We start from the raw sequence: 72,089 nt of genomic DNA, 5'->3' as shown, positions 1-72,089 counted from the left end.
CTGGGAGTTGTCTGAGCCCCTCACCTGGTGAGCACAGTTCGACGTGGGCAGCCGTTACCTGCAGACGTGGTCTGGATAATAAGAACTGTGAGTAAAGGCCCTGGACTGCATCACTGACTCCGTGACACTACTGCTGCTGCCCTGCACCATCACCCCCATCCTCCGCATACACTGCCCTGAGGCTATACTCCTCCCGTGGGGAGTTATGCTACGCTCTGCTGCATCCACAACACCAGCCTCAGCGGTCTGCCCTGCAGCGGCGGTTCACTCTGACCGCAATCCACGGGTGGCGTAGTCGGACATTTTAACATCAAAACCACATAAATAGTTCCGCCACTGGTTTGACCACCCTGAGCCACGGAACCGGGTCGCAGCCACGAAGACTACAACCACCAGCATCCACCAAAAAGGGTCCGGCTCCGGGTGTCCCAAGGCCCAGGGGGTGCATCAGAACATTTTCATCACCTTTCACAATCACCAATGGGACAAGGCAGGGATGTCCTCTGTCCCCTCTCTTATACATCCTAGTGACGGAGCACCTGCTCTCATCAATTCGCCATAACCCCAATATTAGGTGGATTGAGGTGGGAGGCACTGAGTACAAGTGCTCTCTATTTGCTGATGATGTCCTAGTATATATCACTCAATCACATATATCCATCCATGCTGTTATGGCTGAAATAGATCACTTTGTTACATGGTCAAATTTTAAAATCAATGCAGCGAAGTCTGAGGCCCTCGATGTCTCCCTCCCCAAATCTATATAGGATTCCATCCAGTCCAACTTTCCCTTTGCCTGGCCCTCACAGGGTATCAAATACTTAGGAATTCCTATTCATAGAGACCTCTCCCATCTATGTTATCTTAATTTTGGGCCCTTCATTGAACAACTCCATACAGACCACGGTTGGCAAGTTAGAACTGTAAGATTCACTACGTGAACCACTGGTGTTTTGTGGAAAAGCACATGTACACTGTGTTCCAAATTATTATGCAAAAAGTGTTTAGGAGTGATAAGGGAAGAATTTGTTTGTTTGTCAGTTAAACTCATTGATGGTGATGTGTGTCAGGGCTCTTTATATCACTGTAAGCAATTGCAGACACCTGTGCTAATTAGTTTGGCAGGTGTGTCCAATGAAAGGCAAGACTACTTAAGAAGGCTGTCTCACATTATTAAGCAGCCTACATTTTCTGCCAAAATGGGAAAGAAAAAGGATGTGTCGGCTGCTGAGAAGCAACAAATTGTGGAGTGTTTAGGTCAAGGCATGACTACAATCAACATTGTGAGATTATCAGGATGAAGTGTCTTGGCAATCAAGAAGTATGTAGCTGATTCACAGTACACACGTGTGCGTGCTGATAAGGGCAAATTGAGGACTCTTTCCTACAAGCAATTACGTCAGGTTAAAAGAGCAGCGGCAAAAAAGCCTTGTCATAACAGCATACAAGTTTTTGAAGCTGCTGGTGCCTCCAACGTCCCCCGAACAACAAGATGCAGGGTCCTTCAGAGGTTTGCAGCTGTGCATACGCCATCCTGTCGACCTCCTCTATCCACTTCACACAAGCAGAAACGGCTCCAGTGGGCTAAACATTACATGAAGACTGATTTCAAAACTGTTTTGTTCACGGATGAGTGCCGTGCAGTGCTCGATGGTCCAGATGGATGGAGTGGAGGATGGCTGGTTGATGGACACCCCACGCAAACACGGCTACAGCGCCAACAAGGAGGAGGTGGAGTAATGTTTTGGGCTGGAATCATGGGGAGAGAGATTGTCGGCCCCTTTAGGATCCCTGAAGGCGCTAAAGATGAACTCCATAATGTATGTGGATTTTCTCAAACAGCACTTCCTGCCATGGTTCAAGAAGAAGAACCGTGTATTTCACAGCAAGATCATTTTTTTGCATGATAATGCACCATCTCATGCTGCACATAAAACATCTGCATCTCTGGCTGATATGGGCATAAAAGGGGACAAACTTATGGTGTGACCCTCATGCTCCCCTGACCTCTACCCCTTTCAGAACCTCTGGAGCATCATCAAAAGGAGTGTCTATGATGGCGGGAGGCAGTTCACATCTAAGCAACACCTCTGGGAGGGTATTCTGTCCTCATGCAAAACAATTGAAGCAGAAACCATCCAAAACCTGACAAATTCAATGGACGAGAGAGTTCAGAAGCTCCTTTCGAACAAGGGGTCCTATGTGAAAATGTAACATCACCTAGAATAAAGTTTTGAGTTGAAAACTGTTTGATTTCAGTTTCTAATAACCTGCTAATGCTTATAATTTCAAAAATGACCATTTTTTTGGTCTTTATTAAAATGAAAAGGTTGATCGAAAAGTTTGGGGGATCTAAGAGTGTGGCAACCCAGTAGTCAAGATTACTTCGAATTCTGACAATATGAGGGTCATGTTGCAGGTAGTGCAGCAAGAAGGCACTTATGTGTCTTGCGCATCTCGGAGCCCCAAAATTATTTTCCGGGCTAGATGCAGCTAAAAATTATTATTAATTTTAAATCTGGTGGAGCTTAGTATAGATGGCCTAATAGGATCAGTGCTGCACACTGCTACAAAGCCCAAATTATTTTCCAGCCAAGATACAGATAAACATGATTAGTAATTTTAAATCTGGTGGAGCTTATTATAGATGGCCTAATAGAATCAGTGCTGCACACTGCTACAAAGCCCAAATTATTTTCCAGCCAAGATACAGATAAACATGATTAGTAATTTGAAAGCTTAAAACGGTTGGTAGGGTGATTTTAACCAATCATCAAGCTTTTACTCTCCCCAGGATGACACAGGGGTAGAAAAGTCGTTTCGGATCCATGATTTGTTCATCTTTATGAACGTGAGTCTGTCTACATTATCAGTGGAGAGCCGCGTGCGCTTATCTGTCAGCACACCACCAGCAGCGCTGAACACACGTTCAGACAGAACGCTGGCTGTGGGGCATGACAAGATCTCCAAGGCGTAAGTGGCTAGCTCCGGCCATTTATCCAGATTGGAAGCCCAAAAAGAGCAAGGGTCCAGTGACACAGCCATGGCTTCAATGTTTACTTGGAGATACTCCTGTACCATCGTCTCTAGGCGTTGACTATGTGTCAGACTTCTTGTCTCCTGTGGCCTTGCAAAGGATGGGCTAAAAAAGTGGTGAAATGATTCCGCAAAATTGATGTTACCAGCAGATACTGTGGTTCTGTTACGGTTTGAGTGCTGAACACTTGACGGTCCCACGGTTGGCAAGTTGGAACTGTGAGATTCACTACGTGCACCACTGGTGTTTTGTGGTAAAGCACATGTAAGATTCTGCAACAGTCTCTGCTGATACTCCTGCATGCGTGCATCCCTTTCTATGGCAGGAATAATTTCGGCAAATTTACTTGTACCGGGGATCTAACAGTGTGGCAACCCAGTAGTCAGGATTATTTCTAATTCTCACAATTCGAGGGTCATGTTGCAGGTAGTGCAGCAAGACGGCACTCATGTGTGTTGCGCATCCAGGAGCACTAAGTCCCTGTTGTGTTGGTGGCGAGGTAACAATCATGCTTCCTTCCTCTGTCCTCTCCCCCCAACCTCGCACAACAGAAATGTGATCAAGGTCTCCCTCATCTGATGAGTCTTCCATCAGTTCGTCCTCCACTTCTTCCTGGGCTCCTGCACCTTCCTCACTAGTTTGGCTGCTACCATGCGCCCTGGTAAAACCATCTCCCCCACCCTCACATGCCTGCCGCCTTGGTGCTGCCGACCGTCTGGACCTTGCAGATGTTAGCCCTTCCGCATACAACTCCTCCTCCTCTACTTCCTCCACCTCCTCTTGTGCCACCACCTGACTCCGAATTCTGTTTAACATGTGCTCCAGCATGTAAATCACCGGAATAGTCATGCTGATAATGGCATCGTCAGCACTAAACATCTTCGTCGCCATTTCAAAACTGTGCAGAAGGGTGCATAGGTCCCTGATCTGAGACCACTCCTCCAGCGTGATTTGCCCCACCTCTGGATCTCGTTGGCCCAGGCTATATGTCAGAACGTATTGCACCAGGGCTTGTCGGTGCTGCCACAGTCGCTGCAACATGTGCAGAGTTGAATTCCACCGGGTAGGCACATCGCATTTTAGCCGGTGAAGTGGCAGGCCCAACGACTTCTGTAGAGATGTAAGTCGCTGAGCTGCGGGATGCGAACGGCGGAAGTGAGCACACAGCGACCGTGCCCTCTGCAGAAGGCCATCTAGTCTGGGATAGTGGGCTAAAAATTGCTGGACAACCAGGTTCAACACGTGAGCCATACAAGGCACGTGTGTGACATTGCCCCAGCGAAGGGCCGCACCCAGGTTTGCAGCATTGTCGCACACGGCCTTCCCTGGTTTCAGGTCCAGTGGAGACAACCATTCATGAAATTGGTTCTCCAGAGCTGACCACAACTCCTCAGCTGTGTGACTCACATTTCCCAGACATTTCAAAGTAAAAACCGCCTGATGACGTTGAGCCCTACTGCCAGCATAGTAAGGAGGTGTGCAGGATCCCTTCTGCGCAGTTAGAAAGCTTGTGGCATGACCAGACAGGCTTTGGGTGCAGGTGGAAGACCGAGAGGAGGTTGAGGAGGCAGAAGCAGTGGAGGAACTTTGACATAAAGAGGATTGACGCACAACTCGTGGGGACGGCAAGACTTGGACAGCAGCCCCTTTCCTGCTGTCACCATAGTTACCCAGTGCCCAGTCAGCGACATGTAACGCCCCTGTCCATGCCTACTCGTCCAAGTGTCTGTGGTGAAATGCACCCTGTCACACACAGAGTTTCTCAAAGAAGCGGTGATGTTGTGTGCGACATGCTGGTGGAGCGCAGGCACACCTTTCTTTGAGAAGTAGTGCCGACTGGGCATCTGGTACTGGGGCACTGCGACGGACATAAGGTCTCGAAAATCCTCTGTGTCCACCAGGCGGAAAGGCAGCATTTCTGTAGCCAAGAGCTTGCAGATGGTGAAATTCAACCTCTTAGCTTTCTCATGGCTAGGAGGAAATGGTCTTTTACTTGTCCACATCTGAGGGACCGAGGGCTGGCTATTGTGCTTAGACGGGGTTGATAAGGGTGTCCCCGGCAAACTGCCGGTCTGTGAGGAAGATGCAGGCGGACATGTTAGGTTGCCTTGATTCAAAGGTTATGCTATCGACGTCAGACAGCGCTCAACACCAGCTGGTGTTACCACCTCCAAAGAAAATGATGACCTGCCAATCACGCTGGCTGTTGCGGGTAAAGAGGTGGCAGGTCTGCGCCCCAAAACAGGTGTGACTGCTGTCCCCCCAGTCACAGAGGATGAAGAGGCCGCGGATGCACAAGATATGGCAGACGGTGGTTGGCCCGGCCGGCTAGGCCGCATTGTAGCACACTGAGCTTCCCACTGCAACTTATGCTTCATGTCCATGTGCCGGTTCATGCATGAAGTACTCAAACTATGTATTTTTTGGCCTCTACTTAGCTTTTGCTGACAAATGTTACAGATAACACGAGTTGGGTCATCTTTATCGATCTGAAAAAATGCCCAGGCTATGCAAGGCTTAGCACCCATGCAACCTGAAGAGCCACCACGACTTGTGGTGAGAGGCAGAGTTGTGTTTGAGGATGCAGTTGTTGACGTGCTTCCAGTACTACGTCTCTGTCCAGGAAGGCGCAACCTGACCTCGTCGTCACTAGCATCTTCCTCCACCTCCTCTGCTGACCTCATCTCTTGGCTGACTGTGGGTTGACAGTAAGTGGGATCTCCAACCTCATCATCATCACCCTGTGCGTTATCACACCCGTCGTCCTCAGAGCCAACCTGTTCCTGCCCTGACAAAAAACTAAAGTTGTCGCTCCAATCAGGTATTTGAGTCTTATCATCGTCTTCCTCATTGTCTCCACCAACAGGAGTTACAGTTTGGGAATGAGGGTCTACATTATGGTCAGAACCTTCTGCGTCTGGTCCTGGATCCGACTCATAAAGATTCTGGGCATCAGTGCAGATCATTTCCTCATCTGGATTCACAGAAGCGCTGGAGTCGACCTCTGATTCCCAGGCTATAGTATGAGTAAACAGCTCTGCAGACTCAATCATCTGTTCTACCTCATACTCAGACGGGCAGCTGGAGATTTCGGAGCTGTGAGGAAGCAAGTGCGATTGGGGTGACACCTTTGAGGACTGGAGTATTTGTGATGTTGAAGTTGATGTGGAGGATAGCCCACTTAAAGGAGCACTTGATATCCGTTGAAGCACCTGCTGTTTTTGTGCCTCACCTGGAATTTGTAGCGATTGGCGTGGCCGTAAGAAAGGGATCTTATCACATTGTCCGCTAAAAGAAGTAGACATTTTAGTTTGGCTGCAAGATGGTCTTTCTTCTGCAGATGTTACTGTTGCTTTAACACCTACCCCACGGACACAACCTTTTTTCCCCTTCCCAACACGCCTATTCCCCTTTCCACCAGCAGCAGGCCTTTTTCCACTCATTTTGGTGGTTAACTAATTCACAACTCTGGAGTTGTTTGCACAAAAAAACAATGGATGGGAACCGAGCAGAGCTGAGTGGCCAAACTGTGGTATTAGGCCAAAACTATTGGCTGGGTTAGATGCAGAAAAAAATTATATTCGATTTGCAACCTGATGGATGTCAGTATAGATGGACTAATAGAACAAGTCCCACACACAGCTAGAAGCCCAATATTTTTTCAGAGGTAGATGCAGAAAAAAAATATATTCAGTTTGCAACCTGATGGAGGTCAGTATAGATGGACTAATAGAATGATGCTATGCCCAAAACATTTTACTTCACTAGGTGCAGTAAAAAAATTGGTATTCTATACACAGGTGGTATATCTTGCAACACAGATAGGCTACTCCACTGACTAACACACTCTGCAATAGGCCAAAAAGGATTAGCTTTGCTAGATTCAGCCAAATGCTGTGAAAAAAACTTGCACAGCACTGGCACAGACCTGCCTGGCAAAAACTGATAGGAACTGATGTAACCTAGTCCTGAAAAGGACTGCAATTACAATTAGTCTATACTCCCACAACCTATCTATTTAAGAGCACAGACCTGCCTGATAAAAGTCGTAGGAAATGCTGTAACCTAGTCCTTAAAAGGACTGCAATCATAACTATTCCCTACTCCCAAGCTATCTGTAGATTTGTGCAAAAATTGGCTTGAAATTAACAAGGTATAGCGCACACAGCAACAGCAGTGCCGTCTAACACGCAGCTGCAGCAGTGAGAAAATGGTGGCGACGGGGAAAATGGCTTGGTCTTATAGGGCAAGGACATGTGACATACACTGCCAATGACACATGCCCTTGCTTGTGTGAAAAACAGCAGTTCGCTCCGTGTGTGCGCTGCTGATAGGCTGACAGATTGCACCTCCCCACTGCAAATGCGGGAAAGAAAAAAAAAATGGAGATTTTCATTATTCCTGCAGAGATCCATCCCCTGCCCCTCCCCCCACCCCGCTGTACACTCAAACTGCGTATTAACATTAATTTTCATCATTACTGAGAAAAAATCCAGTTATGATTTTGGTGCACGAACAGTTATCGAACATAACCTCGAACAGCCGAATTTTTCTCAAATCATTCGTGTTCGCCGAACGGCTCGAACACCGCCCAAAACAGCTCGAATTTGAGATTGGTGAACAGTTCGAGTAGAACAACGCTCATCTCTAATCCTAAGGGTTTATTCACATATTTTTTGAACAATGCTTCCCATAAAAAAAATGAGTGAAGCATGTTCTATTTTGATCTTATAGAACCAAATTCGCTCATTTAAGTTATTTGGTGGACAAAAAAAAAAAAACAGGACAGCACACAGATATCATCCATGTTCTATCTGTGTGCTGTCCTGTTTTCATAGACTGCTTGCTAAGAGAAGCTTGGAAACCTCTATCAATTCTGGCATTGACAAAAATTACACATAAATGGTAAAAATGGACATTTAGACAAAATCCGGATGAAAAACTGATCCAGAACCCTAAATGAAAAAAATGGACATTTGTATTAATCTTTACACTGAGTGAGAGAAATAGTGACAGATTACAAATGGAAAGCATATGGCGTATATATTCTGTGTGAGGCGGTGGTGTTCACACCATGCAGTAACTGAGGCAGTGACCCAAGCAAGTCCAACATAAACAGCTTTATTCATCAACTCACGGGTAAACAGAAAAGTCCTCCGGTTCGCAGCCGGGTTAACATGAGTCCATAAACAACGGTTGCCGTGGGCAACGGCCGCGCCGGGCCGCTCAGAGCCTGACGGGTGCAGAGGCTTCCCAGGTGTAGGTTCAGCTACACACAGGCCCCCTTATCCTTAGTGCAGGGTTTTTAAAGGACCTGTGGCAAGAGCCACTGGAAACCCGGGTTGGAGGGAGGTGGCCGCCCCACTGCCTTCCTGTAGCCTCCCCCAAGAAATGAAGGCCCTGCCGGGTTTTACTTAATCTGCTTTAGCCAGATAGCCTGACCAGGTCAATGGTCACCTTCATTCCTGCATTGCAGCCGCAGGTGAGTTTGTGACTGCAATGCACTCCAATGGATTTAATAGGTTTCTGTACATATTCTGGGGGATATATAATGTCCCTCGTATATGATCCCGGTCACTGCCTCACATCTGTTATAGGGCTCTTACCGACGTGTACATCAGACGAGTGCTATCTGTTTTTTGCCACTCACTCATTCAAGTCTATGGGTGCGAGGAAAACATAACAGTGCTCTCAGATGACATCCAAGTGCAGTCTGATTTCCACGGACTCAGAGCGGAGAATATGGACATTTTGTTCTTAATATTCTCCTTACAGTGTGCAATGATTCTCTCATCCGAGAAAATCAGATCACACTAGGCTGACACTTGGATCAAACTTTGAGCAGAATTTGACCAGAGTGTCATTTACACAATCAGCCCAATTCTTTCAAATGAGAGAATCTACGGCTGCTTGAGCATAGCCATATGGTCATTCTTCAACACACAGGCTGTACTTTTAAAATCACTGAAAAGCTGTATTTCATGGTGTACTAAGGATGCTTTCCTCCAATTGAAATGAAAATTAGCGATGAAAATGTAAAAAAAAAATCTATAATAGAGACATGTATGTATTCAGATACTAAAAATGTAAAATGCCTCATATTAATAACATATTTCAATAAAAAACAAGACAAGCAAAACTGTCAGTTCAGGTCAGACTGCAACTTGCATCCTTAAAATGGATGCACAAATACCCTGCAACTTGCCTAATGTATGTAATAAAACTAGTTCTAAAATGTTAGAGATACATAGAGTACATAAAATAGCATCTGTGATACGTTATTCCACGCATGACCTTTTTTATTGATTCCTAGCATCCCTTTAATCACTCTATGCTTCCTGACTGTCACAATTGAAGCTGACAATGTCTGAAAGTAAATAATCTGTCCAGACAGCTTGAAGACAGGGGAGACAATCGGTTGGTAATGAGCTAGGAAACAAGTTAAATGTGGCTCTCTATAGATGAACAGCAACTTTCTATTGCACTGTGGAAACATTACTTTTTTAGGACTTTCAAAGTTGTGTCTTTTTACCTTGAAATCTGTCGTTGCTTCATTTGGCAGTGAACGTGTTAAATCTCCAGCCTTGGCAGCATGGTTGAAGAGCAGGTAATGAGCCATGGAAGAACAGCCATCTGTTGCTGGAGATATTTAGATTTATATTGTGCAGTTGTTTGTGAGAGCAGAAATTCATAAAACAACAGAAAGTGACAGAGAAAAGGACAAGAACATAGAAAAAACTCTGATACAGCTGCAGCCAATGATATTGTAACGAATGATTAAAAAAAATCCGCCATTCAGTTATCTAAGTGCCCTCAAGAGGATAACAAATCAGCTTAACACAAGCTAAATATTTAAGGAATTCTACTGAAGTTGTATTAGGGTAAATCTGATAATTTGTTTCATAGGGAACTTTGTATTGGATATCCGTTGCAAAATATAACAAAATAAAGAGATAAACAGTTCTCAGCAAAATAGATCATGGTAATATTTTTGTGCTTCTGTTTCGACTGCTTAAAAGCAACGCAAAGAAAATATTACATTTTCAAAAAAGAGAAACATTTTATAAATATTGGTTTGCAAGTCCATTATTATTCTCTTTATTTGTTTTTATCTAACTGATACTTATTATAGTGGCAGCTATTATGTTGCCATTGGATGTGTCAACTTGGTTTCATGAAACCTTTGTTTCTATTTCATTTTGCCTTTTTATGCAGTGTGTCATTGTATAACATACAGTATGATCATGTGCCACTTATACACTGTGGAAAGTTGGGTGACAATCTCTTTAGGACAAGTTGTAATAAAAGCATGGTGGCTCAATGATGAGTAAGGTTGACCAATCTGACCAATGACAAGGTCTACCTGGAATTTATGGGGTTGATTCATCAAAGCTTTTATGCCACAAAAGTAGTGTAAAAGCTTTGAAAAGTTGTCATTTTTTTGCGCAACGTGGAGTTGTGCAAAAAATCTGAGACTTTTGCCATTTTCACACCACTTTGGATCAGCTTCACCCAAAAGGGCAGGACTAGGGCAGAACCTATGTGGGGCAGGGCACGATCATGCCTGCAGATATATACAAATAAATAGTGAAAATTCAGCTCACCACTTATGTGTTAGAGATAAGTATCCCAGGAGACTTCCAGGATAAACAGCCTGTGGTCAGGGTGTGGTACACGGAGAATGCACTGGTCTGGCTTAGGGTATGTGCACACGATCCTTTTTATACTGATGCTGCGTCCAAAGCGCTGCACGCAGGTGAATCCGCATGTGTTCATTGAACTCATGCGGATTCAACTGCGTCCACCGCGTCCTATACATTGCGGTGGTAGAATTTCTCTTACGTCTCCGCAAGAGAAATAGACATGCTGTGGTCTGTGAAGAAGCGCCACATGTCCGTCTCCGCGGGTGAGCCTCAGACGCATAGTGGACATGGGATTTGTATAAATCCCATCCACTATGCTGTAACATCTGTCCGCTGCGGATTGCCCGCAGCGCAAGTGTGCTGCGTCCAATCTGCAGCAAACACTGAACGTGTGCACATACCTTTACAGGTCAAATAGCTCTCAATGGTCAAAAAGCCGATGTGCTCCAGCACTACAGGAAAAAAGTTAAAACTTAGCCTTTAATCATATAAGATAAAAAAAAATGGTAGAATGTGCACATATTAAAAAAACCCAAAAAGCTTTAAAGGTTTCTCTACCCATAAAGGGTAAGCTTTATGGGGGTTTTAGTATGTACACATTCTGCCTATTTTTTTTAACCTATACAATCAAATGCTAAATTTTAACTATTTTCCTTTTGTGCTGGAGAAAAACAAAACATGCCCTTTTGGACCATTTAAAGCATGATCACACCAGCCTGTTTGATTTATGAAAAGTGGGGGCATTTATTTACGCCAGAAATTCTAAACTTCTGGTGTGATGCACACAGAGGCACACCACTCAAAAAAGGCACCAAATTCATCAGCTGAGGTGCGCCTCTTCTATTCCAGCAAGACTAGAGTAACGTGAGCCTGCGCTACGCCGGTCTTGATGAATCGGTCCTATAGGTTTCCTCTTAGACTCCAAAAAATAAAGTTTGTTGTCTAGTACTGGAGAAGATCTCTCCCTAATAAAAAGACAGTTATACCATTGGCATGTTAGGTTAAACAGGTAATGATCTCATACAGGTTTTTATAGGGTTAGACTACATTCAGCATTATACAGGGTGCTACTTTACCCAGAAAAAATGTTGTAAGAAGAGACATTCGACCATACTGAAATTTGGACTGCACATACTTTGGTTCATAACAAGTAAGAGTGCAATGACCCTCAGCGACAGCGACGAAAAACATCCTCGTGCCGAGTGGTCTTGCCGACTTGTCACTCTGCCGGTAGTCTCCACTACAAAATAGACTTCCTACATGCCTTTCTGTGCATCGGTAGTTTATGTGTAGTTCTTGCATTTCACTTTTGGCAAATTCAATCTTTATTTTTAGCAATGTAAAGATACAGTTTGGAGGAGCGTGTTTTCATTGTGAAAACTTATTGGAAAATTCAGCCCTTAAAAAGGTACCGAAGTGAGTTTCTAAAGAAGTTTACTCTGTCATTGGTGAATAAGCTGGAACATACAGAACATTACTAAATAGGCATGATGGAATATGTCCAAAAATCTCTGAGTAAACAATTCAAGATGTGAAACAGCAATTTCTGCCATTTCCATGTAAATCGTTGCACAGGAGATCGGCATGTTGTATTCCACATGTCAATGGGCGGTGAAGAAAGGATGTATTCACCAGTACAGAGTCACTGTACTAATTTAACGCCGACAGAATTTTTACTTTTTACTGAAAGGTGGGGTGTATAGTTACAAATCACAAACATTACAGGCACTCCGAACATACAGTGAGAAATTCAGGCTATGGCCCGAGACGTCTTTCAACAATATGGAGGCATGCTTGGATGCGAATGCTGGACATTTTCAACACCTGCTTTAAAATATAAGTTTCTCATGAACCAAAGTATGTACAGACCAAACTTCAGTGCGATAGATTGTCTCTTTTAGAAGTTACAGCAATTTTTCCAGGTAAAATAATGAGTGGATCACCCTGTATGACTGATTTCTTGGGTTCAGCAGAGGAAATGATTCAGAGGATCATGCCCTATAACTTTTACCAGGTTGTTATATTTACACACATATGTGAGTGAGAAATCAAAATGAACCCTAGTGGCAAGTGTTTGGCCTCATAAGTTAACTTCAACTTCTGCCAGACCTTTGGAGTCCTGTTGTAGATGAATTCTATTATTGTATCCAATTGTGGATCCTCTGATAATTTGATGGGCAGCTCATACATCTATATCTTGATCTAGCAAGATGCCATCAATTTCCCTGTAGGGTGAAAATTACACTGTATTGGCCAGTCCTGAAACATCAATGTCTTGATACCATAATTATCAGATAGTTTGCTAAAATCCATAACTACTAAGAATCTTTCCAAAAAACACATTCTCCCATTTTGAGATATAAACATTTTTACTACATGGCATTATAGTTTAAGACCTAGCCAGTCATGCCTGGTCATTTTTTTCATTTGAAAAATTGTATAGTCTGTTACAAAATCTAAACCAATGATGCTACATTTTAATGAGGACTGCTGGATGCTGGAATTATTGTGAGACATGAACAGTCTTGAAAGTTGGTGAATCTCATTTATTTTCTTTATGTTATAGACAAACAATTCTGGTACAACAAATTGCAAGCAAAATTGAAAGCAGAGAGATCTATTTAAGAAGAATGATAGTACTACATATGGCATTTGACAGCTTCAATGGCTTCTACCGCTGAAGGATAAGAATAATATGTCAAGTAGACAGGACATGTCCAGCAGATATTTGAAGAAAAAAACACTTTACATTTTCTGTTAATTAGTTACAGTGACAAACCAGTAAACTCTACAACATTCCCAGTAAACTCCACAATTAAGCAAAGTTCACTTATGTTATTTGGTTTTGCACTTTTAATAGCTATATCTGTTCGACTGAAGTTCATAATCCAAACACTGTTCACACATCAGGCTGTCAAGTTTAGGAAAGCAGATCCACTGACAGTCATCAGAGTCCATGTTCGGATCGTGAAACAAAGATGTGTGAATATGGTATTAAACAGTGTTTGGATTTGAATGTTGCCAAGATTTGCCCCTGAAAACTTATCTTAGGGACCATTGTGGGGTGAAAGTTATAGTGTTTGTTTCAATTTGCATAAACAAGTTAAATTCATTGATCCTCTCATTCTTACAGATCACGCTGTCAAAAATTATTTGTCACTTGGTGCAATGACCAAGATATGATTTTTTTTTTTGTCATGTGCCCCTAACAGCCGCGGGTGGAATCGCGATCCTCTTGCGGCTGTTAACATGTTAAATTCTGCTGTCAATCTCTGATAGCGGCATTTAACATTGCCACGGCGGAAGGACGCCACTAATCCTGCCCATCGGCGCCTGTGTCACATGACCACATGTCGCTGATGGGTTGGCATGATAATCCGGGATCTGCAGGAGACCCCTGCAGTTGTCATTGTTAGGATGCTATGAGCACCACCCAGCGGTCGGTGCTCATAGCAGGTGAGCATTTCTGCTACACACAGGTGATCTGATGAATCATAATGGCAGAGCAGTTTTAGCATTTAGTGAACATGGTACTAAAAAAACAAAAACACCATCTACGCACTTTAACGTCTAATCTCCGTAATGGGGTAACGATGTTACCATTGATCAAGGCCCATGATCCTGCGCTGTCACGCAGTTGACAGTGCGGGAAACCAGGGATGTTCAGGTCCCCCATTCATATCAATGGAGTCCATGTTCTGGTTCAAGTACTTTTCTGGTACCCGAACCTGAACTTTTAATAAACTGTTTGGCATTCAGCTGAACTTGCTTGACTCAAACAGTCAGGTGTTCGCCCATCACTAGTCAGGATAACAGGTGGATTTGCGTTAGTGTAACACTCGCATCAACGCATTTCAGGTGAACACTCACCCTTAAAGAGGTGGTCCACAACATTGTATAATGCCCCTATCAATTTATACCTTTTAACTAAGTATTTTTGTAAATACCTTCTGCTTTCATATGTGCCTGTGAGCGGCGCTATCGCTGCTCGCTCAGTCCGCATCACGTGACCCCGGCTGCAGCTGCCCCTGACATCCGTTGATGTTACGTCAACTTCTAAATTTCCTGGATTCACCCAGGCGTGACTGATTGACTGGGAGGATGCGTAGCATCTGGGTCAGTAGCATCAGATCAGAAGTAACCATTTTGTGCTCTGATTTTATTCTTATATATTTAAATCCATTATGCAGTTCCAGTCTTTTTATCTAATGCTAATTGCATAGTCTTTACCAAGGGGTCAATTGATCACATGGTGAAAAAACAGAACAGCAAGACACATCTCCAGAAAATGCCCTTAACACCAAATAAACATGTCCATATCTCTGGAACCATATGGCGGATTTCCTCAAGAGGCTCAATGGTATACTGAGAATTAGGCCTCATCAGACTTCCGATTTTTCTCGTACTAGTGCTGTCCATGGTTTTTACAGACAGCACTCGTACCTGTGATAGTCTATGAGGCCATTAACATGTCCGCGATTTTTCGTGGACTGAGCAGCCCATGGAAAATCACATAGACATGTCCGATTTTGATCCAAGTGTCGGATCAAATGTGGCAATGCAAGTCTATGGGTCCATGAAAAAAAAGTGGACTGCAGTCGGATAACATCCAAGTTGTGTCCGATTTTTATTGATTATTACATATGAAAAAGTGGAGAATTTTTTTTTTTTTTTTTAACAAATACGAGAAAAACTGATGATACTCAAACCGCACTATGATCAAAGTCTGAAGAAAATAATCTGTCCGTTATTCTCATATCTGAGAAATTCGGACATCTGAATGAGACCTTAATTTGTATTATTTATTATTTTTGGACATAATATATTAAATTGTATTCTAATTTCTAAAAAGATAGCATGGGCCTCAATATATAAGTTTTATTACCAATGCTCATAGGGTCTGTATGGTGCTATCTGTGCACAATGCCCTCTAAGCTTTTTTAGTTGACTGCTAATCCCACTGCGCAATTGCATCCAGACTGTACAGTGGATTAGGCTAAGCGTGATGCAATCTTTCTTAGAGCTGCTTCCAGCCATAACAATAGTGAGAATTCAGAAGACGAAGTAAGTGACCTTATATTTTATTTCCAATACCGTCATGGATTGATGCTTTACTTTATATCAGAAATGATATAATGTTGAATGTTCTAGGCTTGATCACACTCCTCTTCTGTGTTTACACTTCTGCATGTTGCTGGTTATAAAAAATGATGCAGAACAGGCCTGAGCAACGCTAAATGCCCACCGAGATTTTCTTCCTTAATCCTGATTTAGAAGGAGGCATGCTGCCATCTCTGGGATACTTGTGCAGATGCAGGTTATCTTACAAGCCTGCAACATGTTAAATCTCTGGTCTCAAAAATAATAATAATAATAATAATCATGATGGTAATAATAATCATCATCCTCATCATCATGATTAGTGCTGTACACAACGGAAGAAACAAATAAATACTACCGCTACTAATATTCATGAGTAATGCTAAGGGCAGACTATGTCTAAAGTAAATATCGCAGACATGTATGTTTTACTCTAAAAAGCTACAACATTTAATTTAAAAGCTGATCATGGGGCTGGGTCCCCTCTGGCTCCTTCCCCCACCTACTCAGATTGACTAGTCTCTATACACAGATAGACGAAGCCCTGTCCATCATGCAGTGACATGAGAGTAGGGGTTGTTTAGACGAGCGTCGTACACATACGTGTGCTGTATGTGTTAACCTTTTCATGACCTAGCTGTTTTCCAATTTTTTCATTTTCGTTTTTTCCCTCCCACTTCTTCCAAGCGCCATGACTTTTTTTATTTTTCCCTACACATAGCTATAGGAGGGCTTGTTTATTGCAGGCCAAGTTGTACTTTTCATTGAATAACATCGTTCAAACCCAACATATGACATAATTATACGTCATATATCGGGAAGGGTTTAAAATCAGATATCCAGCGGATAGCACACTGACCAGTATAATTTAACACATGACCGTTTTTTTCAGACAGATTGAGTATCCATGTGAAAAAGAAAAATACTCGCCTGTTCAAGTCTGTGAGTGCGCAAAAAACCAATATATATACAGTGCCTACAAGTAGTATTCAAGCCCCTGCAGATTTAGCTGGTTGACACATGCGGAATTAACTTGGCATTGTGACATTTGTACTGTAGATCAGCCTGGAAGTGGGAAATGCACTGCAGCAAATTTTGTTTTTGTTTTTTTTTTAAAACGTTAAAAGTTAATTCAGAGTGTCATTTATTATTCAACCCCTCAAACCTCAAGAATTCTGTTTGGTCCCCCTAAAGTATTAAGAAGTAGTTCAGGCACCAAGAATAATGAGCTTCACATGTGTGGATTAAAGATCTCTTTTGCCAGCCTTTTCTGACTATTTAAGACCCTCCCCAAACTTGTGAACAGCACTCAGACATGGTCAACATGGGAAAGACAAAGGAGCATTCCAAGGCCATCAGAGACAAGATCGTGGAGGGTCACAAGGCTGGCAAGGGGTACAAAACCCTTTCCAAGGAGTTGGGCCTACCTGTCTCCACTGTTGGGAGCATCATCCGTAAGTGGAAGGCTTATGGAACTACTGTTAGCCTTCCACGGCCAGGACAGCCTTTGAAAGTGTCCTCCCGTGCCGAGGCCAGGCTTGTCCGAAGAGTCAAGGCTAACCCAAGGACAACAAGGAAGCAGCTCCGGGAAGATCTCATGGCAGTGGGGACATTGGTTTCAGTCAATACCATAAGTAGCGTACTCCACCGCAATGGACTCCGTTCCAGACGAGCCCGTAAGGTACCTTTACTTTCAAAGCGTCATGTCAAGGCTCGTCTACAGTTTGCTCATGATCACTTGGAGGACTCTGAGACAGACTGGTTCAAGGTTCTATGGTCTGATGAGACCAAGATCGAGATCTTTGGTGCCAACCACACACGTGACGTTTGGAGACTGGATGGCACTGCATACGACCCCAAGAATACCATCCCTACAGTCAAGCATGGTGGTGGCAGCATCATGCTGTGGGGCTGTTTCTCTGCCAAGGGGCCTGGCCATCTGGTCCGCATCCATGGGAAGATGGATAGCACGGCCTACCTGGAGATTTTGGCCAAGAACCTCCGCTCCTCCATCAAGGATCTTAAGATGGGTCGTAATTTCATCTTCCAACAAGACAACGACCCAAAGCACACAGCCAAGAAAACCAAGGCCTGGTTCAAGAGGGAAAAAGTCAAGGTGTTGGAGTGGCCTAGTCAGTCTCCTGACCTTAACCCAATTGAAAACTTGTGGAAGGAGCTCAAGAATAAAGTCCACATGAGACACCCAAAGAACCTAGATAACTTGGAGAAGATCTGCATGGAGGAGTGGGCCAAGATAACTCCACAGACCTTTGCCGGCCTGATCAGGTCTTATAAAAGACGATTATTAGCTGTAATTGCAAACAAGTGTTATTCCACAAAATATTAAACATAGGGGTTGAATAATAATTGACCCACACTTTTATGTTTAAAATTTAATAAAATTCAACTGAGCAACATAACTTTTTGGTTTGTAAGATTTATGCTTCTGTTCATAAAACCTACTCTTGTTTGCAGTTTGAAGGCTCTAACTTATTTGCATCTTATCAAACCAGCTAAATCTGCAGGGGGTTGAATACTACTTTTAGGCACTGTATATATATATCAGATTCCATTTGGATCATTCATATTGCATCTGATTTTTAGGGCTACATTGCGATTCTTAACCCCTTACCACCAGAGTCTTTTTTCACCTTTCCTTTTGGAGCCCCATTTTTCAAGTCTGACATGTGTCAGGTTATAAGGCAATAACTTTGGAATATTTTTCCAATCCCAGCTGTTTTGTGACACAATATACTTCATGATATTGGTGAATTTAAAGTAGATAAAATATACTTTTTATGCTTTTAAAACAAATAGTCATTCCAAAAAATATATTTAAAAAATAACATTTCCTATATGCCTATTTTACATCAGCATAATTTTTGAAACACCCTTTTATTTAGTTAGTATGCTAGAATGGTTAATTGTTTAGCAGCAATTTTCTTATTTTTTCAACAAAATTTACAAAATCTATTTACATATCTATTAAGTGACTTTGAGGGGCCTTTCTATTATAAAACCCCCAAGAGTGATGCTATTTTAAAAACTGTACACCTCAAAGCATCCAAAACCACATTTGGGAAGTTTAACTCTTCACGTCCTTCACAGGAAACATTTCTTCAACTAAAATATTGCTTTAGCGTTAAATTTTTAATTTTCAATTTTCACAACCTGTAATGAGAAAGAGTACCCCAAAAGTGCATTAATAATTTTTGTATGCACTATTACACCATGTGTCAACGGAATCTACTGTTTGAACACACAGTATGGCACAGAAAGGAAAGAGCGCTATTTGACTTAAGGAATGCAATTTTGGCTGCAATTGATTCTGGACGCCTTGTCACATTTGCAAAGCCCCCAAGATGCTAAAACTTTAGTGAGAGGTGTAGTGCCCTCTTAAGACCTACATGTGCTTCTCAAAAGTTTAAAAAATTGAAGCGCAGATTTGTCTGGGATAGTTTGCGGGTGCCACTTGCAGAGACCTTAATGTGCCAGAACAACAGAAAACCCACAAAGTGACCCCATTTTAGAAAATACACTCCTCAAGAAATTCATTTAGGGGTGTGCTAAGCATTTTGAACCCACAACTGTGTCACAGAATTGTATTATGTTGGGTTATGCAAACAAAAAGGTACATTTTTCCAATAAAGTGATGTGTTAACCAAAATTCTTTCATTTACACAAGTAATAATCTAAGGAAATGGACCCCAAAATTTATAAACCAATTTCTCCCAAATGTGGCAATGCTCAAAATGTATTCTGAAACTACTGTTTGTGCACACTTTGGGGCTCGAAAGGGAAAAATCGCTTTTTCCTTTAGGGGTATAAAAGTGATGCCACTTAAGAGCCCCCAAAGTGCCAGAACAGTCGAAAAATCCCAAAGGTAACATAATTTAGGAAACAACACCATTTAAGGAATTCGCCTAGTTTGCTAATTAGCATTTCCATCCCATAGCTGTTTCACCATTGGGCTGTGTGATAATTCAAAATTACATTTGTTACAATAATAAGTAGATTTAGATCAAAAAGTTTCATCTTTACCATGGCTATACATATAACATACTATGTAAATTATTGCGCTATTTCTACCAATTACAGCAATACATCATGCGGTCATAGACTTCTGCTTGGATACACGACAGAGTTCAGGAGAGGAAGAGTGTTTTTTTGCTTTATTTTGCACAGAGTTTCCTGGAGTAATATCTGGGTGCATTTGCAAAGCCCATAAGCTGTCAAGACAGCAGAAATTCCTCAAAAGTGGCTCCATTTTGTAAATTTCAATCAGGGAAATTACAGTTGAAATCAGAAGTTTACATACACTATATAAAAAGACACATACGCATGTTTTTTCCCATTATCTGACATGAAATCAGAATAAACCTTTCCCATTTTAGGTCAATTAGGATTACCATAATTTTTAATATATGCTAAATGCCAGAATAATGAGAGAGAGAGAATGCTTTAAGGCATTTTTTATCACTTACAGCAATGTCAAAAGTTTACATACATTTCATTAGTATTCAGTAGCCTTGCCCTTAAACTGAATTACTTAGGTCAAACGTTTTGTGATATCCTTCCACAAGCTTCTAACAATAGTTGGTCGGAATATGAGCCCATTCCTCCTGACAAAACTGGTGTAACTGATCCAGATTTGTAGGTCGCTTTGCTCACACCTGCCTTTTCAGCTTTGCCCATAAATTTTCAATAGGATTGAGATCAGGGCTTTGTGATGGCCACTCCAAAACATTGACTTTTTTATCCTTAAGCCACTTTGTTACCATTTTGGCAGTATGCTTCAGGTCATTGTCGATTTGGAAGACCCATTTCGGCCCAAGCTTTAAATTCCTGGCTGATGTCTTGATATGTTGCTTCAGTATTGGCACATAATCTTCTTTTCTCATGATACCATCTATGTTGAGAAGTGCATTTGTCCCTCCTGCAGCAGAAAAAAACACAAAACATGATGCTGCCACCCCTGTTTTTCACAGTTGGGATGGTGTTCTTAGGCTTCCAAGTGTTAGGCGTCGGGTGGTTGCTGGCCCTAAAATTGGGTCAGAGTCATCTGTGGTCTCCCATTATGGTCCAGCCAGGGCAGATGCTGCTTAGCATTGCCATTGGTCCCACCACCTAGCCAGTGCACGAGAAGTACAGGCTGTCTCTTGGGTCCTGGTTCCTAGTAGTGTTAAGCATAGGTTGCGGAGGAGAACAAGGGCTGCTACAGCCCAAGTCCAGGATGCACTGCACTGAGCATGCCCCTGACATGGCTGACCATGATTGGTGCTTTGGTGTTAGCTGATCCGGTGACCTGGCACCACCTGATTGGCTGTGGGTGACGTCATCAGTAGTGCGACCAATAATGCGACAGTGGGCAGGGCTTAGTCTTTAAATAGGCCACCCACAAGCATGGCAGTGTGCTCTGATCATTGAGCTAAGGTTGTTTTCATGTGTGGATGCTTGTCTGTTTGAGCTCTACATGCTCTCTTGCTGCTCTAGCTTCGGACAGGCAGGTTTAGCTGGGGATAGGCAGTCTTAGCTGGAGGGAGGCAGGTAGTTCCATTTGACAGTCTGGCGCCGCCAAGGGGGTCGCTATACACCCCGAGAAGACTGCGGATTCCGTATTCCTGGCACCTCCTGTTAGCCACGAGGAGAGTTACTCCGCAGTCCGGTCGCACACCGGCTGGGAGCACGTATACGCCGGCATGAGTCACACACACTTCCTAGCGCCTGCTGCGTAGCCTCTGTGCAGTTAACAGGGCTATGGCTACGTTATTTGTCGCACATCTCTCGTGCAGTTAACGGAGATAGTGTGAATCCCTTTTCCTGTCCCGGTGTGCAGTAACACTGGAGGGTTTTATATATTAGTTGGTTGTTTTACCTTCTTACCCAGAAGGTGTTCAGCTGCAGTCTTCCAGGCTGCTTCGCCGACCCCGGGTTCGGTTGCTTTCCATTATTAATAAAGTTGTTTGCAACCGTCCCCTTAACAGTATCAGAGCACCAGGGTCTTGCCGAACATGGCTGACAACCAGCAACTGCAGCGCTATATACAGCAACTTGAGGCCAGACTTAGGACTCTGGAACAAGCTGCCCCGGTGGCTGATATCACTGCAGTATCTACCCAGACCAGCTTCTCAGGCGGCCAATCTGGTCAACACAGCTGCGGCGAATGCTGCGGCAGCTTCAATTGCCCCATTACCCCGTTTTGCTCTCCCGGAAAAATTTTCTGGTGACAGCAAATCCTGCAGAGGTTTTATTAATCTGTGCTCCATTCAGTTAGAGATGATGGAAGCCTGGTTCCCCTCCGAAAGGGCCAAAGTGGGTTTTGTAATCTCGTTACTTTCTCACAGGGCCTTGGAATGGGCTACACCTCTGTGGGAGCGGAGTGACCCGGTAGTGGCTAATGCTGGTCTCTTTCTTAGAGCTCTAAAAGGTGTTTTCCTAGGTCCTCAGGTCACGCATGATATGGCTCTTAAGCTTCTTGTGTTGGTCCAGGGTTTGGCCACCGCCAGCCACTATGCCATCCAGTTCAGAACTTTAGCGGCTGAATTGGATTGGTCTGAGCGGTCGTTAATCCCGGTGTTCTGGAAGGGTCTGGCTGGGCATATTAAAAATGCTCTATCTACCAGAGAGATTCCAACCTCTCTGGAAGAGTTAATCTCTCTTGCTAACCGAATAGATTTGCGTCATGCAGAACACAAGTTAGAGCTAGAGGTCTCCAGACCTCAGTTTCGGTTGGCACCTTCATTCTCTAGACCCATTTCCAAATCTGCGACTTCCGACCCGGAGCCTGAGGCTATGGATATATCCCGGACTGAGTCTAGCCCCTCTTGTTCCCGACCTGCACATCTCTTGGAGTACCCCATTAATAAGGGTTCCAAGCAGTCGGGAAAATGAGTGTATCTAACCGCCGTTGGAGGACGTGTGTTAGATTCCGGGGCTTCTTCCTCAAATTATTGTATAAGGTGACGCTGCTCTTCAGAACAACCACGGTTACTGCCAAGGCGTGGGTGGATTCTGGCACGGATGGCAATTTTTTGTCATCTACGTTTGCCCAGAAGCATGCCATTCCTATGGAGCTACTGCCAAAACCAATGAACATTAGGGTAGTCAACAGTTCACAGCTGGACACGCAAATCACTCACCAGTCGATTCCCCTCACCATGTCGTTCCCTCAGGGTCACCGGGAGGTTGTCTCATTTCTTATTATTCCCAGTGGATTGGATGAGGTGATATTGGGTCTTCCATGGTTACGTTGTCACACTCCACACATTGACTGGAATACGTGGAGAATTTCTTCCTGGGGTGAGAATTGTGTGTCTCAGTGTATGGTTACAGCCGCCCGGAGGGTAGTCTCTGAGCCTTCTACTGACTTAGCCGCTCTCCCTGTGCAATATCAGAGTTTTGCGGATGTCTTTTCCAAAAAGGCTGCAGAGACTTTACCTCCCGGCCGACCGTATGACTGTCCTATTGATTTGGTACCCCACACGGATCCTCTGTCTGTCCCTGAGACCCAGGTCTTGTCAGATTATATATGGCTGAGGACGATGATGAGCCCAGGCTTACCATTCCTTCGGGGAGTATGCTGATGGTGGCTCCAGTGTTCCTAAACCAGGTTCCTTCTGGGAAGATGTTCGTTCCTCCTAATCTACAAAATAAGGTGCTCTCCTGGGCACATGCCTCTAAGATCGGAGGTCATTTTGGGGTCAAACGTACCACAAAGTTTCTCCAACGGTCGTATTGGTGGCCCCGCTTGCGCCAGGACGTTAAGGAAAATGTTCTAGCGTGTGTCTCCTGTGCGAGAGATAAATCATCCCGTCAAAGTCCGGCTGGTCTTCTCCATCCATTACCTATGGCGGATTACACAGATCAGACTCCGCTTCTTCTGAATAATGGCAAACATCCACACGTTCCGGTTCCTATGTCAGTTACCTCTGTGGAACCTGGAGTCAGAGATTGGGCTCTGGAGGCGCGGGAGGTTTGGGACCATACTCAGGATGCTATATTGGCCTTCAAGAATCGGATGAGAGAGTCGGCTGACACTCTTCGTCGTCCAGCCCCCGTATTCTATCCGAGCGACAGAGTGTGGCTCGCGACTCGCAATATCAGAGTACGCAGGGAATCTGCTAAGTTTGCCCACCGCTTTATTGGTCCTTTCAAAATTTTGGCCCAAGTAAACCCCGTAGTGTACCATTTACAGTTACCACGACACCTGAGAAGTCACGACACTTTTCATGTGTCGCTCCTTAAGCCCGTTCACCTGACAAAATTCGCTGAACCCCAACCTGCTACAGACACCAGGGGTGATGATCTCGAGGTACAGGCGATCGTGGGGTCTAAGATGGTTCGTGGGAAAAAATATTACCTAGTACACTGAAGGGGTCATGGATCTAAGGATTGGTCCTGGGAACCGGTGGACCACATTCATGCCCCCCTGCTCATTGAGGAATATGAGCATCAAGTGGAGGGAGATGTAAGAAGGGGGGATAATGTTAGGTGTCAGGCAGTTGCTGGACCTGAAATTGGGTCAGAATTATCTGTGGTCTCCCATTCTGGTCTAGCCAGGGCAGATGCTGCTTAGCATCATCGTTGGGCCCAACACCTAGCCAGTGCACAAGAAGTACAGGCTGTTTCTTGGGTCCTTGTTCCTAGTAGTGTTAAGCATAGGTTGCGAGGGGAACAAGGGCTGCTACAGCCTAAGTCCAGGATGCACTGCACTGAGCATGCCCGTGACATGGCGGACCGTGATTGGTGCTTTGGTGTCAGCTGATCCGGTGACCTGGCACAGTCTGATTGGCCGCAGGTGACATCATCAGTAGTGCGACCAATAATGCAGCAGTGGGCAGGGCTTAGTCTTTAAATAGGCCACCCACAAGCATGGCGGCGCGCTCTGATCATTAAGCTAAGGCTGTGTTCATGTGTGGATGCTTGTCTGGTTGGGCTCCACGTGCTCTCTTGCTGCTCTAGCTTCGGACAGGCAGGTTTAGCTGGGGATAGACAGTCTTAGCTGGAGGGAGGCAGGTAGGTCCGTTTGACAGTCTGGCTCCAACAAGGGGGTTTCTATACACCCCGAGCAGACTGCGGACTCCATATTCCTGGCACCGCCTGTTAGCCACGTGGAGAGTTACTCCGCAGTCCGGTCGCACACAGGCTGGGAGCACGTATACGCCAGCGTGAGTCACACACACTTCCTAGCGCCTGCTGCATAGCCTCTGTGCATTTAACAGGGCTACGGCTATGTTATTTGTCGCACATCTCTCGTGCAGTTAATAGAGATAGTGCAAATCCCTTTTCCCGTCCCGGTGTGCAGTAACACTGGAGGGTTTTATATATTAGTTGGTTGTTTTACCTTCTTAACCGGAAGGTGTTCGGCCGCAGTCTTCCAGGCTGCATCGCGGACCCCGGATTCACTTGCTTTCCATTATTAATAAAGTTGTTTGCAACCGTCCCCTTAACACCAAGCTTCTCCCTTTTTTCTCCAAACTTAACGATGATCATAATGCCCAAAAAGTTCAATTTTAGTTTAAACAGATCACAGGACATGCCTCCAAAAGAAACACAAAAAAGCCAGATTAATGTTTTCAAATGCACACAGGAATAAAGACCTTAATTTTTGGAGGCATCTCCTGTGGTCTGATATAACTAAAATTTGATCTTTTTGGCCATAATGACCATCAAGCTTATCCTGATTTCATGTCAGATATTGAGAAACACATTCATATGTGTCGTTTTATATAGTGTATGTAAACTTCTGCTTTCAACTGTATATAGGGTGTACAAGCTGCAAATTAAAAAAGTGAATTGCGGAACATATTTACATACAGTATATTATACACATATATTTATAGTGGTTTTTCTATTCTAAAAGGTTTTTCTGGGAATGTAAAAAAATTGCATACTAGTAGTAAATGTGATTGCTTAAAAAAATGTACAATTATCCCCTTGTTTGTTTATGTCGGTCTTTGTATGCTTGTCTTGTGGTGATGACATCACACATTATGACTGTTGCTGTCAATCTCTGCTGTCATTAGCTTTGAGCCATACATGCTGCAGTATCACCACTAAAGCCAGTGATTAGCTTCACTAGTCAAGTGGATATACAGTTAGGTCCATATATATTTGGACAGAGACAGCATTTTTCGAATATTGGTTCTAGACATTACCACAATGAATTTTAAACAAAGCAATTCAGATGCAGTTGAAGTTCAGACTTTCAGCTTTCATTTGAGGGTATCCACATTAAAATTGGATGAAGGGTTTAGGCGTTTCAGCTCCTTAACATTTGCCACCCTGTTTTTAGAGGGACCAAAAGTAATTGGACAGTTGACGCCAAGGCTATTTCATGGACAGGTGTGGGCAATCCTTTCATTATGTCATTCTCAATTAAGCAGATAAAAGGCCTGGAGTTGATTTGAGGTGTGGTGCTTGCATTTGGAAGGTTTTGCTGTGAAGTAAACATGCGGTCAAAGGAGCTCTCCATGCAGGTGAAACAAGCATTCCTTAAGCTGCAAAAACAGAAAAAACCCATCCGAGAAATTGCTACAATATTAGGAGTGGCAAAATCTACAGTTTGGTACATCCTGTGAAAAAAAGAAAGCACTGGTGAACTCATCAATGCAAAAAGACCTGGGCGCCCACGGAAGACAACAGTGGTGGATGATCGCAGAATATTCTCCATGGTGAAGAGAAACCCCCTCACAACAGCCAACCTAGTGAACAACACTCTCCAGGAGGTAGGCGGATCAATATCCAAATCTATCATAAAGAGAAGACTGCATGAAAGTAAATACAGTGGGTTCACTGCATGGTGCAAGCCACTCATAAACATCAAAAATAAAAAGGCTAGACTGGACTTTTCTAAAAAACATCTAAAAAAGCCAGCACAGTTCTGGAACAACATTTTTTGGATAGATGAAACCAAGATCAACCTCTACCAGAATGATGGAAAGAAAAAAGTATGGCGAAGGCGTGGTACAGCTCATGATCCAAAGCATACCACATCATCTGTAAAACATGGCGGAGGCAGTGTGATGGCTTGGGCATGCATGGCTGCCAGTGGCACTGGGTCACTAGTGTTTATTGATGATGTGACACAGGCCAGAAGCAGTCAAATGAATTATGATGTATTCAGAGCCATACTGTGTGCTCAGATCCAGCCAAATGCAGCCAATCTGATTGGTCGTCATTTCATACTACAGATGGACAATGACCCAAAACATAAAGCCAAAGCAACCCATGAGTTTATTAAAGCAAAGAAGTGAAATATTCTTGAATGGCCAAGTCAGTCACCTGATCTCAACCCAATTGAGCATGCATTTCACTTGTTAAAGACTAAACTAAAGACAGAAAGGCCCACAAACAAACAGCAACTGAAAACCACCGCAGTGAAGGCCTGGCAGAGCATCAAAAAGGAGGAAACACAGCGTCTAGTGATGTCCATGAGTTCAAGACTTCAGGCAGTCATTGCCAACAAAGGGTTTTCAACCAAGTACTAGAAATGAATATTTTATTTACAATTATTTAATCTGTCCAATTACTTTTGGTCCCTTTAAAAACAGGGTGGCACATGTTAAGGAGCTGAAACGCCTAAACCCTTCATCCAATTTTATTGTGGATACCCTGAAATGAAAGCTGAAAGTCTGAACTTCAACTGCATCTGAATTGTTTTGTTTAAAATTCATTGTGGTAATGTCTAGAACCAAAATTAGAAAAATGTTGTCTCTGTCCAAATATATATGGACCTAACTGTATGACACATTATTGTTGTAGCAAAGCAAACAAAGGACATGGGGAATCACCAGAGTGTTGTCACTTCAGAGATGGAAGATTTAAAGGGGTTGTCCACTATTCGGACAACCCCTTCTCGATTACTATATTCCTCTACGTAAAATTAAAAGGCTCAGTCCAGCTGTGTTAGCGCCGGTTCTCGTGATACTGTTATGTCACATGATGTCTTCAGCCAATCATCGGCTGCTATTGGTCCACTTTTCTTTAATTTCCTTTGGATGTAGCTGATGTTAGAGAGCAACAGCTGCTCTCACTTCTTTTGGATGTCATTTTCGTTTGAAGGAAGTGAGAGTGAAGCTGATTATTAGCAGTCGCTGATTGGCTGCAGGGCTAACGTAACATAGCAATGTCCATGAGCCTTGGGAGACCTACAGCTAAAAATTGCTGGAACGGGGCCGACGCTGGAGGAGAGTGAAGGCTGTTATTATTTTACATGGGAAATGTAGTAATTTAGAAGAGTCATCTGAGTAGTGGACAGCCCCTTTTACTGGTGAGTAATAATTATTTTTTTCTGCTATTATGTTTATTTTTTTTAAAACTCTTAGAAAACCCTTTGAAGGAAACTTTCAGTGTTGCTATGTTGCTGGCATTGTTGTCTTCTAGCAACATTTCTGACAGATCTGGTGGTATTTTTGCAATATTATAATTGTTAATCCCTTTCCAACATATTGTAAATAAACCTTTGGGCGTCACATGGTTCTCTTGTTAACAGTGCTGTCGCTGCATACATATTCTATTGTCATGAATAAATCAGAACAGGCTTTATTATTATTTGTACATAATAGCATCAAAGCCTGCAAAATAGACCCATAACATTTTTTAATTTTTCCATCAAATCAACCCAAGCTGTGTGAAAGCTTACTTTATTTTGGATTCAGGTGTAGATTTTATTGACACAATTTTGGGGTAATAAACAAATTTTGGGGAATCATGTTTGACAAAATATCAATTCAGGTATTGTTCTTTTCAAGGTCTTCACAGCACTGGATAAAGAATACAATATGTTAATATTTTAGGCCTCTGTTGACATGGCAATACCAAATATGTTTATTTTAATTTTTTTTTTACAATTATTATTTTCAGAATTTGAAAAGGGGTTTTCCTATAAGAAAGTGAGTGACTCATACAATAGAAATGCACAGTGAAGCTTGCTGCCATCTGATTAATAGAGACGACAGTGGGTAACCTAGCCCTGGTAGCTATGCTTAGCAATATAACAAAGTTTATGGGTGACAAATTACCAATGAAGGATTGGGATGACCGCTTAAGTAGTATGTTGCGGATGCAACCAATGACACCTGCCTTACAGGCAGAGATAGCACAGCTCACCTTAGACAGAGAAGCCAGACAGACGATCATGTTCCAAAGGCCTGAAGACTGATACACAGTGGATAAAGTGGTAAAGATCCTGGAGGGTATGAATAGTGACACAACTGACTTGGGCAACCTGTACATTAATCTGTTCCTTTGGGTCCACCTAATTTGTGAATGCATTACAGGAAGTAATGGCTTGTATTATCAAAAAGACGGACGGCAAGTATGAGGGACTAGGCCTGATAGATGCAGTATTGAGGGACCAGTTTTCGTGGGTCTAAGGGATATGTATGTGAGACAGGTCCTAAAGTAACTTTTGCTCCATAATCCCACTACTAGTTTTCTTGAGGTTGGAGCAGAAACAAGGGTAGAAGAACAAGATGTCCCAACCATGACCCACATAGTCCACAGCTACAAGGCGACCTTCTCACAGGCTGCCAACACCGAACCGGACTGGGCCTGCGAATTGCATCGGCAGATATGCAAGATCAGTGGGGAGTTGTTCAGAATAATGAAGGCTCCAGCAGCTGCTATAGAATTAGACGCAGTGCCCAGGTATGAACCACAGCCAAGAACGGGATATCCCCTGCCTATAGACCACCAATTTGGACATGGAAGCCGACCAGAAAGGCGCAAGATTAAATGCTAGGTCTGTTGAGGAATGGGGCATATATCAAGGAATTGACCAAACCTAAAGGGTCATAAACAAAAGGCGACCTTTATGTTAAAACGCCCAGCAGTCAGTGAGCACACCACAGAGGCAAGTCCCACTATGAGGGGGACTGAAAGCTCTGAAGATGTTATTTCCTAAAGCCCCACTATGAGGGCCAAATAGAATGGACTGAGGGTTAGTTGTATGATGGATATGGGGTCCCAGGTGACTACAATTGTAATGTACCAGAGTAGCAGGGCCAGGAGGCACTATTAGGCCCAGACGTAGGTGCCGAGCTGTGGTATGACTTCTGCGGTGTTGTGCAGTTTGGGGTGTCACGGTGCTCTTAACTGGTCCTTTGTGATCCAGACCCGTTCACAGGGTACATCTAAGTGGATTTAGAGGTAGGTAGGAAGAAGGCAGACCAGACTTTGTATGAACAGTTCAAATGGCTTACTGCATCACAGACTAAGGAATCACAGCTTCTCCAGCATTTAGCTGCAATACTGGTTTTCCAAACAGGTGCCGGCTGGATAGCAACAGGACTGATACTCTGATATGGTAAAAAGTTTGGCCTTGCTGCGATGGACTCTGAAGAGATTGTCTGGCAAGATACTTAATCCTAGCAGCCTTGTACCCTATGCCTCACCTCTAGCTTGACTCTCTCCAATGGCCAACTGCCAACTCCCCCTGGTCACCATAGTGACAAGACTATAGAGGATGTTGATCAGACGTTCTCCAAAACAGTCCATTGCTGACCCTTATACCTCAACCTGCTGGTCTCCAGTGGTATTACAGAGCAATGATTTACATTTAAATTAACAGAATGACACCAGGCAAAACATCAAAGCATGAATTATTCACAGGCGCCTAAGAATGCAGAAATGTTTCTAATGACTCCTTTTGGGTCATTACACAATGCCAGAGGTATATTTTCATCAGCAACTCCCAAAAGTTACCTGATGGCTGCAAACCAATTACCTATCCCAGTAGCGGCAGTGGTGTGAATGAACATACAACAACAAGTGTGCGGACGGAATATAGGATAATGAGGTATAGTCTTGGTGAAGGGTCCCAATGGGGATGGACCTACTGTGACATTGGGGATGAATGTCAAGAAAGAAGTAGGGAAGTTCCTAGAGAATAGTCATAGAAGAAAAGATCGGTTGTGAGTAGTGATGAGCGAACATGCTCATCACTGCACGGTACTCGCCAGAGCATCACTGTGCTCGACGAGTTCGGCGAGTATTTCCGGGTTGCTCGGGCAGGAACTCGGGTCTCTCACGCTCACCGCATGCGCAGGAGAATTCTCCCACGCTGTCAGTGACGTGCATGCGGTGAGCTGAGTTCATTGTACATGAACTCGGCTCATCTGGATGCAGTCACAGCCAGACACTGAGGAGCGCAAGCATGCCTGCGCTTCTCAGTGTCTGCAGCATGGCAAGCTCGATGGCAGCGTTCTGCTACGATACAGCTAGTCATCTCGATGTAGCAGAGCTGGAGCCATCCTGGGAACCATGGAAAGGTAAGGATGATGTTGGTTTATTATTTTACTTTTATTGCAGGAGATCGTTGGCTTCTGCTGGAATGGGCGTGATGGTAAGTATAGTTTAATTTAGAACATTAATGAATTGTGTGTTTATTTCAATTAAAGGACTTTATTCTGGGTGTTTGTGTTTTTTTTTAACTTTGACTCTGGGGTTAGTAATGGGGGTGTCTTATAGACGCCTCTCCATTACTAACCTGGGCTTGATGTCAGCTGGCATTATAAGCTGACATCAACCCCAGCCCTATTACCCCACTGCCACCGCTACAGGGCAGTGGGAAGAGCGAGGCTAAGTGCCAGAATTGGCGCATCCTATGGATGCGCCATTTCTGGGGCAGCTGACGGCTGGTGTTTCTAGTTTCTAGTTTCCAATATTCATGGCACCCTTTCTGGGCTATTAATATCAGCCCCCAGCTGCCTGCCTAGCCTTTGCTAGCTATTAAAATAGGGGGGACCCCACGTCATTTTTTTGGGGGGTCCCCCATTTTAATAGCTAGTAAAGGCTAGGTATTCAGCTGGGGGCTGATACTAGTAGCCTGGGAAGCTCCGTGGGTATTACCCCATTCCCAGGCTTCAAACATCTGCCCCAGCCGTCTGCTTAACCTCCGCTAGAGACTAAAATTACGGGGAACCCAACGCCAATTTTTTTTTTAATAAATACTTTATTTTAACACTAAATGACAAGTACAGTAACCAACACTATCACTGTACTTCTTATATATGTGACTGACATGTTTCTATCTATCTAGAATCATAGAATCATAGAATGGTAGAGTTGGAAGGGACCTCCTGGGTCATCTGGTCCAACCCCCTGCTCAAAGCAGGATTCACTAGATCATCTCAGACAGATGTCTGTCCAGCCTCTGTTTGAAGACGTCCATTGAAGGGGAACTCACCACCTCTCGTGGCAGCCTGTTCCACTTATTAATCACCCTAACTGTCAAAAAGTTTTTTCTAATATCTAATCTGTGTCTCCTCCCATTTAGTTTCATCCCATTGCTTCTAGTCTTTCCTTGTGCAAATGAGAATAAAGATGATCCTTCTACAATGTGACAGCCCTTGACATATTTGTAGACAGCTATTAAGTATCCTCTCAGTCTTCTTTTTTGCAAGCTAAACATTCCCAAATCCTGCAACCGTTCCTCATAGGACATGGTTTGCAGACCAGTCACCATTCTGGTCGCTCTTCTCTGAACTTGCTCCAGTTTGTCAATGTCTTTTTTAAAATGTGGTGCCCAAAACTGTACACAGTATTCCAGATGAGGTCTGACCAAAGAGGAGTAAAGACCGATAATGACTTCACGTGATCTAGACTGTATGCTTCTGTTAATACATCCCAGAATTGTATTTGCCTTTTTTGCTGCTGCATCACACTGTTGACTCATGTTCAGTCTATGATCTATTAGTATACCTAAGTCTTTTTCACATGTACTGTTGCTTAGCTCTATTCCTCCCATTCTGTATATGCTTTTTTCATTTTTATTGCCCAGATGTAGTACTTTGCATTTTTCCATGTTAAAAAACATTCTGTTGGTTGCTGCCCACTGCTCCAGTTTATTTAGGTCTTTTTGAATCCTCTCTCTCTCTATTCTAGTATTAGCTATCCCTCCTAGCTTTGTGTCATCAGCAAATTTAATCAGTTTACCCTCAATTCCTTAATCTAAATCATTGATAAAGATGTTGAACAATACAGGTCCCATGACGGAGCCCTGTGGTACCCCACTTGAGACATTCATCCAGCTGGATGTGAAGCCATTTACAACCACCCTTTGAGTCCGATCACTAAGCCAGTTATGAATCCACCTGACAGTTGCCTGGTCCATTGCATACTTGGTCATTTTTTCAATAAGGATGGTGTGAGATACTTTGTCAAATGCTTTGCTGAAGTCAAGATATACTATATCTACAGCATTTCCCTGATCCACCCAGTCAGTGATTCTGTCATAGAAGGAAATTAAGTTAGTCTGACATGACTTGTTAGTTACAAACCCATGCTGACTCTGGTTAATCACTTCATTCTTATCCATGTACTTACATACATGTTGTTTAATAATTTGTTCAAAGATCTTTCCTGGTATAGAAGTCAGACTCACCGGCCTATAGTTCCCTGGGTCCACCTTCTTCCCCTTTTTGAAGTTAGGAACAACATTTGCTCTTCTCCAGTCTTCTGGGACTTCTCCTGTTCTCCAAGAATTTTCAAAGATTATGGAGAGTGGTTCTAAAATTTCTTCTACGATCTCCTTCAGTACTCTGGGGTGTAATTCATCTGGACCTGGAGACTTGAACTCATTTATGTTAGCTAAATATTCCCTCACAATCTTTCTGTTTACAGATAACTTGGATTCCTCTATTCCTTTAAAAGGACAGTGAAGATCAGTTGATGTTACATTTTCTTTCTGAGAGAAAACAGATGCAAAATAGGAATTAAAAAGTTCGGCCTTCTCAACATCCTCTCTTACCATTTCTCCATTTTCATCCTGTAAAAATCCTATAGCATCTTTGACTTTTCTTTTACTTTTGACATACCCCCAAAATCCTTTTTTATTGCTTTTGACATCTCTTGCAAGCTTTAATTCATTGTCAGCTTTAGCTAACCTGATACGTGTCCTGCAGGATCTGCAGACTGCATTATAATCTTCTTTAGATATGCCTCCCTCTTTCCATTTAATAAACATTTCTTTCTTTCTTTTTAGCATGTGTTTAAGTTCTGTGTTCATCCATCCTGGTTTCCTTAAATGCTTCCCATTCTTCCTACTTTTCGGGATTGTTAACGATTGTGCTTTGAGAATCTCATTTTTAAAAATTTCCCATCCTTCCTGGACATTTTTGTCCTTAAGGACATCCAGCCATTGGATCCCTCCTATTCTCTTTCTGAGTCTCTTAAAATCTGCCTTTCTAAAATCTAACCTTGAAGTTTGAGTCTTCACATGTCTTCCTCCTCTAGTTATCCAAAATTCTATAATAGCATGATCGCTGCCTCCTAGGGTCCCAGCCACCTTTACCTCCTCAACCATTTCCTCCCTGTTTATAAGGATTAGATCCAAAGTAGCAGATCCCCTTGTTTTCTCCCCTACCTTTTGGAAGATAAAGTTGTCAGCAAGAGAGGATAAGAATTTGCTTGACCTGTTAGTTTTACTTGAGAGAGATTCCCAACAAATGTCTGGATAGTTGAAATCTCCCATGACCACTACGTCATATTTTTTGGAGAACTTGGTCATTTGATACATAAAGAGTTCATCCATATCTTCAGCTTGCCCAGGTGGCCTGTAGTAAATGCATAAAATGGTGTCCTTTACGTTGTTCTCTCCTTGTATTCTTACCCAAACAGTTTCCACAGAACTCCCAGTCTCTGAAGCTTCAATCTCTGTGCAGATATACGCTTTTCTAACATACAATGCAACACCTCCTCCTCGTTTATCAAGTCTGTTTCTTGCAAATAAGTTGTATCCTTTTAGCCTTTTATTCCAATCATGTGTATCGTCCCACCAAGTTTCAGTGATTCCAATGACATCATATTTCTTTTCCTGCATTAGTAGTTCCAATTCTCCTTGTTTGTTGCCCATGCTTTGTGCATTTGTATAAAAACATTTTAGTTTGTGATTGGTTTCTCTTCCTCCCATATTTTTATTATTTAGATTTTTTTGTCTTTGTTCTTCTTTTCCACTTCTAGTAGCAGAGATCTCAATAGTATTTGTCAGCTGTATGGCTTTTTCTGGCCTTTTGCTTCCCTTCCCACATTGTTCTAGTTTAAAGCTCTCCTGATGAGTGTAGCAAGGCGACTTCCAAATACATGTTTTCCAGTCTTCGTTAGGTGCACCCCATCTCTAGCAAGTAGTCCATCGTATAGGTAATTCATTCCGTGATCCAGAAATCCAAATCCTTGTTGACGGCACCATCGACGTAGCCAGTTGTTCACCTGTAGAATCTTATTCCACCTCATTGTTCCATGGCCATCCACTGGGAGGATGGATGAGAAGACCACCTGCGCTCCCAATTCTTTCACTTTCTTGCCTAAGTCTTCAAAGTCACTGCAGATGGTTTCCAGGTCCTTTCCTGCGGTGTCATTTGTCCCCACATGTATTAGCAGGAATGGGTAGTGATCTGTAGGTCTGAAGAGTCTTGATATCCTGTCAGACACATCTTTAATTTTTGCTCCTGGAAGACAGCACATTTCTCTTGAGGTTATGTCTGGTCTGCAGATAGCGGCCTCTGTTCCTCTTAACAGGGAATCCCCCATGACCACCACTCTCCGTTTTTTCTTCACAACATTCTTCTTTCTCCATCCAGGAGGATTCTGAGGGCTTACAAGGTTATTCATTGCTGGCAAAGTCTTATTTTGCTGTATTTCTTCATGGTTCTCCTGCGTGAGAGCCTGGTACTGGTTCCTGAGCAGTATGGGTACTGACTGCCTCTCAATCCTCCTGCTTCTGTGGGTCACATGCTTCCATTCCTCGGTTTCCTCAGGTGCAGTTCGAATTTCTTCTCTTTCTGAATCATGAAGAGATAATTCTGCTCTGTCTAAGAACTCTTCACCTTCCTTAATGATTTTCAAGGTAGTTAACCTCTCTTCTAGATTTCGCAACTTTTCCTCCAACAGGGACACAAGCTTGCATTTCTGGCATGTGAAGTTTGGCTTTTCCACTGGCAAGTCTGTGAACATGTAGCAGGATATGCAGCTCACCAAATGGCTCCTGGACTCTTCCATGTTCTTATTGTTAATGTTCTGAAAACAGTGAAAAAAGCTTAAAAAAAAAAGCTTCAAAATGCGCGCGCCGGTAGGCACAGAGACTCTTCACTTACCCCAAAATGCAGTGGGAATATGCAAATTATCTCCTCAGGACTCCTCCCCTGGTTTACCGATGTCCTCTTTTCAGCTCCAACAGCCAAAATCCAGTGTTCTTTGAGCTCGCAGAGACTCTTCACTTACCCCAAAATGCAGTGGGAATATGCAAATTGTATCCTCAGGACTCCTCCCCTGGTTTACCGATGTCCTCTTTTCAGCTCCAACAGCCAAAATCCAGTGTTCTTTGAGCTCGCGGAGACTCAAAGAATCTATGTGTGATGCTCTATTCTGTCTGTTCTAAATTGTTGGGTACCGATGCTGAATTGCCGGCCGGCTATTTTAAAGAGCGTGTCTTCTGAGCAGTTTTTCAGCTTTTGGACATCTTTGAAGGTGTTTTCTATGTGTTTTAATTTGCCTGCCATTGGCTTTAATGGTGTTCGACGGTGTTCGACAGGGATTGCCTGCCATGCACTGTAATGCCGTAGCCATGTCAGTTGTGGGCATTACAGTGATTGGCTGGCCACACAGCATGATCAGGTGTATATAAGACCATATATATATATATATATATATATATATATATATATATATATATATATATATATAATCTCCATCTGAACTAACAGTCCTTCTGAGGACTAATCCAGCAGCATATAATCAGTGCAAGGCAGGCAGGCAGTGTATGTGGTAAACTGCAGTGTATGATACAGCACAAGAGGGTCCATTGAACGTCCTGTCTGCTGCTGTAATAATTACAGATAATTCTAGACACAGAAAGGCAAATTTTTTTTTTATCTTAATCCTAGTTATTTGCTTAAAAAGCAATCCAGAGTACACCATTTTTCTGCTCCATTTGCTTGTTCTCACTGCAGAATAAAGCCAGATCTGTTACATATTTCTGCAATAAAAATCCAGGATTTGAACTGAACGTGGAAAAAATTGGCCTCCTTTTCCATTCTGATGCAGTGTGTTGGTGAAGCTATTCACACTAGGTCTCTGTGTAGAATAATATTAGCAATTTACAGGCCTGCTATTTAAAACCGTGATTCTCTGTAAGACATAACACCTATAAAAGTGTTCCAAAATCAGACATTTCTTCCATTTTCATTTCGCTGCAGTGTGTCGGTCAAGCCATTCACACTGTGTCTGTGAAGGATAGTATTAGCAAATTACAGGCCTGCTATTTAAACTTGTGGTTCTCTGTCAGACATATCACATATAACTGTGTTCCAAAATCAACCATTTCTCGTGAACGTGGAAAATATTATCCTTCATTAAAAATGGGCATGGTGCGTGGCAATGGATGGGGAAGTGGACATGATGGTGATGGTGCATGCAGAGGCCGAGGACCTGGTCATGGGCAAGCTGAAATTATGCCACAGCAAACACCCACATCTTGTCGCTCGACGTTCTTATCCCAATTACTAGGGGACCGCAGAACACCACTATTGAACACAGAGCAGTGTCAAAAGGTTATTGGTTGGATATCAGATAATGCTTCCAGTCACTTAGCCACCACCACCCTGTCTTCCATACGGTCAAGTCTCAGTAGCCGTGAGTCTGGACCGCATATTCCTCACCCTGATCCTCCTTCCTCCCATCATGTTGAGTGCCCGGAGACAACTGATCCCACACTTGGACACTCAAAAGAGCTGTTCACCTTTTCATTTGTAGATTCGAGCCTCTCGCTCAGCCAGCTTCAAGCGAGTCAAGAGGAGAACACGTGTAGCGATGCCCAAGTATTGTAGTAGCCACGGTCACACAAAGGCGACAGTGGGAAAGTGCAATTACTGTCGCAAGAGGTGGATGATGATGATGATGAGACAATTGCCAGAAAGTCAGGAGGAGGGCCAGCATGCGGAAGTGGAAGACGAGGTGGTGGATGATATAGTAACTGATCCAACCTTGCAGGGGGACACACAGAACGAGGACCACAGCACACAGGGGGAGGGAGGCATAGCACCACAACAGGCAGGAAGAAGCAGCGTGGGACAGCGTGGGAAAGAGTTCCTCATAGCGCCAATACGACGGAAGTTGCCAGTACAACTGTTAGGTCTTCCCGAGTCTGGTTATTTTTTACAGACCAGCATCAACAAGGCCATCGGTATTCAGGTCAGACTCCACACATAAGACCTCAGGAGTAGACATGGATGTCAGACATCTCTACCATCCTCCAAAACTTTGAGGACTTCACCAACATGGTGAGCGGCGATGACGCCATAATTAGCATCACCATCCCGCTTCTGTCTTCTGAAACACTCTCTGCTCACAATTAAAGAGGATGCCTTGCAGGCGGAGCACGATGAGATGGAGCAAGGAACCATACAGGATGATTCCACACAGCCCAGCCCAATGAGGAAGAGGAGGAGGAGGAGGAGAAAGAAGAGGAGCTAGTTTCTTGCACTATAGACGGTACTATCTGCACAACTGTCATATCGTCTGTTCAGCATGGATGGCCTCAGGACAGGGAGGAGGAGAAAGAGGAGGAGGATGAGGAAGAGAGCATGGTCAGTCATCCTCTTGGTGAGGACATGGAAGTCTTGCCTCTTTTCAGTCTGGCACACATGGTTGAGTTTATGTTATGCTGCCTTTCCCGTGACCCTCGCGTTGTCCAAATTGTGGGTGACAGTCATTATTGGTTGGTGATACTTCTAGACCCATGCTACAAGGAGAACTTTCTGTCCCTTATTCCCTTGCAGGACAGGCCTAATAAAATGGGGCAGAACGAGAAGGCCCTTGTTGTGGAATTATTAAAAAAATTCCCATCTGAAAACACTGGCGGCAGAGGTCACAGTTCGTTTGACAACCAAGGAGTACAGGCGAGAGAGACACAAATGCAATCGAGCAGAGGCAGAAGAACACTGTCAAAGTTCTGGGACAGTTTTCTCAGACCCTCCCATCCCACCAGCCATTCCTCTCTCAAGGAATGAAAAGTTTCGGAAAATGGTGAAGGAGTACCTTGCCGACCATACCAGTGTCCTCCGTGATTCCTCTGTACCTTATAATTATTGGGTATCTAAGCTGGACACATGGCATGAACTGGCTCTCTACGCCTTGGAGGTCCTGGCCTGCCCTGCCGCTAGCGTTTTGTCAGAGCGGGTTTTTAGTGCCACTGGTGGAATTATAACTGATAAGCGCATCCGCCTGTCAACTGAAAATGCTGACAGGCTGACTCTTATAAAAATGAACAAGGGCTGGATTGGGCAAGACTTCTCAACACCACCAAATGATAGCAGCGTAACATAAACTCAAATCCAGTGTCTTTTTTTTGGGAGGTCTGACTCTGTTCCCATGCACCTCTGTCTTCATACCTAGACATGGGTATACGCTTCCTGATTTTGTCTATTTGCTCCTTATCCGCATCCTCTTCCTCCACCACCATATGTACCATATCAACCTACTATGTCTCTTGCAAGGGACATTGAAGTTCCTCCAAATTTTTCGCAACCATTGCTTCACTGCATAGGCAAACAGTATGGGAGACACACTTCCTAATAATGGGAGCATTTTTTGCAGGAGGCCCTCCGACCTCTACGTCTCTTGCAAGGGGCATTGGAGTTCCTCCAAATTTTTGGCACCCGTTGCAGTCACTGTATATGAAATAACAGTATAGGAGAACCACTCGTTAATAATGGTAACAACAAAGCATAGCCGGCTGATGGCTCCATAACAATAGCAAGAGCCGACTGCTGGTCCTTTAAGAATAGTAGGAGCCGCCTGATACCCTATAAAAATAGGCTTTGTGATGGAGTCCCTCCATCATAAATGAAACAGGATGTGTCTGATGATGTGTCACACACCACATGGCCAGATAAGATTGTAAAATGTTAAAATGACATTTCCCGATGAATGCATTTGTCTGGGTTCAAAGCTATGCAAAAACGCATCAAAAACGCTACATGTGAACATATCCCAAGGTGTGGAGGAGCATTTTTGTTTTTGTAAATTTATTTTACCTTATATACAAGTCATTACTCTGGAAAGGTTGTTCCTTAACATATTTCACAGGAAAATCCATTTTGGTTTTGTTTTTGTATGTTTTATTGTGAGTCTGTAAAAGTGGCGTAATTTCTCTGACAAGGTTGTTGACAGCAGTGACCTGGGAGTCAGAAATGCTTCCACGGGTCTTTCCCATGCTGTTCCCCCCATGTCATTTGAGCACTGTTCCCATCGATTTGGGCAATTTTTAGGCCCTCTGCAGAAAGCCAGGGGTAGCCGCCAGAAAAATACTCGAGTTTCCCATAGGTTTACATTGGTCTCTTTACTCGGTCCGAGCACTTGAGCATTCCAATTTGCTCGACTCGAACAATGAGTACCCAAGCAGTTTAATGCTTGTTCATCATTAGTTACGAGCGACGCAATATTGCATCCAATCACATCGCAACATGCACACGTGCATGATCACAGAGCAAAAAGGAATTAATGGGCTGGTGGCCGTTAAAATACAGCTGCCAGCCCAAGCACTGCAGTCCCTAAGAATCTGCTCAGGGGCCAGATAAAAGGTCATGGACAGCTGTAAATGGCTCGCGGGCCTGAGGTTCCCCACCCCAGCCCTACTGTCTCACTCTATCTATCCCCTTTTTAGCACAACTACTCTCCCCAGATCCTAGTTTAAAAGCTCCTCCATCCATCTGACCATTTTTTTCCCCATGCACAGCTGCACCTTCCCCATTGAGGTGCAGTCCGCACCTACCGTAGAGCCTGTAGCTGACTAAGAAGTCTGTTCAGTTCTCCATTTACCCAAACCCTTCCTTCCTGCACCAATTTCGAAGCCACTTATTTATCTCCCTAAGCTCCCACTATCTTTCTAGTGACGCTCATGGCACCGGCAGTATTTTTGAAAACACCACCTTTGAAGTCCTGACCTTCAGCTTCTCTCCTAGTTCCTTGTAATCATTTTTAAGGGCTTTCCACCTCCCTCTAACTTTGTCATTGGTAATGATGTGCAACATGACCGCTGGGTTTTCCCCAGCCCCACCCAGCAATGTGTCTATCCGATCTGCAATATGCCGTACCCCAGCACCCGGCAGACAACACACTGTTCAGCATTCATAGTCTCCGCGGCAGATGACCCTGTCTGTCTGCTTAATTATAGAGTCCCCTATCACCAACATCTGTCTGGCCTTAGCTGCACTCCTATTTCCCTCATTTGTACAGCAGTCATTTTCCTGGTTGCTAGGAGCAACGTCCTGCTTTAGTGATCCCAGGCCTGGGCTTGAATTCCTAATATCAGCCAAACAGGCATATTTACTAGGCTGTGCCAGATCAGGACTGAGCTCCGTGACACTTTCCCACCCTACCCCTTCCTCTAACTGTCACTTAGCTACGTACTTATGGGTCCTGATCTTCCCCACCACCATCATCCTCCATATCACTGGAGCTCAGTGAGCTTTAAATTCCTCCAGGTTTGCAATACTCCTGAGTGTTGCAAGCTGCACATTTAGATCCATTACCTGGGTTTCCAAACATGTAACTCGCTGACATTGATCACATATATATTCACTCTCAAACGGCTGTTTAAGGCATGCATACATCTCACAAGATACACACCTGGTAGCATTGTCCATGGAGCACATGCTAAATGAGGATAAACAGTACAAATAAAAGCAGAAAAAACTATGGAAAACTAGTAAGAAAAGCACCAAACTATGCTTTTGTGTTAAACTATGATACCGTAGTTAGCTATACACTTATCTGCAGCCCCGCATTTAAAATGCAGCCTCTGCTCTGCTCAGCAGCTTCACTTAGAGTATCTGGAACTTGTAGTTCTCCAAAAAGCAAAGCACAGGTGTAGCCACTAGTAGCTACTAGAACACTTAAATCACAGACATTTGATCACATGGACCAATCACAAGATCCCTTTTTTCCCAACAAGCTTTAACCCGCCCACAAACACACAGTCAATTCGCCAAACAAATGCAACTATTACACAGTTATCACAAACTATGATATTGTGTTTAACTATGCACTTACAGAATCTGCAGCCCCGCACTTAAAATGCAGCCTATGCACCGCTTAACAGCCTCGCTTAAGGTATCTGGAACTTGTAGTCCTCCAAACAGCAAAGCACACTTGACATTAAATGGGAGTATACTTGGGACTGCTGAACAGGAGAAAGACTTGGGTATTCTGGTTACAAGTAAGCTGAGCAGCAGTAGTCAATGTCAAGCAGCAGCCGCAAAAGTGAATAGTATTTTAGGGTATTTAAAAAGAGAGATAAAATCCTGTGATCCCAATGTGCTGTTACCCTTTTATAAATCACTTGTGAGGCAACATTTAGAACATGGGATCCAGTTTTGGGCACATTTTACAAAGGATATTCAGAAGTTAGAGTCAGTTCAAAGGCGGGCAACTAGATTATTACAAGGGATGGAAGGCCTCTCATATGATGAGAGATTGGAAAAGTTGGGCTTGTTGGAAGCCTCAAAGGAGATCTCAATTACAATTACAAATACACTGCTCAAAACAATAAAGGGAACACTTAAATAACATATTGTAGATCTGAATGAATGAAATATTCTCATTGAATACTTTGTTCTGTACAAAGTTGAATGTGCTGAAAACAAAATCACACAAAAATCATCAATGGAAATCAAATTTATTAACCAATGGAGGCCTGGATTTGGAGTCACCCCCAAAATTAAAGTGGAAAAACACAGTACATGCTGATCCAACTTTGATGTAATGACCTTAGCCACTTCGCGCCAGAGCCTGTTTTTGCCTTTGTGACCGGGCTAATTTTTTCAATTCTGACCACTGTCACTTTATGAAGTAATTACTCTGGAATGCTGCAATGGATTCCCCTGATTCTGAGATTGTTTTTTCGTGACATATTGTAGTTCATGATAGTGGTAAAATTTCTTCGATATTACTTGCGTTTACTTGTGAAAATTTTGAAAATTTTGCAATTTTCAAAATTTGAATTTTCATGCCCTTAAATCAGAAAGATATGTCACACAAAATAGTTAATAAATAACAATTCCCACATGTCTACTTTACATCAGCATAATTTTGGAACCAACATTTTTTTTTGTTAGGGAGCTATAAGGGTTAAAAGTTGACCAGCGATTTCTCATTTTTCCAACAAAATTTACAAAAACATTTTTTAGGGACCACATCATATTTGAAGTCACTTTGAGGGGTCTTTATGACGGAAAATACCCAAAAGTGACACCATTCTAAAAACTGCACCCTTCAAGGTGCTCAAATACCACATTCAAGAACTTTATTAACCCTTCAGGTGCTTCACAGTAATTTTTGGAATGTGGAAGAAAAAAATTAACATTTAACTTTTTCACAAAAATGTTACTTTAGACCCAATTTTTTTTATTTTCACAGGGGTAACAGGAAAAAATGGACCTCAAAATTTGTTGTGCAATCTCTCTTGAGCGCGCTGATATCCTATATGTGAGGGAAAACCACTGTTTGGGCGCACTGCAGGGTTCGGAAGGGAAGGAGCGTCATTAGACTTTTTGAATGTAAAATTTGTTTGAATAATTAGCAGACACCATGTTGCGTTTGGAGAGCTCCTGATGTGCCTAAACAGTGGAAACCCCCCACAAGTGACACCATTTTGGAAACTAGACCCCTTAGGGAACTTATCTAGATGTGCGGTGAGTAGTGTTGAGCCACCCCCGTAGTGTTCGGTTCGGTTCGTCGAACACCGGGATGTTCGTGGAACTGTTCACCGAACACCTTAGAACACCGTCGAACACCGTTAAAACCAATGGCAGGCAAACAAAAACACATAGAAACACATAGAAAACACCTTAAAATGTGTCCAAAAGCTGACAAACTGCTCAGGAGACACTCTCTTTAAAAAAGCCGGCCGGCAATTCAGCAGCGGCATACACCGATACCCGACAATTTAGACAAAAAGGAATAGAGCATCACACATAGATTAGATAGATAGAAACATGCCAGTCACATATATAAGAAGTACAGTGACAGTGTTGGTTACTGTACTTGACATTTAGTGTTAAAGGATTTATTAAAAAAAATATTAGTGTTTTCATGCACCGTCTCTTTAAAAAAGCCGGCCTGCAATTCAGCAGCGGCACCCGCCAATTTATAACAGAAAGAATAGAGCATCACACATAGATTAGATAGATAGAAACATGTCAGTCACATATATAAGAAGTACAGTGATAGTGTTGATTACTGTACTTGTCATTTAATGTTAAAATAAAGGATTTATTAAAAAAAAAAATTGGCGTGGGGTTCCCCGTAATTTTAGTCTCTAGTCAGGGCAGTGGGAAGAGCGAGGCTAAGTGCCAGAATTGGCGCATCCCCATTTTAATAGCTAGTAAAGGCTAGGGATTCAGCTGGGGGCTGATATTAGTAGCCTGGGAAGCTCCGTGGGTTTTGCCCCCTTCCCAGGCTTCAAACATCTGCCCCAGTCATCTGCTTAACCTCTGCTAGAGACTAAAATTACGGGGAACCCCACGCCATTTTTTTTTAATAAATCCTTTATTTTAACACTAAATGCCAAGTACAGTAATCAACACTATCACTGTACTTCTTATATATGTGACTGACATGTTTCTATCTATCTAATCTATGTGTGATGCTCTATTCTTTCTGTTATAAATTGTCGCGTACCGCTGCTGAATTGCCGGTCGGCTTTTTTAAAGTAACGGTGCATGAAAACACTAATATTTTTTTTAATAAATCCTTTAACACTAAATGACAAGAACAGTAACCAACACTGTCACTGTACTTAGATAAAAACATGTCAGTCACATATATATCTAATCTATGTGTGATACTCTATTCTTTTGGTTCTAAATTGTCGGGTACTGGTGTATGCCGCTGCTGAATTGCTGGCTTTTCATGTTTCACTGTGAGCACTGTTCCCATCGATTTGGGCAACCACTGTAATGCCACAACCACCATGGCTGTGGCATTACAGTAAGTGGCAGACAATTCCTGCATGATTGGTGCTCTAAACAGCGCCAGACATGCAGGACACGCTTTTGGTGCACGAACAGTTATCGAACATTACCTCGAACAGCCGAATTTTTTGCAAATCGTTCGCGTTCGTCGAACGACTAGAACACCGCCCAAAACAGATCGAATTTGAGATTGGCGAACAGTTCTAGTCGAACACCGCTCATCTCTAGTGGTGAGCACCTTGAAACCCAAGGTGCTTCACAGAAGTTTATAATATTGAGCTGTAAAAATAAAATTTTCACATTTTTTCCACAAAAATGTTTTTCATCCCCTAATTTTGCATAATCATAGGGGTAATCGGATAAATTTCACCATGAAATTTGTTGTGCAATTTCTCCTGAACACGCCGATACCCCATATGTGGAAAAAAACACTGTTTGGGCGCACGGCAGGGTTTGGAAGGGAAGGAGCGCCATTTGACATTTTGAATGTAAAATTTGCTTGAATAATTAGCGGACGCCATGTTGCATTTGGGGAGCCCCTGATGTGCCTAAACAGTGGAAACCCCCCACAAGTGACACCATTTTGAAAACTAGACCCCTTAGGGAACTTATCTAGATGTGTGGTGAGCACATTGGGAGACATAATAAACAAATCAGTAGCAGGTGAAGAATTGGTTTTATTTTTTTTTTTACGCCGTTCCTCGTGTGGTATAAGTGATGAGATTACTTTATTCTTCAGGTCGGTGCGATTACAGAGATACCAGATTTATATCGGGTTTTTATGATTGACAGCTGTCACACACTAAAAGACGCTTTTTTTTGCAAAATCTAGTTTTTGCATTGCCATATTTTAAGAGCTATTATTTTTGCCATATTTCAGCCGACAGAGTCATGTGACGGCTTGTTTTTTGCGGGACGAGTTTACATTTTTATTCTTACCATTTTGGGTATGTGACATTTTTTGATCGCTTTCTATTCCATTTTTTGGGAGGTAAAATTATCAAAAAACAACAATTCAGGAATTGTTTTATGAGGTTTTTGTTTATGTCGTTCTGCATGTGGTAAAAGTGATAAGGCAGCATTATTCTTCGGGTCAGTACGTTTACAGCGATACTACACCTACTGTATATTTTTTTATGTTTTGGCGGTTTTACACAGAAAATCAATTTTATAGAAAAATATTTTTTTTGCATCGCTTTATTCTGAGCGCTATAACTTTTTTATTTTTCGGCTGATGGAGCGGTATGGCAGCTTTTTTTTTGCGTAACAAGATGACGTTTTCAGTGGTACCATTTTTATTTCCATTTTACTTTTTGATCGCATTTTTTTCCACTTTTTGTTTGGCGATATGAGGAAAAAAACATAGTTTTTTGCTCTGTTTTTTATTTATTTTTATTACAATGTGCACAGAAGGAGTTTATTAGTGTGACAGTTTTATAGCTCGGGTTGTTTTGGACACGGCAATACCAAATATGTGTACTTTTTTTGTTTTTGCATAAATATACGGATTTATCGGTTTAATATTTTATTTATTTATTTTTATTTATTTTGTGATTTTTTTTAACAGTTTGAAAACATTTTTTTGACTTTTTTTTACTTAGTCCCTGTATGGGACAATAATTTTTATTTTTCTGATCACTGATCTCATGTAATGTAATAGACATATATTACATTGTATGAGACCACTGCTGACAGTTTCACACTGTGTCTCCTGCTGGACTCAACTTGCAGGCTGAGCCTAGTAGGACACCATATATGGCAAATCTGGAGGCGGTCATGTGACCTCCAGCTGCCATAACAACGCCAGGTCCTGGAAGGTATCAGGGGTCGTCGGAGAGGTAAGTAGATGACCCCCTCTCCTCTTACTATCTTCAATTTGCCGCGATCACTATAGATCGCGGAATATAGAAGATAGCAAAGGGTTAACATCACGGGGACCTGATCCAATCAGGTCCTGATGATGTTCCCTGTCAGAGCTATCGCTCTGCACCGCACCCGCAGCGCTTGCAGGACCCTGGGGGTCCTGAACGCTGCGGGACCACACACCGTTTTTAAACGTCGGCGCTGCACAGAGCCCAGGCAGCACCGACGTTTATCTACAGTGGCGGTCGGGAAGCGGTTTAAACAAGTCAAAATGAAGCTCAGTATTGTGTGTGGCCTACATGTGCCTATATGACCTCCCTACAATGCCTGGGCATGCTCCTGATGAGGTTGTGGATGGTCTCCTGTGGGATCTCCTCCCAGACATGCACTAAAGCATCCGCCAACTCCTGGACAATCTGTGGTGCAATGTGTTGTTGGTGGATGGAGCGAGACATGATGCCCCAGATGTGCTCAATCGGATTCAGGTCTGGGGAACGGGCAGGCCAGTCCATAGCTTCAATGCCTTCATCTTGCAGAAACTGCTGACACACTCCAGCCACATGAGGTCTGGCATTGTCCTGCATTAGGAGGAACCCAGGGCCAACCTTACCAGCACATGGTCTCACAAGGGGTCTGAGGATCTCATCTTGGTACCTAATGGCAGTCAGACTACCTCTGGCGAGCACATGGAGGGCTGTACGGCCCTCCAAAGAAATGCCACCCCACATCATTACTGACCCTTTGCCAAACCGGTCATGCTGAAGGATGTTGCAGGCAGCAGATCGCTCTCCACGGCGTCTGCAGACTCCATCACGTCTGTCGCACGTGCTCAGTGTGAACATGCTTTCATCTGTGAAGAGCAAAGGGCACTAGTGGCGACTTTGCCAATCCTGGTATTCTGTGGCAAATGCCAAGCGTCCTGCACGGTGTTGGTCTGTGAGCACAACCCCCATCTGTGAACATCGGGCTCTCATACCACCCTCATGGAGTCGGTTTCTAACCGTTTGTGCAGACACATGCACATTTGTGGCCTGCTGGAGGTCATTTTGCAGGGCTCTGGCAGTGCTCCTCCTGTTCCTCCTTGCACAAAGGCGGAGGTAGTGGTCCTGCTGCTGGGTTGTTGCCCTCCTATGGCTCCCTCCACATCTTATGGTATCTGCTCCATGCTCTGGACACTGTGCTGACAGACACAGCTACCATTCTTGCCATAGCTTGCACTGATGTGCCATCCTGGATGAACTGCACTACCTGAGCAACTTCTGTGGATTGTACTGTAGACACCGCCTCATGATACTGTACTTCTAGGGGTGAGAGCAATGGCAAAATGAAAAAGTGACCAAAACAACAGCCAAAAAGGATGAGAACAGAGAAATGGTCTGTGATCACCACTAGTGGTGAGCGAGCATGCTCGACACTGCTCGTTACTCGCCCGAGCATCACGCTACTCGGGATGTTCGGCGAGCACTGAGCATTTCCGGGTTACTCGGGCGGGAGCTCGGGTCTCTGCCCTGCACGTTTGGTGCTCTTTACAGAGCCAATGAACATGCAGGGATAGCCAGACAGTCACTGTAATGTCGCAGCCATGTTGTTTGTGGGCATTACAGTGATTGGCTGGCCGCAAAACGTCACCTTGAGTATTTAAAACCGGCGCCATCATCTTGGACACAGTCGCTCCAGATCAGCCAGTGTAGGGTTAGTGCTGCTCAGTTAGGGAGAGATATATAGTGCGAAATAGGTAGTGTAGGGTCTCTAAAGGCTGCTAAATCAAACAAACAGTCCTTATCAGGACTAATATCCATCCCAGATATCAGGCAGGCAGGTAGGCTGTATAGGAGACGCAGTGATTATACCAGCAAATGTTGCATTACAGTCCTGTGTGCTCCTGTTGGTAAAATTGCTAGACTTAGCACCCCGGTCTCAGGGGCCAGGAAAAATTATTCTTTTTTTCATCTAAATCCTGTTTTTTTTTTTTTTTCCTCAGTCAGACTGTACAAATATTCGTCTTATTAACCATTTGGTATTTTTTCCCCCTCCCCCAAAAAATTGAGTGTGTCTGTGACTGTTCAGACACCAATATATCTGTTTAAAAGAGTCTGGTGTAGGCCAGAAAAATTGAACTGTGTTTTTGCAGTTCCACGGGTCAAATCTCTGTATTATCCTGTTTTGGGCATTTTTTGCCTAAAAAAAAACTGTAATAGTGTCTCCCTGACTGGTCAGACACCAATATATCTGTTTAAAAGAGTCTGGTGTATGCCGCATACCTATAACTGTGGTTTTGCAGTTCCACGGGTCAAATCTCTGTATTATCCTGTTTTGGGCATTTTTTGCAGTAAAAAAAACCTGTAACTGTAATAGTGTCTCAATGACTGGTCAGACACCAATATATCTGTTTGAAAGAGTCTGGTGTAGGCCAGAAAAATATAACTGTGGCTTTGCAGTTCCACTGGTTAAATCTCTGCATTATCCTGTTTTGGGCATTTTTTGCCCTAAAAAAAAAACTGTAATAGTGTCTCCCTGACTGGTCAGACACCAATATATCTGTTTAAAAGAGTCTGGTGTAGGCCAGAAAAATAGAACTGTGGTTGTGCAGTTCCACGGGTCAAATCTCTGTATTATCCTGTTTTTGGCATTTTTTGCCTTAAAAAAAACTGTAATGATGTCTCCCTGACTGGTCAGACACCAATATATCTGTTTAAAAGAGTCTGGTGTAAGCCAGACAAATAGAACTGTGGTTTTCCTCTTCCACGGTTCTAATCTCCTTTTTATTACCCTTTTTCCATTGATAGTGCAAGCTATTTTACTTCATTTACAATGAACAAGGCGTGTGGCAAGGGACGTGGAACTGGACGTTCTGGTGATGGTGCGTGCAGAGGACGGGGCCGTGGCCAAGGTGAAAATGTGCCACAACCAACAGCCACATCTTCTCGCTCCCACTTCTTGACCGAATTACTAGGGAAGCACACTACAACACAACTATTGCGAACTGATCAGTGTGAATAGGTTATTAATTGGATAGCAGATAATACATCCAGTTACCTGGGCACCACCACCTCCGGTCTGTCTTCCACACTGTCAAGTTTTAGTAGCCGTGAGTCTCGACCGCATACTCCTCCTCACTCTGATGCTCCTTCCTCCCACCATGCCGAGTGTCGTCAGACACCAACTGATCCCACACTTGGACACTCTGAAGAGCTGTTCACTGGTCCATTTCCATATTTGTGCCCCTCGCCTGCTCTGCTTCAAGTGGTGAAAGAGGAGATCCCATGTACCGATGCCCAAATATTTGAACAGCCACGGCCACAGGAAGTCGACGATGGCAATTTGTCACAAGAGGTGGACGATGACGAGACACAATTGCCACGAAGCGGAAGAGGAGGAGGTGGTGGATGATCTAGTAACTGACCCAACATGGCAGGAGGACACGCAGAGCGAGGCCAGCAGCACACAGGGGAGGGAGGCAGAGTACCCCAACAGGCAGGAAGAAGCAGTGTGGTGGCCGCAGACAGAAGGCGGGCAACAGTTCCCCGTAACACCAACACGAGGGACGTTGCCATTACAACCGGTAGGTCTTCCAGAGTCTGGAATTTTTTTAAAGACTCTGCTAATACCCCCAAAAAGGCCATTTGTACCACCTGCCATGCCAGCATCAACAGCAGTGACAAAACTACCAGCCTGACCACCACCAGCATGATCAGGCACATGGCAGCAAAGCACGCGACTTTGTAGGGCGAACCCCAGGGTCCACGACCAGTGTCAGCGGGTGTCACCACTGCTTCTTCCGCTGTTGTGCACATAATAGAACCCCCTGTTGTGTGTGCAAGGCAATCCCCTGTCCATACTGCATGCCAAGATGCCCCCTCCTCTCAGTCTTCACTTGTTATGGAAGTTTCTTAAGAAACAGCATCAATGTCCACGTCCACGTCCCACCGCAGCGTTCAATTGTCCATATCCCAGAGCTCTGAACGAAAGCGCAAATTGACAGCCACTGCCCCACAGGCCACAGTCCTAAACTCACACATTTCACGACTGCTTGCGTTGGAAATGCTGCCTTTTAGGCTGGTGGAGACGGAATCCTTCCGCAACCTTATAGCGGTGGCCGTCCCTCGGTACTCAGTCCCCAGCCGACACTATTTTGCCCGGTGTGCCATCCCTGCATTATACAAGCACGTGTCCCAAAACATCTGCCGTGCCCTCAACAATGCAGTTACTGGGAGAGTCCACCTGACATCGGACATGTGGACAAGTGCTTGTGGCCAGGGACGGTACATCTCCCTGACGGCACACTGGGTAAACATAGTGGAAGCCGGGACCCAGTCGGACCTTGGGACGGAACACATCCTCCTCACACCGAGGATTGCGGGCCCTATGTCAGTCAGAGTTTCCCCCACAGTGTACAGCTCCTGCGCATCATCATCCTCCTCCTTCTCATGTTCATCCTCCATCTCAGAAATCACCACATCAGTTACAAGCTGGAAGCACTGCAGTACTGCCTCTGCAGAGCGGCAAAAGGCTGTGCTGAAACTCACAAGCTTAGGTGATTAACCTCACACTGCTTTGTGAGTTGTGGACAGCTGTGAAAGAGCAGGCAGATCTGTGGCTGAGACCGATTAACCTACATCCAGGCATGGTCGTGTGTGACAATGGCCGTAACCTGGTGGCGGCTCTGAGGCGGAGCGAGATCACACACGTACCATGCCTGGCTCATGTGCTTAACCTCGTGGTTCAGCGGTTTCTTAAATCATACCCCAAGTTGCCAGATCTGCTCGTCAAAGTACGCCGCCTGTCGGCTCTTTTTCGCAAGTCGGCTACAGCTTCCGCCACCCTTGCTTTGTTGCAGCAGCGTTTGCAGCTTCCGGCACACCGACTGGTGTGTGATGTCCCCACACGTTGGAACTCTACCCTCCACATGTTGCAAAGGATTTGTGAGCAGAAGAGAGCAGTTGTGGAGTACCAGCTGCAACAAGGCCCTCGATATTCAGGTCAGACTCCACTCATAAGACCTCAGGAGTGGACCTGGATGTCTGACATATGTACCATCCTGACAAACTTTGAGGAGTCCACCAAGATGGTGAGTGGCGATGACGCCATCATTAGCGTCAGCATCCCAATTGTCCGTCTTTTGCAACTCTCTCTGCAGAGAATTAAAGAGGAGGCATTGCAGCCACAGTATGATGAGATGGATCAAGAACCTGTAATGGGCGATTACACACAGCCCAGCCTCATCTCATCCCAACGTGCCTTGGGGAACAATGAGGGAGAGGAGGAGGAGGAAGAGCAGGAGCTAGTATCATGCGCTGTAGATGGTAGTACCTGTACAACTGTCATACAGTCGGTTCAGCGTCGGTGGCCTGAGGACAGGGGGGAGGAGGAGGAGGAGGAGAGCATGGTCAGTCGTCATCTTGGTGAGGACACGGAAGTCTTGCCCGTTACCAGTCTGGCACGCATGGCTGACTTTATGTTACGCTGCCTTAACCGTGACCCTCGCGTTGCCAGAATGTTGGGTGACAGTCATTACTGGTTGGTGACACTTTTAGACCCCCGCTGCAAGGAGAACTTTCATTCTCTTATTCCTGAGGTAGAGAGGTCTACAAAAATGGGGCAGTACCAAAAGGCCCTTGCTGCAGAACTGTTAAAAAAAATTCCCATCTGAACACGCTAGCGGCAGAGGTCACAGTTCATTGACCAACCAAGGCGTACAGGCGAGAGAGACGCAACTCCAATCCAGCAGAGGCAGGGGAACACGGTCAACATTCTGGGACAGTATTCTCAGACCCGCCCAGCTTACAGGCCCTGAGGCGTGAGGTACTCTCACAAGGAGTGGAAAGTTTCAAAAGATGGTGAGGGAATACCTTGCAGACCGTACCAGCGTCCTCCGTGATTCCTCTGTGCCTTTTAATTATTGGGTATCCAAGCTGGACACTTGGAATGAACTCGCTCTGTACACCTTGGAGGTCCTGGCCTGCCCTGCTGCTAGCGTGTTATCGGAGCGTGTTTTTAGTGCCGCTGAGGGAATTATAACTGATAAGCTCACTCGCCTGTCAACTGACAATGCTGACAAGCTGACCCTTATCAAAATGAACAACGGCTTGATTGCGCCAGACTTCTCATCACCACCAAATGACAGCAGAGTAACATAAAGTCAAATCCACTGTGTTATTTCGGAAGGTGAATTCCCATGCACCGCTTCACACCCACACATGGGTATGCGCTTCCTCATTTCGGCTGTATTTTGCTCTTCTCCTTATCCTCAGCCTCCACCACCACTATACCACCAGGGTGACCGTGGTCCATGTTGCAACCATTGCAAGTTCCTCCGACCTAATTTTTGGCTGCTTTTGCTTTGAAGGCAAAGGCAAAGACTATGGGAGATCCACTCCCCAATAATGGGAATAATGTTTTTAATATGCTGTACTGCATGGCTCTTGTAAGGGGCATTAAAACTGTCTTGTTAAACCACTCTGACCTCCACGTCTCTTCCAAGGGGCATTTAAAACGTCTGGTTAAGCTACTGCAACCACCACGTCTCTTCCAAGGGGCATTAAAACCGTCTTGTTAAGCTAATGCGACCTCCACCACTTTTTCAAGGGGCATTAAAACCGTCATGTTAAGCTACTGCGACCTCCATGTCTCTTCCAAGGTGCATTTAAACCGTCTTGTTAAGATACTGCAACCTCCACGTCTCTTCAAGGGGCATTAAAAACGTCTTGTTAAGCTAATGCGACCTCCACCACTTTTCCAAGGGGCATTAAAACCGTCTTGTTAAGCTAATGCGACCTCCACCACTTTTCCAAAGGGCATTAAAACCATCTTGTCAAGCTACTGTGACCTCTACATCTCTTCCAAGGGGCATTTAAACCGTCTTGTTAAGCTACTGCAACCTCCACGTCTCTTCCAAGGGGCATTAAAACTGTCTTGTTAAGCTAATGCAACCTCCACCACTTTTTCAAGGGGCAATAAAACCATCTTGTGAAGCCACTGCGACCTCCACGTCTCTTCCTAGGGGCATTTAAACCATCTTGCTAAGCTACTGCAACCTCCACGTCTCTTCCAAGGGGCATTAAAACCATCTTGTTAAGCTAATACGACCTCCACCACTCTTCCAAGGGGCATTAAAACCGTCTTGATAAGCTACTGCGACCTCCACGACTTTTCCAAGGGGCATTAAAGCTGTCTTGTTAAGCTACTGTGACCTCCACCACTCTTCTAAGGGGCATTAAATCGTCTTGTTAAGCTACTGCGACCTGCACCGCTCTTCCAAAGGGCATTAAAACCGTCTTGTTAAGCTAATGCGACCTCCACCACTTTTCCCAGGGGCATTGATATTGTCTTTTTATTCCACTGCGACCTCCACGTCTCTTCCAAGGGGCATTAAAACCGTCTTGTTAAGCTAATGCGACCTCCATCACTTTTCCCAGGGGCATTGATATTGTCTTTTTATTCCATTGCGACCTCCACGTCTCTTCCAAGGGGCATTAAAACCGTCTTGTTAAGCTAATGCCACCTTCACCACTTTCCCAAGGGGCATTAAAACCATCTTGTTATGCTACTGGGACCTCCACGTCCCTTCCAAGGGGCATTTAAAACGTCTTGTTAAGCTACTGCAACCTCCACGTCTGTTCCAAGGGGCATTAAAACCGTCTTGTTAAGCTAATGCGACCTCCACCACTTTTCCACGGGGCATTAAAACCGTCTTGTTAAGCCACAACGACCTCCACGTCTCTTCGAAGGGGCATTAAAGCTGTCTTGTTAAGCTACTGCGATCTCCACCACTTTTGCAAGGGGCATTAAAGCTGTCTTGTTAAGCTACTGTGACCTCCACCACTCTTCCAAGGGGCATTAAAACCGTCTTGTTAAGCTACTGCAACCTGCACCGCTCTTCCAAGGGGCATTAAAACCGTTTTGTTAAGCTAATGCGACCTCCACCACTTTTCCCAGGGGCATTGATATTGTCTTTTTATTACACTGCGACCTCCACGTCTCTTCCAAGGGGCATTCAAACCGTCTTGTTAAGCTACTGCGACCTCCACCACTTTTCCCAGGGGCATTGATATTGTCTTTTTATTCAACTGCAACCTCCACCACTTTTCCAAGAGGCATTGAAACCGTCTTGTTAAGCTACTGCGACCTCCACCACTTTTTCAAGGGGCATTGATATTGTCTTTTTATTCCACTGCGAACTCCACCATTCTTCCAACGGGCATTGCATTTCCTCCTAATTTTAGTCAGCTTTTGCTTTTCAATGCATAGGCGAACACTAAGGGAGTCCCACTCCCCAATAATGGGTAGAAGGTTTTTAGTATGCTGTAATCCACATCTGTTTCAAGGGGCATTGCAGTTCCTCATAATTTTTGTAAAGCCTTCCATTCACTGCTTAGGCCAACAGTGCACAGGAGACCCAGTTGATATAAATGGAAAAAACGGTTTAGTTAAGGCCCTCTGACCTCCATGTCACTTCCAAGGGGCATTGGAGTGCCTCAACATTTTTGGTAGGCATTGCACTCACTACATGCCCTATAACTGTGTAGCCTAACCTCTCCTTTAGGTGCAGAAACATATCCTACTAGACATGTGTGGTTGACTGGCCTGATATTGATGTGAATGGTCCCTGTTCCTCCTGCTCTTTCTCCTTTGCCACCACCTCATCCATCATTCATCACCTGAAGCTTTGTTTTAATGGGAGTCATAGATCTGGGATTGTAGCAGGAAAACATCCAGCAATCCTCGGAGAAGGTAGGATATGCGTCAAAACGCTGACCACCTCAGGCCTAGCCGCTACTACATACATGCGCTTGCATTCCAAGAAAACAAAGCAGATGCTAACTTCTATCATCATCATCATGCGCCTCACCTTGGCACTCTCAACTCCCCTTATGGAGAAGCCAGGGCCCACCGGAGGAGTCTGGTTCTCTGGTGGGCTCGTCCAATGCTGCCCTTAAGCATCCCGGGCTAAGAAAAGTGTGGGGGGATGTTCCAAGGAGAAATAGGGGTGGCTGGGGACCGTTTATGGACACCCGGCTGCCCCCAGGCGGCTGGGGACTGTGTGTGGACAACCGGCCGCAGGGCGGCTGGGGACCGAGTATGGACACCCGGCCGCCCCCTGGAGGCTGGGTACCGAGCGTGGACACCCGGCCGCCGGGTGGCTGGGGACTGAGTATGGATACCAGGCCGCCGATGCAGCCATGACATAGTGGCCGGCGTCTGCCTCCACATGCCTAAAAGGCCCAATTTCAAGTGCAAGCAAGCTAGCAGTATGGTATTGCAGCCTGGTGGTGGGTGGGTGGCAGGTTGCACACTTACGCTTGCATTCCAAGAAAACAAAGCAGATGCTAACTTCTATCATCATCATCATGCTCCTCACCTTGGCACTCTCAACTCCCTTGATGGAGAAGCCAGGGCCAACTGGAGGAGTCTGATTCTCTGGTGGGCTCGTCCAATGCTGCCCTAAAGCAGGCCAGGCTAAGAGAAGTGTGGCCTCCTCCAAACTAAAAGGCCCCATTTGAAGTGCAAGCAAGCTAGCAGTATGGTATTGCAGCCTGGGGGTGGGTGGGTGGCAGGCTGCATACTTGCGCTTGCATTGCAAGGAATGGGGGAGGTACAATTGAACACTGCCCTGGCACAAGGAGTTGCACGGGGATAGTTGCAAGTCTGCATCTTCTGATGCGGCAAGGATCACTTCTGATGGGCACACTTTTAGGCAGTGACCAGGGTGTCAGAGATGCTTCCAGGGGTCTTTCCCATGCTGTTCCCATGTCTTTTCAGCACTGTATGCATGTGTCACACAGCACATGGCCAGATAAGATTATAAAATGTTAAAATGACATTTCCCGGTGAATGCATTAGTCACGGTTGAAAGCAATACAAAAGTGCAAAAATGCATAAAAAATGCTAGTTGTGAACATAGCTCAAGGTGTGGAGGAGTATTTTTGGTTTTGGTTATTTATTTTACCTTATGCACAAGTCTTTACCCTGGAAAGGAAGTTCCTTAACATATTTCACAGGAAAACCTTTTCAGTTTCGTTTTTGTATGTTTTATTGTGAGCCCGTTAAAGTGGCTTAATACCTCTGACCACGTTGTTGACAACAGTGACCTGGGGGTCAGAAATGCTTCCTGGGGCGATGCCCATGCTGTCCCCATGTTTTTTGAGCACTGTCACTATCGTTTTGGGCACTTTTTAGGCTTTATACAGACTGCCGGGGGTGCCGCCGCAAAAATGCTTGGGTCTCCCATAGACTAACATTGGGCTCGTTGCTCAGATCGACGACCCGAGTATCGCGGTGAGCTCGGCCCGAGCTTCGAGCACCCGAGCATTTTAGTGCTCACTCAACACTAATCACCACCTGCAGAACCACTCCTTTATAGGGGGTATCTTTTCTACCTGTTGTCTGTTCCATTTGCACAACAGCAGGAGAAATTGATTCACAATCAGTGTTGCTTCATAACTGGACAGGTAGATTTCCCAAAAGTGTTATTGACTTGACTTGGAGTTATATTGTGTTGTTTAAGTGTTCTCTTTATTTTTTTAGCAGTGTATGTGTGTGGTCAGTACAAAATACTGGTACATGACTTATTCCTTCCAAAGATCATACTTAGGACCAGGGGGCACTCATTATTGGTGGAAGAAAGGCGATTCCAGCATCTAAATAGGAAAGCGGTCTTTACAGTTAGAGCAGTCAGAAGGTGGAATGCCCCCAAGTAGCCCACTTCTTTCACTTCCTCATTTAAGTCATTACACTTCTGTCTTATATAATTCCATGTGAGCATTGTAAACATCAGTTTCACACGTCATCATCTTCCTGCTGTGGCTTGGCTATAAAAAACAACAGCATATGGAAACATACAGCTCAAAAGAACAATGCGAAATCATAGCGGCAACAAGCACAACATAATAATAAAAGTCTAACTGGTATTAGTATAACTAGGGACACTGACGGCACAGATAGATGAGGGCCGCTGTGTAGGAACAATACAATATATGGGCCTTTTGCAGTCCAGTAGCTCATCATAATGCACAATTCCACCTGTTTTGGAGGCGGAAATGGGCCCCCTGACCTCTTGGGCCGTAGTGCGGTTGCACACATTGCACTAATGATCTGTCTGCCCTTGACTAGAGACCACCTTCACCCTCTTACATGTACACGCAGATGATAATGCTGCATGCTGCTTAGTGCCATTGATGGAGCTGCCATCTTTCATTGCTGGTTGTGGTTTTCTGAAATGTCAAGTTCAGTTACTAAAATGTGCTTCAACATTGAGGCTAATGGTCATCTTTTTGGCCTCAATTCGAAATCAGACTCCATCATGTGCCGTGTGCCTATTACAATACCAGCATCTTATAAGGCAAAGGGGCAATACTATTAAACTGGCAGCAACATGAACAAATGAAATGATTTGTGTTTTATTGCAGTTTTAGGTACTTATTGCTTATTACACACAAGCAGATAAGGCAATATAAAGGTTCCTTTAAGCAGCAGCTAATAACATGCCTGTGTTTGGAATATAAAATTATGTGTTTGTGGTTTGGCTTCAGCGTGCTGCTAAAATTACTATACCATTGAGCAGTGCTTGATCTGCAGCATATCCTGCTGGGCTTACTGGCAAGAAATGCAAATCAAGTAAATAAAATCAATCAAGCTTAAGGTTGCTTCCTTGTGCCACCTTATTTTTTAAGTAAATGGAAGCAATTACAGGCAGAATTTCCACACAACATTATCAATAGGAGATTTCCAGCTTGTCCATTTAATTTTGTGGCAAGAATCATACATAGAACATTAAACTTGACTTGCTTGCAGTCTGTAGTGCCATCTGCTGGGTAAAAAACATTTTTTCTCATGCACAATATTGCTCAATATTGTATATCTGCAAACTTGACTTTAATGTAGCATGATTGTTTGCAAATGTAATTTGTTACGATGTTTTTTTTAAACACTATTATACCAGTTTTGTGACATGCAGATGCTTTATCTCAATTCTTTCAAAATTAAGAGTAATAGAATTAATATTTACAAACATTTCAGAGGAGAGACACATTGAAATCGCTGCTTCATGTTTTCTGCATGTTGCATAGTGCAGGAACATGATATTAATGTTTTACAAGATGGCATTAAAGTTTTTAAAGGGATATGAGGTTAATCTGCAGGTTGATAGCCTTCTAAACAGTGTGACCGTTGCTCTGAGAGCCTCGCTGCTGAGACAAAATTAACTTTATTTCTCCTGGCAGCCTCCAGCTTTCAGTCATAGACGTGCGGCCGGCGCGACTTCAGTCACCTCTTAGTATATAGTGAGCAGCAGCTGTAATCATACCCCATATCTGCAGTTTGGGGACATGACAGGTGCCCATTAATATTGAATATATTGAATTGTTGAAATATGTGTTACTCTACAATGTCTGATATTGTTTTCTAAATGTACCCTCAGATTTGCAAAGTGCTGTGAAATATGTTGTAGCTATAAATTTTTTTTATCATTATTATTATATAAAATTAATAATTTTAAACTGACTAGTCCTCATTACTGTCATCTTAAGGCATTTACTTGGCTCGGACACTTGTTTTTATTAATGTAAATATTGAATTTATCAATTTTGCTAATTTCTTTGTATCAATTTAAAGATAATTTGAGATTTTGTTAATATTTGGGAAAATGTATCTAACAAAGAAAATGTTCACCATTGCACCATTATTTCTTTTTCTTTTTCTAGAAAAAGAAATCCAAAAATAATGCCAGTGCCAAACCCTTGAACGCTGGCCACCAGCTGATCTTATTAACTTTAATGGGTTTCATTGAGTTTCTTCCATTGTGTCCAGCATTTTGCAAAAACTAATATATTGCAGCATGCTATACTATTTGTTCTAGTATAAATAACAACATCTGTGACAGACTCTCCTGACAGAGGCTTCAATGCAGGTGTGAATTGAACCTTAGATTTTAGGATATAAAGCTACTATATGATGTGTCTCCATAGACAGGCTGAAAACTTTGTGTGTAGTCTGATCCTGGAAAGATATGTTGCTCCAATTTAATTCCCCACTCTTATTACTAACCTACAGACCATGGAAAACTATGTATAGAAAACTATGCAGGTGGAAGTGTAGCACATAACAGCAGAATCAGGCTTGGAAATTTACATTTCATTGATTTTTTATTTTAAAGGGAATCTGTCAGCTATTTAATCTGAGGGCTGTATGTGGTAGAGGCTGAGATACTGATTTAGGTGATGTGTAGCTTAATAAGCTGTGAGCTGTTGTTTCAATATAATGAGTGTTTTATCAGCAGGAGATTATCACTGCCAGACTAGCTCCGGAGCGCCAAGTGGTCCGATAATAACCCCACCACTGATTAGTGGCTTTCTGTCAATATACAATGTACATAGAAAGCTGTGGTGTGGGCAGGCTTAGCTTTCTGAACCCTGCTACATGCTACATCTAAAATCTCTAAGGCTGTGTGCACATGTTGCAGATTTGTTGCATTTTTTTCTGCACGAATTTGTGACAAAACCTGAAGCAAAACCTGATGCCAACAAAGTGAATGAGAAACATGAAGTGTCATGCACACGTTGAGTATTTTTGACTTGCAGATTTTGTGTGGAAAATAATCTGCAGCATGTCAATTCTCTGTGCGTTTTTAAAAAAACAGAGGCAAAAATGCAGCAAAATTGTGGCAAAAGTGCTGTGTTTTTAAGGCTGAATTTTCCTGCCAAGAGATACAGAAACGTTGCAGAAATTTCTGCAATCAAATACTCAACGTTTGGATATAGCCTAATTGTATCACAACTGCTGCACCTAATAATCTATGTGAGACATCACTGGAATCAGGATCTTTTTTTCTAGATTATGCTGCTCTCAATGAGTTAATGACCAGAAGCCCAAAATGTACAACAAAGTCATATTTAACTGATTAAAAAGAGTGTCCCAGATGACTCACAAAGCGACTCCATATAGAGCAAAAGGAGAAAGATTGGAGTCTCCGAAATAGAGCAATCTTTAATGAGTACAAATGTTAAAAATACACATATAACACACAAGTAACAATAAAGTGCATGATCAACACAGAAACAAGCTGATAACTATCATAAGCAGGGTCGGACTGGGGTGCCTAGGGCCCACCAGGGGAACTGACTCTAGGGGCCCACACTACAGCCCACCATAAACGGTTTTATTACTTGTTATGCTTTTCTATAATGCACTATAGTTACATGATTGGCTGCGCTGTGAAGCACTGAGTGGCAGGACTTTGTTCGAACAGTCATTCCGTACTGCCAGAGTCCATTTAATGGTAACTTGTCACCTGGAAAAACGCTATTTATCTGCAGATATAGGGGTAATCTGCAGGTAAATAGGGTTTAAAGCCTGGTTAGACAGCTTAATGGAAAAGCGTTGGCTACACGGAGAAAATTACGTTTCATTCTCCCAGCCGCCACTCGCTTCCTGTTATTGGGTCGGTGCAAGGAGGGAGACATTACAGTCACCGCGAACTACAAAGTGAGGGTGCTGAAATAACGTCCGGCACCTTTATTGTGACACTTCCATGGAGCCCAACCTCAGGCTGAGATTCATTGAACGACTAACATGGCAGCAGCACCTGGCAACTAGTGCTGAGCGAGCGTGGTCAGATAAGGTGTGATCCCAGGATGCTCGGGTGTTATCCAGGTATCTTGTAGTGCTCTGCTAATATGCTCGAGTCCCCAGGGTAGCATGTTTTGCGGCGGTAGGCAGACGCAACACATGCAGGAATTGCCTGTTTGTTAGGTAATCCCTGCATGTGTTGCTTCTGTCTACCGCCGCAAAACATGTTACCGAAGGGACTCGAGCATATTAGCAGAGCACTACAAGATACCTGGATAACACCCGAGCATGCTGAAATAACACCTTGTCCGACCACACTCACTCAGCACTACTGGCAACCCATCAGCAACCTGCAACTGCGTCACAGGGGGCTGAAGAGAACAGGTGACTGCATGCACCAGCCATCGTGCTATCTAAATGCCGCTGTCAGTGATTGACAAGGGCACTTAAATACTCAAAACAGCAGCAATCAAGGCGAGCTCTGATCACTGCTGTTACAGGCAGACGCCGGCTATGTAACACAGCCGACATCTGCCTGGTATGGAGCAGGCTCAGCTCCTGAACCCGCTTCATACAAGCACATCCCAATGGTGACAGTTATGACAAGGTTAGCAAATTTCACTTGTCTGTTCCTAAATGTGGAAAGACAAATGGAATTCCCTAACACATGTGAAAGATACCTAATAGATTTAGTAAAGGTGCCTCAAGCATATGAATGTTATTACACACCACAATGGACTCTTACATACACACATCTTACAAAATACATATTATTCCAGATACGTAGACGCGCACAAACACGCAGAAGCGCACACACACGCAGACGCGCACAAACTCATCAGTACATGAATACATCATCTGAACCACCATCATTTGTAATGTCAGGTCAGCCCCATATATCTTTGTATCACATAAACCTACAACTCCCAGTATGTAATTAACTCCCAGTATCTCTATTGTTATCAGTCATCATCAGACTGCGGACCATACAGGAACTACAGTACTGATGAGACGCAGGCAGGATCACAAATGAACATTTACATCCAGGTATCTTACCTGAGACGTCTTCTCTGATTAGTCGTTCTCTTTCTTTTCTTCCTCTTGTCCAGTCTCCAAGATGACTTTTCTCATCCACAGCTCGTCTCTGCAGCCTTCCATCTTCTCCAGTCTTCTGCAGCACATCCCGACACGATGCCCTTAAAGATACAGTGTCATTATAATGCTCCTGAATAAAAATATCTACACTGAGCCCCTGAATAAACCTAACTCTTACAATGCTTCCTGCACAAAACATGACATACACTCTACCCCTCTTATGGTACCTGCTCTCCACACTGTCCTCTCCTTACCATACTGGGCCCCCTCTTCACACTGTCCTCTCAGACTGTGTCCCCCCTATACTGCCCAGTCTCTATACTGTGCCCCTTCATCACACTCCCCCTCCTCAGCATACTGTTCCCTCCTTTCTGTGCCCTCACACTGTTCCCCCCATACTCCGCATCACTATACCTTCCCCTACACTACCTAGTCTCTGTGCTATGTCACCTCACACTTTTCTCCCTCCATGCTGTCTCCTCACACTATTCCCCCACTCTCCATACTGTCTTATACATCTCTTCCCCATTCTGTTCCCACACCCATTCCCACCCCTCCCCTAGTTCACCATACTGTTTCTTCACACATCTCCCCATTCTGTCTCCTAAAATTTCTCTCCCATCTCTCTCCAAATATAATAAATCTTCGGAAGAGCACACAGACATGCAGAAGCACGCTTACACACACGAAAACAAATGCACACAGACACATACTAAGGGCTCCTCCACACGTCAGAACATGCAGTGACCGTTTCCACACGTACCAGAGACACTGACACACGTAGACCCATTCACATGAATGCGTATGTGCACATGTCAGTGTGTTTCCACTTTACACAGACCATGTGGTGTCCGTGGGCAAAACACGCTGACATGTCTGTTTTTTACCTGCTGTCCAGACCGCAAAATGTCCCGCACACTGATGACAGTTAGCACCCGGTGCTTGGGAAGAGCGCTGAGTGCTGCCCTCATCATAGATCCCTGCAGGCGCTGCGTTCAGCACCAGCAGGGTCAATGATGAGAGTAATAGTCTATACAAGCTGTGTCCAACTGTAAAAAGAATAAAATAAAAAAATCCTTATACTAACCTCTACTAAGTGTCACCCGCTGTAATCCGTGCGAGCGCTCTCGCCGAGGAGAATGTCTCCTGCAGCGAGTGGGCTCCGGAGTTGCGCTCAACAAGCGGTGCCCTGTCATTCACTAAGCGCAGTTCTGGAGCAAGCTCGCTGCAGAAGTCATTCTCCTCGGCGAGAGCGCTCGCACGGATTACAGCAGGTGACACTTAGGAGAGATGAGTATAAGGATTTTTTTATTTTATTACTATTTTTACAGTTGGACACGGCGGGAGTAGACTACTACTCTCATCATTGACCCTGCTGCTGCTGATCGCAGCACCGGCAGGGATCTATGATGAGGGCAGTGCTCAGCACCCGGCTCTTGGGAACAGCGCTAACTGTATATTGATTCCCAAGCGCCAGTATGTGTCACTTGGATGACACACAGGTGGACACGGATATCTCCAGTCCCGTAAATATCAGGACATGTGGAAGAGCCCTAATATACACACGCAGATACACATACTCACAGAAATGGGGACACGTACACACACAGGCAAGCACACACAGAAATGCACACGCAGTCATGCTCAGACACACTCAGACAATCACACACAAAAATGCAGACACGCAGGGAAGCACACACATATGTGAAGACACCTAAACACACAGGCATATAGACACACACACGCATACACACAGGCATATACACACACACACAGGCGTATACACACACACACTGTACACACACACACACACACAAACACTGTACACACACAGGCATATACACACACACACTGTACACACACACACACTGTACACACACAGGCATATATACACACACACAAAAATGCAGACACGCAGGGAAGCACGCACACACACGTGTGAAGACACATAAACACACAGGCATACACAATGTAAACACACAGGCATATACACACACAGGCATATATACACACACACAGGAATATACACACACACACACACACATACAGGCATATATATACACACACAAGCATATACACACAGGCATATACACACACACACATACAGGCATATATATACACACACAGGCATATACACACAGGCATATATACATACACACATACCTGCACGCACAGGCATATATACACGCACGCACAGGCATATACACACACAGGCATATACACACACACAGGCATATACACACACACAGGCATATACACACACACAGGCATATACACACACACACAGGCATATAAACACACACAGGCATATACACACACACACAGGCATATAAACACACACTGTACACACACACTGGCACACACAGGCATATACACACACAGGCATATACACACACACAGGCATATACACACACACAGGCATATACACACACACTGTACACACACAGGCATATGCACACACTGTACACACAGGCATATACACACAGGCATATACACACACTGTACACACACAGGCATATACACACAGGCATATACACACACTGTACACACACAGGCATATACACTCAGGCATATACACACACAGGCATATACACACACTGTACACACACAGGCATATACACACACAGGCATATACACACTGTACACACACAGGCATATACACACACAGTACACACATACACATGCAGGCAGCATATACATAAAAATCCATACAAACACACAAATATTACAGTACCTTGGCTTGTCTCCAGCCCATACAGTGTACAGACACGCTTCTAATGTGGGAGACTGCAGTGCAGGACGCGCTGTGATGTCACTTTTAGCAGACGTGTGGCCCTGTCTGCTGAGTGTGACGCTGCAGTGCAGCCCCTGCTCTCCTGCTCCCAGGACCCTCCCGCTACTGTCCTGGGCATCGCGTCGGTGAAAGTGTGTGCTCGCGCCCTTAAAGGGCCCACGACCACTTTACTTTTTTTTTTTTTTTTTTATTCAACTGTTCCCTCTGCAAGGGGCCCGGGGCCCACCGGGAAATTTCCCGGCGCCCCGCCAGGCCAGACCGAGCCTGATCATAAGTGCTGAAAATATCTGTTAGTAAGACTAGTATGATATGAAAAATGGGAATGATTACAATGATATACACAATAGTTACAAGCCGACTGCATAGAAAAAAAGTATAACACACTGGGATATGCGGACATATATCATGCCAAACTGGACACCAATATAAAGAATACTCATCAGGTCAACCTAATCATGTTACAAGTCTCAAAAATAGTAGGCTAAACACACAGCTCAAAAAAATAAAGGGGACACTCATATAACACATCCTATATCTGAATGAATGAAATATTCTCATTGAATACTTTGTTCTGAACAAAGTTGATTGTGCTGACAACAAAATCACACAAAAATCATCAATGGCAATCAAATTTATTAACCAATGGAGGCCTGGATTTGGAGTCACCTCCAAAATTAAAGTGTAAAAATACATTACAGGCTGATCCAAATTTGATGTAATGTCCTTAAAACAAGTCAAAATGAGGCTCAGTATTGTGTTTGGCCTCCACGTGCCTGTATGACCTCCCTACAATGCCTGTGACGCGCCCCCTGGGCCGTGTGTGCAAGCGTGTGGGATACCCGGAGCCGGGTCTCTGGGGGTTGTAGTCTCCGTGGAGGTGACCCGGTCCTGTGGCTCAGGGTGGTCAAACCAGTGGCAGTCTTTATAGGGTTTTTGTGGTTTTAATGTCCGACTACGCCACCCGTGGATTGCGGACAGGGTGTACCGCCGCTGCGAGGCAGTCCGCTGAGGCTGGTGTGGAGCGCTGCTAAAGATGGGATAACTCCCCACGGGAAGAGTATGGCCTCAGGGCAGGGAATGTGGATGATGGGAGTGATGGTGCGCGGGCGTCCCAGTATTAGTAGTGCTGTATGCGGTGAGAAAGCAGGAACGACTCAGAGTCTTTGCAGTGCAGTTCAGGGTCTTTACTGATGATATTAAGGCAGACCCTCCCAGGAGTACTGGCTAGCATAAGGGGCCTGGTCAGTCTGCGAGTAAGCAGGAGTTCCCCTGGCCAGGTGGAGCTGTAGGCCTCCCCGTCTATCTGCACTCTTCCTGGCTACCTTGCTGTAAGCGAGTAGAAGTAGCCCACGTCCCTGAGTATACCGTGTGGTGCTCACCCATATGGCTGGTGACTTGGGGCCTTCTGATAGCCTCCGCTCCTCGATGGCGGTGCTGGTCCCTTCCTTGTGACTGAGCCTCCAGGCTTCTATGGCCAGAGGACCTGGAATTCCCTGCTGGCTGGGTTCTGCTGCTGGACTTAGAGGTTCCCACAGCCTCGGACTCCGTTGTCCGGTAGTAGTCTCTTCAGCCAGGACGAGCAATATATCTGCTTCCAGTCCCTGGCACTCAGCTCCTGCTCCTACAGAGCTCCAAGCTGTTTCTTGCCCTGTGTCTGGAACTTCACTCCAGGCTCAGACTGACTAATCCCGCCCCAGACCCAGTTTATAAGGGCAGATTCCTCCCCTCCCAGGACTGGTCAGGAGGTGTTGCATGCTTAAGGGCTCCTGACCAGGAAACCTCCCACTTGCTCTCAGACGTAATATTTCTATTACAGTGGTAACCAGACTCCTGGGGTGCCACACCTGGGCATGCTCCTGATGAGGTTGCGGATGGTCTCCTGTGGGATCTCCTCCCAGATCTGGACTAAAGCATCCGCCAACTCCTGGACAGTCTGTGGTGCAACGTGACGTTGGTAGATGGAGCGAGACATGATGTCCCAGATGTGATCAATCTGATTCAGGTCTGGGGAACAGGCAGGCCAGCCCATACCTTCAATGCCTTCATCTTGCAGGAACTGTTGACATACTCCAGCCACATGAGGTCTGGCATTGTCCTGCATTAGGAGGAACCCAGGGCCAACCGCACCAGCATAAGGTCTCACAAGGGGTCTGAGGATCTCCTCTCGGTACCTAATGCCAGTCAGGCTACCTCTGGCGAGCACATGGAGGGCTGTGTGGCCCTCCAAAGAAATGCCACCCCACACCATTACTGACCCACTGCCAAACCGGTCATGCTGAAGGATGTTGCAGGCAGCAGTTCGCTCTCCACAGTGTCTCCAGACTCTGTCACGTCAGTCACATGTGGTCAGTGTGACCCTGCTTTCATCTGTGAAGAGCACAGGGCGCCAGTGGCGGTTTTGCCAATCCTGGTGTTCTGTGGCAAATGCCAAGCATCCTGCACGGTGTTGGGCTGTGAGCACAAACCCCATCTATGGATGTCGGGCCCTCATACCACCCTCATGGAGTCGGTTTCTAACCGTTTGTGCGGACGCATGCACATTTGTGGCCTGCTGGAGGTCATTTTGCAGGGCTCTGGCAGTGCTCCTCCTATTTCTCCTTGCACAAAGGAGGAGGTAGTGGTACTGCTACTGGGTTATTGCCCTCCTACGGCCCCCTCCACGTCTCCTGGTGTACTGGCCTGTCTCCTGGTAGCGCCTCCAGCCTCTGGACACTACGCTGACAGACACAGCAAACCTTCTTGCAGCAGCTCACATTGATGTGCCATCCTGGATGAGCTGAACTTTCTGAGCAACTTCTGTGGGTTGGAGAGTCCGTCTCATGCTACCACGAGTGTGAAAACACAACCAACATTCAAAAGTGACAAACATCAGCCAGAAAGCATTGGTTCTGAGATGTGGTCTGTGGTCCCCACCTGCAGAACCGCTCCTTTATTGAGGGTGTCTTGATAATTGCCAATAATTTCCATCTATTGTCTATTCCATTTGCATAACAGCATGAGAAATTGATTGTCAATCAGTGTTGCTTCCTAAGTGGACAGTTTGATTTCACAGAAGTTTGATTTACTTAGAGTTATATTCTGTTGTTTAAGTGTTCCCTTTATTTTTTTGAGCAGTGTAGATACAATGGTGTTCATTGGATAAGTAATGGTAAAGCCTCCAAAACATACCAGTAGTGAAAATAGGCACAAGAGAGGTAATCAGCCCTGAAAGAGAGACCCCCAGTGTCCCCAACAGCCAAAATCTGGTAACATATTCCGTTTAAATGTCTTGAAGCATATAAAAAAAGTTGCAATATCAGGCCAAAACTAAACAAAGAGTCTCTAAATATACATATGACAGTTATGCAAAGAGCCTGTGATACCCTGTACTTGCTCCTTTACAAGTTTAAAAATTATCAAAGTTTCTAGAATTATATTGACTCCTGACTAGAGGTGAGCAGTAGTGATGCGAGAGTACCGTAATATTCGTAATCGCTATACTCATAACGAGTACTTTGTAATAATCGTGTATTCGTTCCGAATAGCAAGTACAATGCAAGTCCATGGCAAACTCGAGTAATTTTCTGCTGGACCCTACAAAAGGGTCTGGAGACCTGAGGAAATGGCTGAAATAGATGAGAAAGTGATGAAACAGAATGGGAAGAGCCTGGAGAATGTGCCTGCGTGCATTTCTGACTCACATATGGTTTCTGGGAATAAGTTTGTCGCAGTATTACGCCACTTTTACAGACACACAAGAATAACTACCAAACCTAACCTAAATTGCATTTAACAGGCCAAAAAAGTTAAGAAACAGTTTTTCCTGCATAATCACTTGTATATAAGGCTAAATAAACCAGAGAAACCAAAAAATATCCCTTTTAGCCTTTGTTCACACATACTGTTGTGGCTTTTTTTCGCCTTTTACAATTGGGGGGGCCCTGACTTATACATTTTGTAGGTCCCTCTGTCGTACATCATTTTTAGTTTGCTATTCCCCAGCACTTTACAAGCACAGCTAGAACTCACCAGTAGATATGTTATTCTTTGACCTGAAAAGCCTCTGGTGGCTCTGTAACATGCGTTTTGGAGGGACAGCTGTTACTTAGACATTTGGGAGTTCCCTCCATCATTGACATTCAGATAGTGCAATAAATATTCCATAGCAGTTTACAATGTGCCCATTGTAGAATTGGGCTTGACCCCCTCCTCCTCCATCACCATGTGATACTGCGGCCCTAAATTCCAATCTTCAGAGGGCCTGCAGTAGGCAGGAAAGCTGGGTTATGTGAGAGCCCTCATGTGGCCCTGTAACATACATTTTGAAGTGCCCTCCTCTAGACATTTTGGAGGTGCCTCTTGTGTACATTTGAGAGTGCCCTCACTTACTCATATTATAGGGCCCTCACTCTATTATTTAACTCACTTAAGGGCAGAGACTACAGAGAAAAAGGCCAAGAGACATGGAGTACTAGAAGGTAGCAGTGAGTGCGGCCTGCGATCCTCAGGTTTGGCTTAACTCTGTGAACCGGAAAAATAAAGCTACACTAGTCAACTGGATGACGAGCTCAAATATATCACTTGTGCAAGTCAATGGACAAAGGATATATGGTGCCCCCTCTCCAGGATGGGTTGGAGAAGCTTCTCCAAATGGCTCAGAGATTTTGATTGTCAATATTCCCCAGATTATATAGCAAGAGAAGACTTCTTGATACTATAATACTTGGTCCAGTGCAGAATGTGAATCGTATTTCCAAAAATTACTCCTTGGGGTAGTGATGAGCGAGCACTAAAATGCTTGGGTACTCGTTGTTCGGGTCGAGCAAATTGGAATACTCGGGTGCTCGACCCGAGCAACGAGCCCAATGTAAGTCTATGGGAAACTCGAGCATTTTTCAGACGGCTCCCCCAGGCGGACTGCAGAGGGCCTAAAAATTGGCCAAATCGACAGGAAGAGTGCTCAAATGACATGTAAACAGCATGGGGAAGACCCCTGGAAGGATTTCTGACTCCCAGGTCACTGCTGTCAACAACGTTGTCAGAGGTATTATGCCACTTTTATGGACTCACAATAAAACATACAAAAACTGATCCAAAATGGATTTTCCTGGGAAATATGTTAAGGAAAATTCTTTCCAGGATAATGACTTGTATATAAGGCAAAATAAATAACCAAGACCAAAAATACTCCTCCACACCTTGGGCTATGTTCACACGTAGCGTTTTTGATGCGTTTTTGTACTTTTGCATTGCTTTCAACCAAGACAAATGAATTCACTGGGAAATGTCATGATAACATTTTACAACCTTATCTGGCTATGTGGTGTGTGACACATAATCAGACACATGCATACAGTGCTGAAAAGACATGGGAACAGCATGAGGAAGACCCCTGGAAGCATCTCTGACTCCCAAGTCACTGCCTAAAAGTGTGCCCATCATAAGTGATCCTTGGCGCATGCGAAGATGCCTCCCACCATGCACCTGTCATTGCAGACTTGCATTGCAGCCATATTCTTTAGCTTGGTGAAAGGACTTGGGAAACCATATCTACTCCAGCTGTCATTTCTCCCAGGAAGTCTTCTAAAGCTGCTTTCTCTTGAAATGTGGCTTTTTAGGCTCATGGAGGTGGAAGTTTTTCATAACCTCATGCCTCATGCCTCGTGTGCTTACTCGGTCACCAGCCGCCACTGTTTCTCCCGGTGTTGTCTCCGCCTTCTACAAGCCGGGTCCCTGAACATTACTGCTGGTACTTTTCTGTGGGAATCTGCTAGCCTCCTACCAGCCTGGAATATTTCCAGTAAACTATGGTACGACGCCATGGTATTACCACTGCTCCCAGTACCAATAGCGAATCCATCCCCAATTTCCTTCTCAGGAATTTTATTTGGTAGACTGAGTGGCTGCCCAAATACATTAGTTTCTCACAAAGGAGCTGAAGATAGAGTGGCAGTAGGTGCAAGTTTCTCCAGCCTGTTAGATATCAGAGGGTGAATGGCAGCACATTGGATCAGTGGTTAGCACTGAAGCCTTGCAGCGCTGGGATCCTTCGCTCAAATCCCAGCGAGGACAACATCTGCAAGGATTTTGTATCTTCTCCCTGTGTTTGCGTGGGTTTCCACCTCAGTAAAAAAGCAGCCATAGAGTGTCTGGGAACCTTCCCATACACTTTTCTTAGCAAGGACTGCTTCTCGGCAGGGTTGGACGGTCCCAACAGAGAATCCACTGGTGTGCCCTGGCTTCTACATCAGGAGAGTTCATGATAGCGCTAACTTTGCAGCCGCTAGGGGGCTCTTGATCGGGGGAGAAAGGTGAGCCCTCAGAATCAAATCCTCTTGTGGGCCCAATGTTTTTCAATCTGAAACAGCTTCTCAGTGGGAGTTGTATTTCACCACAGCCATATTCTTTAGCTCGGTGAAAGGACTGACATAGAAGGAAACCGTATCTAATCCGGCTGTCATTTCTCCATCACCAGATTCCGCCCATTGTCACATACGACCATGCCTGGCTGTATGTTCAGCAGTGAAAGCCACAGATCAGGCTGCTGTGTTACAGCTTAAAACAACTCTGCAGCTCTGGGCAGTTTGTCACCTAAGCAATAAGCATGTTATCCTCAGCACAGCCTGTTGCCGCATAGCCAAGGTAGTGCTGCAGTGCTTTCAGCTTGTGACTGATGTGGTCATTTTGGAGATGGAGGAGGAGGTGCAGGAGCTGAACAATGTGATTACGATAAGGTTACATTGGTGACTCTTTTTTTATACTAAAGAAAGATCCTACTATTTTTATTTTTTTTTACTTTATTTTTTAAGACAAATGCCTTCACCGGGAAATGTAATTTTAACATTTTACAACCTTATGTGGCAATGTGGTGTGTGACACATCATAAGACACATCCTGTTTCATTTATGATGGAGGACTCTGAAAGTCACAAAGCCTAATTTTATAGGGCCATCAGGCGGCCCTAACTATTCTTAAAAGGCCAGCAGTTTGCCCTCACTATTGTTAGAGAGCCATCAGTCGGCTATGCTTTGTTGTCCCCATTATTA

This window comes from Phyllobates terribilis, unplaced genomic scaffold (assembly GCF_046119375.1).
Source record: "Phyllobates terribilis strain yellow unplaced genomic scaffold, ASM4611937v1 Scaffold_4__5_contigs__length_816908805, whole genome shotgun sequence".
In the NCBI taxonomy this organism is placed as follows: domain Eukaryota; kingdom Metazoa; phylum Chordata; class Amphibia; order Anura; family Dendrobatidae; genus Phyllobates; species Phyllobates terribilis.
Note: the sequence above shows the minus strand (reverse complement) of the source record.